This window comes from Rattus norvegicus, chromosome 17 (genome assembly GCF_036323735.1).
Source record: "Rattus norvegicus strain BN/NHsdMcwi chromosome 17, GRCr8, whole genome shotgun sequence".
Taxonomy (NCBI): Eukaryota; Metazoa; Chordata; class Mammalia; order Rodentia; family Muridae; genus Rattus; species Rattus norvegicus.
The window spans coordinates 26,313,623-26,385,711 of record NC_086035.1 but is presented as its reverse complement, the minus strand read 5'-3'; the positions used below and the strand labels follow the sequence as shown (position 1 = coordinate 26,385,711).

Below are 72,089 nucleotides of genomic sequence, written 5' to 3'. Positions count from 1 at the left end.
TGCTATTCTGAGGCTCTCTTACCACTTGGCCTTATTATTGCTGTTGCTTGTGTTGCTGGCCAAGTTTCGCTGCATGTTCCCAGAGACAAAATTTGATGAAGAAAAAACTAAGCTGTTAAAAACTATGCCATTATGCTGCTGTTTCGGGATGGCGTTGGAACTGGGAAGATTCGAGTTGAAGAGGAATATTTCAGCCCTTGTGGTAACTTCATTTCTTATCAGGCAGAGGAATATTCTGTCAATGCAGAAACAAAGGCATCTAAATAAAAGAGCAGAGCTCTATAGCTCCAGACAGGGGGATTGGAGGGGGCCTCTTCTTAGTCCACAGGAGATTTGGGGGAGTAATAGGATCCCTTGGGAGATAGTCAAACAACCGGCTGCCGATCACTCTGTAGCAAGATTTTTGTTATTTATTTTTCTGTTTCTTTCTGGGTCTCTGTCTTTCTCTCTGTGTGTGTCTCTCTTCCTCCCTCCCTCTCTCTCCTTCTTTCTTGTGTTTTAAGACAGTCTCACAGAACCCAGGCTGCCTCAAACTCACTACGAAGCTGATGGTGACTTTAAACTCCTCCTCCTTCTGCCTCCATCTTTGAAGGACTAAAACTATAAGCATGCAACCACTACATCCTGTATTGTTGTTGTGTTGTTGTGGTGGTGGTGGTGGGAAAGGGTCTCATGTAGTCCAGGATAGCCTTGAGTTTGCTTTATAGCTGAGAAGTGCCTTGATCCTCCTGCCTCAGCCTCTGACTGCTGAGATTATACTGGCAGCTTTGTGCAGCCCTGGGGATCAGGCGCACAGCAGGCAAGCAGTCTGCTGACTGAAGTATTTCCCTAGCTCTACCAAGTGAATTAGTAGTCTGAGCCCACAGGTGACAGAATCTAGCTTACATAAGAAGAGGCCTGTGGAGTGGCTTGCTGTAAGGGTGGTCTCTTCACTGAGCCCTTCTGCCTGGTAAGGGCTTGTTGTTAACTGGGTGTATTTGATTGACAACTATAATCGACATCAATCTCAAAAGGGAAAGCTACAGTAGCACGTGCTCACCAAAAGCTGCATCTCATTCCCAGGTGTGAAATTGTTCGGATAATGCCTACCAGCAATGAGATAATGATGTGTAGCCTCCCATAAACGACATGTGCTCTAACCCCTTAATTCAGGTCGGAATGAGTGACAAGTGTAACATGCTGAAAACAGTGCCTCGCCATAAGCACTTCTCTGTTAATAACTACTGATGCTGCTAGAGAACTTTATCCTAGAGCCGTAACTCGATGGCATCAGAGGGAAAAACAAGGCTGACAACTAAATCCTTCTCTCGATCTCAACACTGATCAGCCCCATGGGTTGAAAGGTCAGGACGCTATGAAATTGTACTTGGCGCCGCCTTAAGAGTTTTCTCTGGCCCAGTTCATCTCACATTTGAATGTATTTATTTGGTCTCCTGAGACAGAGTTTCACTGGATACTCCATACTGGCCTTGAGCTCAGCGACTGTCCTGCCTTCCTCCCAAGTTCTAGGATTACAGAGTGAACCGCATGTCCACTACCCCACGGCCATGCCCACTAAGGCGATTCCCTCTGATTCCTGTGTTACGGCATTTCTGCCAACTTGGAGGGCCTCTTCATTTTCCAGTTCTCTATGTGCTCCTAGTACCTATTTTTCTTTCTCTGCTCAGATGTCACCCCTCTGGAGCAGTCTCCTGTGGAGCCCCTCAGGGATCGGTTCCTGGAGTCCTGCCCTCTCTCAGAGACTTGGGTCTGTAGCAGGGCAGCTCGTCATCTGCGTGCATTTCTTCTTGTACACATTCTGAACTTGCAATTGAAGCTTTCTGGTTGTGAGGGTTATCTGTCACTCACTTTCCCATGTGTGGTAAGAAGACATACAGACAGGCAGACAGGCAGACACTTCCGCATCATTCCTACTTATTCCATGTTACCAACACTTGCACTGTGTCTGGGGTGGTCACGTGCCTCTGACAGAGGCTGGCTCTGCTTCCTGCCTGCTGTCTCTTTTACCACACAAAGTGGCGACATAATGACGGAGGCTCCATAGCCACTTTTAAGTGTAAGGACTATGTGCCAAGGAAACAGGCTGGAAGCAGCTTACATCGTAAACTCACCAAGCCAGCCCTGGACTTTCGAGACCTGTCCCAGGACTATGCAAGAAACATAAGCCCTTTTTGAGGCCTCTTTTCCACATATCTGTTACTAGTGATAAACACATTCCCACTGAGATGCCTGGGTGTTTGGCAAGTATTCGGTAAAGCACTGAAGGGGGTGTGCCAAGCACATTCTCATACAATAACTTGGGATTACCCTCTCCGCTCTGTCAGAGAGACCATGCTGTCTCATCTACAGCTAGTACCACAAGGGCTTAAAGGGCAACACTGATTCCCTAGGAAGCTGCCACACTGCCTTTCACAAGTGCTGGGGTGGGAACGCGCCCTAACAGAGGCTGCACACAGCCCAACCTGAGCCTGTCGTGTTCACTGGAATTCAGGGAGAAACTTTCTAAAGGTAGGAGAAAGGCTCTCAACTGTTTTTAAACACCAGAGAAGACAAAGCCTGTCACAGTCTACCCATGCTTGAGGAATTCTGAGAAACACTGCCACCGTGTGGCATTTATTCCCTCTTTGGTAGAGAAAATTAAAAAAAAAAAAAAATGAGCTGGAGCGTCTGGTCAGCTCTTCCTAAGGTGAAGTCCACCTGAGGGGCAGAGGTGCGCAGGCTGGCTCTGCTCTGTTCTCCTCATTGAGATGGAGGAGAGCCCTGCTGGGCACTTGTCTGTGTGTGACGCTGTGGACGGTGCTGGGCTCTCACGTCTCTGGACAGCATTCCATCTTCCTTTCCCGTTTGTTTGTTTTTGGATTTGTCTTGAAGCCATAGGCTTCAGTGTTTGCCTGTTTGCTGTTAGTCCGTGTGCCACATGCATGCCTGAGTCCCACATCGACCAGCAGAGAGCACTGGGCTCCTGGAACTGGAGTTACAGACAGCCGTGAGCCACCATGCGGGTGCTGGAACCTGAACCTGGATCCTCTGAAAGAGCAGTTTAGACCTTTGAACAGCTAAGTCACCATCCAGCCCCCAGCCTTCTCCTCCTTATTTGTGGAGCAGGGATGGGGGCAGATTCCAACAGTCAGGAAAACTGTGCTATGCTGTGTGAGCGCTTGGGAGGAGAATCACGGAGGTCACTGTGTGAAAAGAACTGACTGAGTGCTTGTCAAAAAGAGCAAATCAAACGTGGCCATGATTCAATTTCTGGGTCCTTACAAACACTCTTAAGTGAGAAGTCCCTCAAGATATGACTTATTTCCTGGGGGTAGGTTGCCATGTGTCTGCATCTGTTTTATTTACCATATAATTCCATTTCCTAATATGTGACGTACACAAATTCTCAACATATTTTGTTTAACTCTATATATGGTTACATCTGTCATGGCCAATGTGGAAACTTATAGTTTAGTAGAATTTTTCTTTTTCAAAGTTCGGGGTATCAAACGCATCCTAGAGTTGGCAAAGGGTTTTAGAAAGTCAGATAATGTTGGATCACTCTGGTAGGCAGTGAAAAGTGAATCTGAACAGACACAGCAATTCGAAGCAGTGGGACTTCCTAGATGAGGGCCATACAGAAGGCTGGGTCACTGTGGCAGGTATGAACGAAATGGGAGAGGCATGTGGAGTTCTTAGGTTTCAACTTGATTGTTCGTGCTCCAACCCAGGAGAAAACACAACAAATGCATCTGAAAACTCAGAGCCATCAATCCCTAAGAGTTTTTCCCCCACTCTCTCTAATTTCATAGGGAAAAACAGTTTGCAATTAACAGATAAGAAATAGTCTAGAATAGGTACCATGATATGGCCTGCTATCTCCTGTTGTCTGGTCTTATATTTAATAAGTACTTTTTACCTTTTCCTAACTTTTACTACATACATTTTAAGAAGACATAAAATATTAAGGCAGGTTTTAGACCTTAGGAATTACCCTTCAGTGTAGTAGATGTCATTACCAATTGGGGCAATGCTTTTTAACAAAGTAAGTTTTAGATACTTACTTCAAATTCTTTTACAAAGTAACGGATTTCACCTTGGGTAACTGGTCTGTGATCCAGCAGTCTTGAATGAATTTCTCCAAGATCTAGACAAAGTAGAATCAAGGATTAATTCACACTCAGCGGTGTAATCTCTGGCCTGTTTCACTCCTCCCCTTCTCTGTGAACAGGTGAAGAGAGGTTAAAATCCAGTTCAGAGCATGGCTCAGGAGGGAATCTCCTCCACTTCCAGCGTGTGTTAGATGGCAGAACTACTTTTGAGAGCCATCTAACAATATCTAACAGAGCTGGAGACACACATCCTTAGCAATTCCATGCTGAGATACATAACATAGAAAAATAAACTCATTCCAACGAGCATGACATCTGTAAATGTCTGCTGAGGCAAATGTGTACTACCAAAAGAATAATTTAAAAAGGTAACATTCTAAACAGCTACACAATGAAGTTCGATAAACGGAGAGTTAAAAATGCACATACCAGGTTGACACCTATTAACAAAGATAAATCTCACAATAGCTTCAGAAGGAATAAACCATTTGCATAAACTCTAAGGATATACAAAATGACACTTCCCCTGGTACACACCAAATTCAAGATGGAGGGTGATATATAGAGAGGGTGATGAGAGTCCAGCAGAGCAAGGTGCGTGGTGGGGCTTTTTAAGCACTGGGGATTGAACTTGGGGCTTTGCATATTCTAGGTCAGTTTCTCTTGTGGGCCTGGTAGAGATTTGTCTGTGAAGGTGAGTGGTGAGTGCTGGCATTAAGCATCTTAACTTTATACTAGATATGAAAAAGCCATACCTATAAAAGAATTCTGAATTTTAACCCATTGGGTGAATGGTTCTATTCCTTCTTCCTGGCAACAACTAGCTTAAGATAAAAACCTCAAAATAGCTAGAGAAATTAAATGCCCAAATAAAAACATGTATACCTTATATTCACATGCATATATATATAATTATATATATAATTTTTAAGCGGATCTGATTCTATTTTCTGTTTTTTATACGTTTTATTGAGCTGTATCATGCTAATATGCTAAGAAAACAATACAAACAGGACACTTTCTGTTTAATCTCTCAGTAGGTTACTATCCACATCATTTCTGTAAGAAGCTATTTGGAGTTTTCTTTCAAGAAGAAAGTTCTTTTGGGAAATATGATATGCACCAGGGTATGCGGACTTCACTATTCAGATCTCGGATCTAGTGTACTAGGAATTAGGACCGACTGAGTAAGACCAAGCGTGTGTAGGACTTCGTAGACCCCGGACAGAGCACAACTGGCCAACAGGACATACAGTTCAGCTCCAAAAGTCCATCTGAGGTCTTCCATTCCAAATGAGCTGCAGTTTTCTAAACACCACCTCTTGCCTCAGGCTTCGTGATGCAGCCCCTCCAGGTGCCACACAGTGATCCCTATACCCGCACTTCTCACTTCACCTAATGTCCCTTTTCTTCTACAGCATCTGAGCCTCGTTCTTCCCCGACTCTGGCTTTCATTCTCAGCAGCTTCTTCCTAGGTTTCTGAACAGCCTGCATGCTGCGTTCCTGAAGCACCAGAGGGGTCTACTTCTATCGTACCATGTCCCACAAGGTCCCCAAACCACCTCTTCCCCAGTGAGTATCTCCTAGGGCGAGCTGTTTGGGATATTTTCACAGCACTCGTGAATTGCTATCTCTTCCCACATGACTGAGAAGCAGTTAAGGTTTGTCGGTTTGGAGGCATCTGCTTCTGCAGCCTGATGATTAAAAGAACACTTAAGACTCTACACAGAAGTAGATTATCAGTCACTTCTAAAACCACAACTGTGAGAAACTATGGGGAGGGGGTCATACCATGAAATACACACTACCACAGAAGTTACGCTGAGTGGTGACATTATCACAAGTCCATTGTAATAATTCAGTTTGTAGGAGTCCAAACATTAAATATAAATTCTGCTAGTTTAACCATAAATGTGTAAAATATGGATTTCTACAGATATTCAACTCTAGCCAAGATGTATGCATTCTTTTACTGTTTGGTATATAAAAAAAAGGGTACTGAAATATATAATCCTTTGATCTCTACTTGTTTGTAACCTAATGTGGAAGTTAGACAAATATCTTTCACAAAGATATAGAGAAGCACTTTGATGAAAGATCCATGGGGCTACAGGATGAGAACAAACAGAACTGCAACTCTCTCAGTACCTAATAAAGGGAAGGCTGTGTGTGGGTCCTGAGCGTGAAAGTGAGACCCAGTCTCAAAATAAAGAACAGAAGAGGGTGTTGGTGATGTAGCCTCTAGTGGTATGGTACTTGTTTAGTATGTGGGAGGCCTTGGCTTCATCTCCAATACTGGGGGAGGGGGAAGTAACAAAAAAACCAGTACCACACAACATGTAAAATGTCTGACTCAAAAGACACAGTCAACACAATGATAAGCAATCAGGCAAGTGGGGAAAAAATGCCTGCAAACTCTTGCTCAAGGGTACTAAATATATATGTGAATATATATGTGTGTGTGTATATATATATATGAGAGAGAGAGAGAGAGAGAGAGAGAGAGAGAGAGAGAGAGAGAGCGCGCAAGTAGCATTAATGGTAGAGTGGCCAGCATAGCTTCCTTCCAAGAATATATCAAGAACTATAACTCAATAACCAAACCAATTTACACAAAACAGGGGCTTCAATGGACATTAAATGACTACCTAAAAAAAAAAAAATAGGTATTCAATAAGTACATAAGAAAACATTTACTACCAAATATTACAGGAAATGCAAATCAAAATATCTCACATCCATTAACCCATTAGAATAACTAGTACCAAAGACAGACAAAATGTTGGAGAGGACAGGTGAATAGAAAATGGTGTAACAAATACAGAACATGTAAATTCCTCAGAAACTTTAAAGACTCATCATATGACCCAGAAATCTATCTACTTTTGGAGATATATTCCCAAGGACAGAACACAGGGCCTCAAAAAGATGTCTGTATATTCATATTTACAGCAGCATTATTTCCAAGAGGGGAGCTGTCCAAGTCCTCAGAGGCACTGGGCCAGTTAAATTCACAGATCGGTTTTGGTCAAAGAGGTGGTATGAGGAGTTATGGTACAAAGTTTTGCAAGATGAAAAACATTTGTGGATGGAGTCATCACTCCATAGCCCAATAACAGCCATAAAACGACTAATCTTCACTAAGATTGCACAGAAAAATAATTCTTAGTCTTAACACACACACACACACACACACACACACACACACACACACACACACACACACAAATACTATTTGACCCCAAATTAAACGTAAGAGACAATGTGAAACAGGGTTTAAACAGTCACAGGCAGCTCAGCTGGCGCTGCACACAGAACCAGGAAGGTTAAAATGGGAACCGCAGCGACGGTAAGACACCACTCTCTAGGCAGTGTAGGACTGTAGCTGAAAGTTGGTGGGATAGGCGGATTAGCAGAGAGTTAAGGGAAGTAGTGAAAACTGCAACTGTTGGCTTCTTCGCGGGAAACAGGGACTTTTGAGGTTTAGGACTTAAACCTAGTTGTTACTGTAATACTTTAGGTCGAAATCTTCTAAGGCTCAAAGGACACAGGTCCGATCGGTACACTGTATGGTACTGTGCGCTGTGTTTGAGGACGTTTCCCCAAGTGTCCTTTCTTCCTGGCATGACCCAGGCGCAGAGGGCAGAGAACCAGAGTGAAGGACTGAAGTCACCCTACTATTGAGGTGACTCAAACTAGTTCCCATTCTCCACCTGCGCGCCCTTCGCCCACTGCATTTAAGTGGGTCCTGAGAGCTGGACTTAAGGCAGGCCAGGCAGCTGAGGGCAGCGGGAGAGCCAGGGAGCACCGGGAGGGGCGGTCCCCAGCACGCTCCCCCACCCAGCACGGAGGACCACGCCCTCCACTCCGTACCCTTGATAATGAGGTGCGCCGCACCCGCAGTCCCCAGCGAGTCTCGCTTCTTGCCGCCGCCGCCCTGGGCGGCCTCGCATGCTACCGGGGTCTCTGTCCCTCCGCCACTCATCCCGAACAGCTCCGCCCACCCGCGGCCTCCGCGACGCAGGCGCGAACCCAGAGACTCTTAAGGGAGACCGACGCTCGCGGGCTGTTACGTCATCACAGGGCGTCGGAGACGTTGGCTTCCGGAAAGGCGCTCGGGGTATAGCGATTGTGGCCATGCTGGATTAGGGCAGATGATTTGAGTACGTGTGGTGCTTGGAAGTTACCGCGTCCAATTCCTCTTTTCTTTCTTTCTTTCTTTTTTTCTTTTTTTCGGAGCTGGGGACCGAACCCAGGGCCTTGCGCTTGCTAAGCAAGCGCTCTACCACTGAGCTAAATCCCCAAACCCCCGCGTCTAATTCCTATGCCTGCGGGAATTAACTCACTGGGAGCAGGGGGCAGCGTGCAGAAGAATAACATAGTATTCTTAGTAGTAGTATATACATATTTTCTTAGTAGTAGTATATACATATTTTCTACATTGTCACTGGCCACCACTATTTTATAAAGCATTTTGACATGAATTGCCACATTAAGGTCATAATAGCAACGTGAGGAAACAGCTCATAATTTTTAACAAATGAAGCAACATGGCTCTCTAGAGATTAAGTAACTCTTTTTTTTGTTTATTTGTTTAAGTTTTTGTTGTTGTTGTTTTGTTTTGTTTTTTGAGATGGCCTCCCTAAATTTGACTTAACCATCCTGGACTAGCCTGAACTGAGGATCCTCCTACTTCAGCTTCCTGCTTCCTGGAATTACAACCCTATGCCCCTGTGTTTTATTTCACCAGGTTCACTTGTGATCCTGCTTAAATATATATATCTGCTGAGGATTTCCTTTTTACAAAATTTCCACCATTGTTATACAGAGTAAAAATGTTAACTATGAAAAGAATTGACTGCTTTAGTTGATGGAAAATGAAGAGACAAGTACCCAGTTGCCACACAATTTAGTCCTAACATTTGATAAATTCCATAATGTTCATTTCAACAAATTTTCACGGTTCACAAAGAGCAATGCACAACCTCCCAGTAGCTTTTGCCTCCTGTTCATCCAGAGGTTCTTTCTAAGGACTCAACAGTGACCTCTCCCTCTGCTCCTCTCTTTTGAACAATGTTATCCTAAAGGGTCTTAGTCCAGTGCTGAAGTTTATGTAAAGTCTCATAAACCACAAGAAGGGGAAATCATTATACACACTGTGTACACTAGCAGTTGAGGGGTCAGGAAAGACTTCATAGAAAAGAAAAGTGTTTGTCTCCAGTCTTGAAATGAGACATGGAAACGCTGAGAAAACAACTAGGCAAAACTGAAACTTGGAGATTCCAAGTAGAAAAAATAAAAAACCCAAAACGAAGGACAAATAAAAAGTTTCATTTCCTAGCTTTTTAATCAATATGTAGAAATCATAGTTCTTAAAGGCATTTATTATTCTCCCCACTTTCAAGAAGTTTCCTATTCAATCATTTTTTTCTGCACTGTAGATATAATTTCCTTTAAGACTATGCACTGTGAAGACTCACTACAATATGCTGAAATTGAATGCCTTTCTTACATTAATGTGTCTGTTTAAAAAAAATGGTTGATTCTGGATTTCACCTCTGAAATTTTCCAACCTTGTGTTATAAATGATAAAGAATTGTTGGTTTCCATAATTAACACTTTGGAAACAGACAGAATTGGGTCCAGATTCTTGCTATACCACATATTTGGGGATGTAGTGATAATTAAAGATAATGTCTATAGCTTAGTAAGGTCATGTATGCCTGTTATCCCAGTACATAGATCTGAAATTCTAGCTCATGAAACCGTGTCTCAAAGAAAAAAAAGAAACAACCAAATAATAAGAAAAATAATACAAAGCAATCATTATGATGCTTGGCACATAATAAACATCAAAAATACTTCATTTTTAAAAACCTCTTTTAAGGCCATGCATGGTAGCACATGCCTTGAATCCCAGCACTCAGGAGGCAGAGGCAAGTGGATCTCTGTGAGTTCAAGGCTAGCCTGGTCTACAACTGGAGTCCAGGTAGGTTGAGGCTATTATACATAGAGACCCTGCTTCCCCAAGCTCCACAAAACATACAAACAAACAAACAAACAAACACCTCTTCTACACTCTTATGCTCTTGCTGTGTATTTAAACTCCTTGAACTCCTGATTCTGCTGTGCCAGTCTCCCAAGTACTGGGATTGCGGTGGGTACCCATCATTCCAGGAACTTCTGTCTGCTTTGAGGGTACTGCGTATTCTACTTCAATTGTTCTACTTAACCCTTCTTTATCACTACCACTAAAATATCTTCTATTTGTTCAGCCTGGTAAAATAAATAAAACTCCATCACACACCGTATATTTCTTAAGCCGGCCATTAATCAAGAAGCTTAGGAGGATCAGTTACAGAATCCCCATGTAGAACTGAAATGGATGCTATTTGAGTATCTTGTAGGAAATGATGTGTTCGAATAGAACTGGCACATACCACTTTGTAGTCTTTAAACCGTCTCTAGATGGCTTATAATGCCTTTACAATATTAGTGCTCTGTAAATAGCTACTTGTTACCCTGATAATGGGAACGTTTTGGGGTGTCTTTGAGAACTGAAAAGGCCCCCTGAGCTTTAAACTCATGAGAGGCTCATGGTCACGCAAAACTTCTACTGAATCTGTCACCTCCAGGTTCTTTTCTCTCAAATTCAAAGAATGAAATTCATGAACTATTGAAGGTGAGCTTCCAAGAGAGAAATTTTATTACAGGTCCAGAGGAGAGAGAAGGGAGACAGAAGAGAAAGGGGTGGGGAGAAGAGGTGAAGAAGGCCAGGGCAGGGGAAGGAGAGAGGGAGAGTGCAGACTCCTATGTAACAAGAGAGTTCCAAGAAATAGAGTAACACTGAGCGGCTAGTCTGTTTCTTTTTAAGGATTTTATAGTAGAAATGGAGGTGAAGCACGTGATAGGGGTGGGGTGGTCAGTCCAGTAGGCCCAATGGCCTCTCTACTGTTTCATTGGGGTCCTCAGTACCGCTTCCAGGAAAGGGTCAGAGATGGCAAAGAACCAGGAACCTGGCTCCCTCCCAGCATGCCTGCCCTCCAGCAAGGACATTCTTAGAAGTTTTGGGATCCCTGCCCTATTCCCATTCTCACCAATAATACATTGTTACTTCTGGAGTAACAAGAATTCTGATTGCAGTCATTACAGGCTTACTTGTGGGATACCTGCCATCAACAATGTGACATTTAAAAATACTTTCTATCACTGGATCTGTGGATGCAGAATATAAGGAGGGCTGACTTAGGAAAATCCCCATTTTCAGAGGAGGAGACCTAAAGTCAGAACATCCACAGCAGGTCCTGCCTTCTCAGTGGAAACATGGTGCATGCTAGACTGTGAGGGCTAATGTTATGCTTTAAGTTAAATTACTGTGCTTAAGGGAACTATAAAACAAAAAGGCGGGTTGGGGATTTAGCTTAGTGGTAGAGTGCTTGCTTAGCAAGCGCAAGGCCCTGGGTTCGGTCCCCAGCTCCGAAAAAAAGAAAAAGAAAAAAAAACCCTAAAAAGGCCTGTAAGCCTCTCTTGCCCAAGGACAGATAGCCTCCTGGAATCCTTGAGGTGGTTACCCATGTAAGATAACAAACCACATGCTCTTGCTTCTTCCAACAAGCTTGGTTGCCCAAATTGCACAGGCTATGCTTGGTCAGACATAGGTTGGAGGTGCATAGGCAGGATGTCTGTCAGGACATCTGCTTGCTCCTGACTGGAAGATAGAAGAAGTACATAGCCCTGTGGGTTTTGCTTTTATGAGCTTCTGACTAATGTAATTCACTACCATTCTCTAGGAATCCCTGGTATGGACCTGCCGAGGGTTCATTATCCTGGTCAGTATTATAATAAAGGGAGCTTCAAATATGCCTTAGAATTTTTGGTAGTATTCTTAATTCTCACCCATGGGATTATCAGCACCTCTTGTTAGGAGACCAATTTGTTTCTCTTCACCTTGAATTGGGGCTGACCTTGTGACTTGACCTTCGACCATTGGAACACACAGCACTTAGGAATTGACCCCAGCAGACCCAGCAGCATCCTGCTTTGTTTTCTTGTCAGGAAATTCCTGCTGGAGTGAGGCCGTCAAGTGTAGAAGCATGCGAATTTAGACACGTGTGCAGAGGCTGAACTGAGGCACCCCAGCAGTCCCCATTCTTGTCCCAGAGATGTGAGAGACATTTCCAGCCAAATGCAGTCACATGAGCTGGGTCCTGTGTCAGAAACTGCTAGATCAACCCATGTATTACGAAGAGGAAAATCTATAATTTTAAACAATGTGTTTGTGGCATATGCATGCTTGTGTGTGTGTGTGTGTGTGTGTGTGTGTGTGTGTGTGTGAGAGAGAGAGAGAGAGAGAGAGAGAGAGAGAGAGAGAGAGAGAGAGAGAGGAGCCAAGGACTAAATAGTGGTCTCAACTCTCAAGTCACTAGAAAAATCTCAAAGCAATGAGGTAGGAGCAGGGAAGTCTTCCTACTGTGCCATTTCTCCACATTTCTTGTTAACCTTCCCTCTCTCTGGGATGCTTTCTTTTTTCCTTTATCTATTTATTCCCCAACTAAGTTGTACAGTAAAGAATTTGGCTGGAGGCCTAGAGAGATATCTCAGCAGTTAGCACTGGCCACTTCTCTAAAGGATCTGGTTTCAATTCCCAGTACTCACGTGGCAACTCACAGCTGTCTGTAACTCCAGTCATAGGAGATCTGACACCCTCTTCTTGTCCTCCTTAGGCACCAAGCATGAATGTGGTACACAGAACTTCCATGCAGGTATCACCAGTAGGCATAAAATTAATTTTAAAAAATTGTGGGGTGTGTCTCCTCTTTTGGAGATAGCTCCATAAGTCTCTGGAACTTTTCAAGTGATGGGAGTGTCTTTATCATAGACCCAGGACCCATCTGAATTTATGCTAGGAAGCTAGCCATAGGTGGGCTCACGGGACAATTAACAAGGACTGACCACATGATTAGAAGGCTGGGACTTTGAGCCACATACTTTGCTCCATTTCTGAACAGGGCACACTGGGGAGGGGGTTGAATTCAATAACATAAGCAATGATTTGGTTGCCTGTGCCTTTGTAAGGTGCCCCAAAACCCCTAGACACTGGTGCTCTGTGAACTTCTTGCTTGCACACATACATCCATGCGCCTAGAGGAAGATGCTTTCCTGAGGATGCCCTAGTTGCATGTTTGGGACTCTTCCAAGTTTCCTTATGTGTCTCTTCCTGTGACTGCTAATCTGGTGCAATTTTATAATAAAACTCAGTGTAAATATAGCATGTTCCTGAGTTACATAGTTATTTTAGTGAAATAGTAAATCCACGCATGGCTAAGGAACCCTGGAGTCTGTGGCTCCAGTCTAAAACACGTGGAAGGTGTGTTTCTACCTCTGAAGTAATTGCTAATGGTGGACGGTGAGGGGCAGAGTGGGTCACCACTGAGCAAACACTTACACAGCATTTGCTACCTGCCAGCTATTAAGGTAAGCACCCTACAAATATGAATTCATTTCATCCTCTGGCACTCCTTTGAAATAGGCATCAGTTTTCTCACTTTACAAAAAGGCCAGATGGCTGTGACTTTTATGTGGCAGAAACAACTACTTCAGCAATTGTCTGTGTGTATGTTGTTTGTGGGTGAGAAGTGGGTGAATGATGGGAAAGGAGACAATGGAAGAATGGAGAGTAAACACATTTACTTTAAAGGGCTATATAAACTCATGTTTTTATTAAAAATTCATAATAAATATGTATTGAACACCCACTATATGCTTGTCTTCGTCAGGGTTTCTACTCCTGCACAAACATTAGGACCAAGAAGCAAGTTGGGGAGGAAAGGGTTTATTCAGCTCACACTTCCACATTGCTGTTCATCACTAAAGGAAGTCAGGACTGGAACTCAAGCAGGTCAGGAAGCAGGAGCTGATGCAGAGGCCATGGAGGGATGTTACTTACTGGCTTGCTTCCCCTGGCTTGCTCAGCTTGCTCTCTTGTAGAACCCAAGACCACCAGCCCAGGGACGGCACCACCTACAATGGGCTGGGCCCTCCTGGCTAGTTGAGAAAATGTCTTACAGCTGGGTCTCATGGAGGCCTTTCCTCAGCTGAGGCTCCTTTCTCTTGTGTCAAGTTGATACACAAAACCAGCCAGTAGAGTGCTCAATACAGTGTCGAGCTGAAGAGTGGTGACCAAGGCTGACCCCACCTCTTCCTTCCTTCACAGAGCAATCTGCCCGTGGAGGCAACACTCAATGAGAACATCCTGCTTTCCTGCAATTCTGATGCATTGACACTCATGATCAGCCTGACCTGGGAGCATCAGGTCAGACTTTATTATTTTTAAAAAGATTTATTCATTTATTATATATAAGTACACTGTAGCTGTCTTCAGACACAGCAGAAGAGGGCATCAGATCTCATTACAGATGGTTGTGAGCCACCATGTGGTTGCTGGGAATTGAACTCAGGACCTCTGGAAGAGCAGTCAGTGCTCTTAACCACTGAGCCATCTCTCCAGCCCCAGGTCAGACTTTATTATGTCATAGACTTGTACTGTTCTCTGGGACAATCAAGGCCTGCATAAGCCTCTGTACCTTTCATTTTGCAGAAGTTTTTAATTTGAGCACACAGTAGGGCAGCTCACATCACGGCAGACAGGAGATAGGCAGCAAGCAAGGAAGGGAGTGGGGCTGCGCACGCTTTCTTCAAAGGTGCACCTCCCTCAGCCAATCCCCACTTGCTAAATTCCCCTCCCTGAAAGGAGCAGCATCACCTGGGGACCAAGGGTTCAATACAGGAGTGTGTGTGTGGGGGGGACACATGTCATATCCAAACCACAAAAAATGAATTCTGTATTATTTTTCTGAAGGGCTTTTATTATCTTTCATGTTTTATTAATGGATATATATATATATATTAAAATGTCAATATACATTCTATTTCGTTGCATTTCTGTGTGCGTGTGTGTACACGCAAGGGAGAGGATGAGAGAATCTTTGGTCTTAAAGTCTATACATTTGGATGTATTAACTTCCTGAAGCTTAGGAAACACATATGGCACGCTCAGTGTGAATGTCAGCGTGCTGTGCAGGACCATGTTGTGAACAAGCGTCACCAGGCTTTGTGGTGGCAGCCATCCCACAGATCCAGAGGATGCTACATGAGTTGTGGAGAAGCTCCTGTGACAGTTGCTCCACAGGAACAAAGCCACGAAATCATCCCAATGACACTGGAAAAAAAATAAAGCTTAGCTCCACCAGACATAAAGAGGAAGGCTTGAATTTTGGGCGGCCTCCCTTGAAGTCTGACCATTCTCACGGCTGGAATAAGAGGTTCTCATGGGATAGTTATCCCGCTATATCACTTGGATAGACGGAGTCTCAGCCCCTGCTCTAGATCTCATACATAGAAAACCTGAACGAGAGCCTAGAAATCCACCAGAAGAAGCCTCAGGTGGTTTCTGAGCCTGTCAAAGTCAGAGACCCACTGCGAGTGCCAAGTCTGTTACTCATTCCCTATGCATCTGGTAGTGAAGGCTGACCAGTGTTTTCTTTACCTGTGGCTATTCCACTGTTTCAGTGAAGCCAGCTGCAGAAGATATAAAGTTGAAAGTCCCACAGACAAATAGCTCATGATTCAAACTAATTACAATATTTATACATTTTTGTTATTAATTTCTTGCCATGGCTATGATGATTTGAGTAGACCCTTGGGCTCATGAATTTAAATACTTGTCCCCAGTTGGTGATGTCATTTGGTAAGGTTATGGAATATTTAGGAGATGTGGTCTTGTTGGAGAAAAGTCAGATTTGGGCTCTGTGTGTGCGTGCCTGTGTTTAAAGCCCCACTCCATTTTCTGCTTTCTGCTTCCTGAATGCAGATAAAATGTGATCAGCCAGCTCTCTGTTCCTGCTTTTGTGCCTTTCTCACCATGAGGACTTTATTTCTCTGGAACCATAAGCTAAAATAAAACCTTGGTCATGGTATTTTATTACAGCAACCAAGAAATAACTAATGTCTAATTTATAATGTGGACTGTAATACAGGTATGGTGGGGGTCTGAATATGCTTGGCCCGTGGGAAGTGGCACTATAAGGAGGTGTGGCCTTATTGAAGGAAGTCTAGCCTTGTTAGAGGAAATGTGTCACTGTGAAAGTAGGTCTTTGAGATCTCCTACTTATGCTCAAGTCTTGCCAGTGTCAGAGTCTCCTCTTGGCTGGCTAGGGAAGACAAACTCCTGGCTTCCTTTAGATCAAGATGCAGAACCCTGTCTTCCTGCGTGCTGCCTTGCTTCCCAAGGTGATAATGGACCAAACCTCTGAAACTGTAATCCAGCCCCAGTGAAATGATTTCCTTGCTAAGAGTTGCTGCGGTCATGGCGTTACTTCACAGCAATGAAACCCTAAGACAGGGTATTAAAGAGAAACCCTAGTCTACATGGTATTGCTAATTTGGGGTTTGGAATGTCCCTCAAATGCCTGTGTGTCACTAAGCACCCGGGTCTCAGCTTGGTGCTACCAGGAGGTGGATCCTTTAAACGGACGGCCTTAGGGAAGGGTCGTTAGGTCATTGGGGGTATGACCTTGAAATAAGCTTTGGGATGTCAGCCTCTCCTTCCTTCTTTTCTTCACTACCCCACTCCCACCCCTCTGGCCATGAGGCGAGCAGCTGGACACACATGCTCCCACCCTTGATGCTAAGGCACAGGAACTCCTGAAGCTGTGAAGCGCAGTAAAATCTATCTTCTGAGTTAAGGATCCTGGGGATTTTGTTCTCTGTAATGGAAAGTTAACGCGCGCGTGCGCACGCGCGCACTATCTAGGGTTCCAGGCGTCCACTAGAAGGCTCAGAACGTATTCTCCGTGGATGAAGGACATTGCTCTATGGAGTTGTTATCTAACAAACGAGGGTCAAATGCTGCAAAGAGGAACAGGAGAGGCCACTCTGCAAGTCGAAGCCGCTAAGGACCTTTAAACACAGTGCTGTAGAAGGGCAGGAGAAGTGGGACCACGCAGTTAGCTCACATCACAGGAACAGTCTAGTACTGAGAACGCACCAGACGAGCTTTGGAATTTGCAATCCGGGGGTCAGAAGTTTCTCGACTTGGTCAGTGCAAGCCTGGAGCCTTATTATTTAAAGCTATGCCTTGTCAGATTAGTTGTGTGGCTACCATAGCTCAAACTTAATGTGGACAGACAGGCCTGCCAGGCACAGACTTCTCAAGCAGATGATGTGAGGGAGAATAAATTTTATCCATGGCAAGACTGCAAGGACAGATGACACTCAGTAGGAATGGCAAGCCAAATCTGCAGGATCCATAATACAACGGGCAAGCCCTAGGGACCTGGCTTTGTCCAACTGGAAGCGACGGCACGAAGGAGCTATCAAATCAACTCTTTGAGCTGGAAAAGACTCAGGGCTCCTATTCCCTCACAAGGAAGCAAACATCTTAAAAATCAGAATATTCTCAAAGGAAGTATGGTCACAGAGGTGGGGACTTGAGACAGAGCAGCAAAAACCGGTCAACTTTAGCATCTCCTGACCCCATCTTTGTGCCTCCGTCTGCTCAGTGAAAGAGGAGTTTGGGTAAATTACAAAGCAGTGGGAATTAGTTTTATTCCCGGGCAGAATTGGGAATAGAGGCAGAGCCTGCAGGAATCCGGGCTCTACGAGTAATCATTATTGTAAAAATAAATTCTCCGTCTCATCTGTGATACGCTGTGTGTAACCCTAGAGCTGAGTGTCACAGTGTTATCAATCCAGACAAGACACAGAACAGCGGACGCAGGGCCCCTTGTGTCTAAAAGTCTGCCCAGCAAGAGAGATCTATGATGGGAACGTTTCTCCCACTGCTTTTGCAATAAAATTCACCCAGGGCTCCAGGAAGGGCTAGGAATGCAATTCAGCCTCCATAAATCAAGACTAAAATTAAGATGGCCAGATCTGGAGCAGCCTGTTCAGGTGTACAGAGAATTTGAAATTTAGTGCCCTGGTAATGGGTAGCAGCAGATTATCTAATTATGGAGAGAAAGAAGAAATACTGCTCTCTGGGGTAAAAAATCTAAATGCTCTAATCCATTAACTCACCACATCTCTGCCAAAGAGAGATTAATATTAAAGTTCTTCTAACATTAGTCTTTTTTTTTTTAAAGAAAAAGTCAAATGTTAAGGAAAAATGTAACTGAGACGGCTGCATACACAGTTCACAGTGATTCGAATGTGACTACCTGTCAAACAGCGTGTGCTTTATCTCTTGGAGTGATGGATGCATAGCTGGTTACAGGGCAGTTCTATACTTTCCTAATCCTAGATCTGTTTAAAATTTTATCATCATATCTTGAAGCTATTCTGGACAGACTTCAAGGAAGGATCTCATAAATTAGATTCCCTTGTAAGGGCAGTGAACACCATGTTTCCACTCACTCTGCCGTCACCTTCTTGCCTTGGTCCTTGTAGAAAACATATGGTGCCTGTTTCTGACCCTAACTACAGGCATAAAGAGGTGAAATCAGGGAATGAAAAGTAAAATTTCCGTCTAAAGCAGTTTCACTTCATGGGAGACTTCGTTTTCTATGGTTCCAGTTACCCACTATCAAGTATACTCCAAAGATGTAAATGGAAATCAGAAGAAATAAACAATTCACTAGTTACACTGTGAATGATTTGGAGCAGCACACCCTAACTTTGCCCTGCCAATTACCATTGTCCAGTGGATCCACACTGTATATTCTACCTTCCCGTTAGTCACTTAGTAACTACGCTGGTTGCCAGATTACCGGTTGTGGCAGAAATACATGGTTGTAATTGTTCAATGTTATTCTATCATTTATTGGTCTTTTACCTTATCTAATTTATAATTTTCATCAAACACATCCATATATAGGAAAAAGCAGAGTATATGTAGAGCTTGGAACGACCTGTTGTTTCAGTCATTAAGTGGGCCTTCTTAGCAGATAGAGGGTGGGAAACAGCTATCTGTAAAAACCTTACTGAAGTAATCCATTAACTGGATGACGTGTTTAGCAGGGAAGTCAGCTCATGACTATGAACAAATGGCCCTTTTTGGTATCACTTCCTTATTTTAAACTAGTACTTGTTCTAATGAATGAATAAAAGTCATGGGCTCCTGACTGAAGCGCAATGCTTTCCTACTTTATCTGTCTCTGTTTGCCTGTGGAACAGAGGCATGAAACTAACCCATCAGGGCAGGAGAATCAATGAACGATGTTGTCACCACCCGGAAAGGTCACACAATTTCATTTATTACATTTCCGTCTGAGGTGCTGTTTAGCAAGCGGCAGTCTGCCCTCCTTGCTCTGTACGTCAGTATGCGTTAACATGAAGCTCCCAGTACAGGGGCCCAGAACACAGCAGGCAGTTCTAGGTTCTATTTAATACTAAGTACTTACTTCCAGAGAACGGTGGGGTTAGGAAGCCCCGAAAAGAACACTTTGTGTGCCCTGCCTCAGGGCCTGGCCACAGGTTGTCACAGTCTCTGAAACCAAGAATGTGCTGTATGCTGTGTCCAAGTCTTGAAGCCCATCCACAGCCGATTGTTAAATATACCTGCAGCAAGCACTCCGCAGCCAGGGAACAGATGTGGGGGCATCAGAGACAGGAGAGGTGGGAAAGAAGCATCCACTTCTCAAAAACAACGGCACACATCTGAGTGGTCAAGATTTTCAAGCATCTCACAGATGTCTCAGGAGCAAAGTTAAGCACAATGGAATCCTGTTCAACATCTTGAAGGAAACAAGGACTGGGCTGAACCGTAAAAGTGAAGTGAATTTGTTTTTTTCCATAATTAGATGATGTACTGCTGCCTTTTGTCTTATGCCAGAGGATTCACATGCTGAGCAGGCTGGCATCTCAGGGATGGCAGTGGGGACCGATGTGTAGTTTTATGATTACCATCAAAGGTGAAGACCAGGGACCTCTGGGAGGAATCTCATCTCACCGACTTAGCCAGTGTCACTGCTAACCCAGTAGTGCTCTTCTCAATCTGACTTAGGTACTTTACCGAGCTATAATCCCTGTAGTATAATTGCTAACGTATACAACCATTTCACTCATTCTTTGAAACTTTAAACACTTTGATAAAACCAGGACTCATCCCAAGTGCTGAATATTTCCAAATCTCTTGCTCTCTCCCTGAATCATACCACCTAGGATCCCTCCTTTCTCTGCCTCTCCTGGTGCTGGTGACTGAACACAGGAACTAATGCATGCTAGGCAAGCACTCTATCACTGAGTTACACCCTGGCCCTTCATTGTTTTAAGTCCAGGTTTCCTCGTGTCTAGGCTGGCCTTGAATCTGGGGTCCTTCTCACTCAGCCACCCTGACCTTACCATGACCTCACCAAGGCATGTCTGAGTCGCCCTCTCATTTGGAAAGGTGAGCTCTTTAACTGTCAATAATCTCTTGGTATTAAAGCGGTGAGAATTATAGCACGAGCAGAGCTGTGGTTAACAGGGCCCCGCTCCTCTTGACGCTGCAATGGCAGACTCCGTGCTCGCTGGCTTTTGGTTGAGATGAGACGGTGAAGCCTCATTTCTTAGGTCACTGCATCACTCCCAACAAGAGAAAGGAGGCATTGGCGTAAGAGGAACAAACACATTTAATTCCCTAGCAGTGGGGGGCTCAGTAAACACTGACTACAGGAAAGATAACAAAAGGTGATTTTTAAAACCACATTTACTAGTTCACATAAATATTTTGAGAACAAATATATCTATCTTCCCTTTCTGATTGCTCAACATAATTTGTCGTAGGTTCTAGTAAATAAACTACAATAAATACCTAAGAGAAAAATGAATTTTAAAAACATGAAAAAGTGAACAGCCAGATGTGACACCAACAGCAATGTTTTTTTAAAGTTGAGCCATTGATTTGCAACTGTTATTAAAATCAACTTCGCTCATAAAAAGCGAGATTTGTAATTTGATCGTGATTTGCTTGGATAACAGCTGAACTTTTACATTAAAAATTACAAAGCCTCAACTAAGGGACAAGTAAAACACTCAGACTTGAGCTTACACTTTCACAAGGGACAATGACGTCATATCAGTTCACATTAGTACCATGGTCCAGAACACACTTTCCCCTTCACTTCTATCCTGCTGCTGGGGGCTCCTAGTGGGAGTTGGCATAGAGTCTGTTCTTGATGAAGACAACACTAGACAGATGCTGCCTGATGTCTGGGTAATGTTGAATGTGGCAAAACCAGCGAGACACATTGAGATATTTCTCCTTTTCTTGAACTGTCAGGTCAACCTAAGTAGAGATTAAAAACACAACATGTAATATCCACTGTACATGAGCAGAGCTGTCAGCACTAGGAGGTGACTGACAGAAATTAAAAACACCTAATCCCCGTCTTCAAAGCCAACATATTTATACTAAAGTGAAAGCTGCAGACAGTTGTGATAGCAATATATTTGCGTAATATTTTAGTGCGCAGCTCAGAACCAGATGTGCTTTCTAAGAAAATATCAAGCTTTCCACAAATATAAAAATTGACATTAATATACAATTCAAAGGCCCAAAGGGGTTTTCACTTTACTGAAAAAAGAAAGTGAGAGATAGAGTTTTCAAAAAACTAAAATATGATTCATTCTCTGGCTTCTTAGTAAACCTCCAAAATGAAGAGTTTTTGACATCTAACATACTTAACAAGGGGACATTGTTAATAAAAAATGAAAAACTATGTATACAGAGAAAGAGAGAGACAAAGAGAGGAGAAACAGACAATTGCTACTTCTCAAATTCAGAGAGAAACACAGCCCTCAAAGTGACCTGCTTAGTTTTAAGTGCTTACAGTTTAATAGAAGAAAAGGCTCTGCCTAGTGACAGTGACTTAGACAAGTCAGATGACTAAATCCACGACACCCCTCACTGAGGGCACAGCAGAGATTCACAGCACTTAGTGTCTCGGATGCAAAGAGAGGCACCTAGCATTCTCCTGGGATCAGATTCCAAAGAAGGTGGTGACTCAAGATTTTCTCTAAGGCAAAGTTTAGGATTAAGTTGTTCAGTAAAGCGGAAGCCAGGCAGGGAATTAACTGGAAACCGTCATCTCCCGTGTGGGTGGTTTAGACCCTTCACCTGTGGCTAATTAAACATTCGTTGAAAGGGCACTCAGTCTCTATAACACAAAGAAAATAGAAACACAGCCAGCTTGGGACCCACAGGCCCACACCCAAGGAGGTCTGCAAGCTTACTGTCACTTGAGTGAGGGCTGTGGGTAGGTGTGCCTGTAGGCCACACCCGCCAAGTCACAGGACCCAGCAAGTGACGGTCAACTAGCGTGCACTAACTTTCAGAACGAAACACCGACGATAAAGGAGCACACATCGTATTTGTCACTCAGCTGACTTAAGCTGCCCAGTCTCATCGCTCTGTCTGTTACCTGCGCATGTGAACTTCTCGCACTCATCGCTCTGTCTGTTACCTGCGCATGTGAACTTCTCGCACCACAGCCCCGCACCTGGGAAGTAGGTCAGAGAGACCTATCACTTGCCCACACCATCGGGGCAAATTCGTCACATGGAGGTTATATTCCCTAAGTATCACTCCAGAAGACTGAGCAAGAAAGTCTTTTTCGTGTAAGACTCACTTTCATTATACGGGAATTGAGGTTCACACAGTCCTGACTCTTAGGTCTGAAATAAAAGAAGCATCTTACACATTCACACGGAGATGGGGCAGTCACTTGTGGGACTTAGTTTGCACTCAGAAAATACTTGGTAGATTGATTTTTTTTACTCTGTTAATAGATATCACCACAGACCTCGAGAGAAGACTGGGTTTTGTTTGTTCTTTTCGCTGCTGTAGGGTTGGTGTAGACTGAACATGGGGTTGACACGGCAGGAAAGCACTTTGCACCGAGTTGCCTCTAAGCCCCCTAAATGCAAGGTTTTATAAGCGCTTAGGGGTGGGGTGTAGCTCAGTGGCTGCCCTCCTGTCTAGCCAGTCCTGGGTTCCCTTCCCAGATCTGACTGTAAAATCAAAGAACAATGACCTTAGGATTTTAGAACTATTTCATTACAACAACACTCGACAGCGATTTCCCTGGAGTTATTTTTCAGGATGAACTAAAATACAGAGCACCACATTTCCAAACACTAAGGCAGGAATAATCATTTGTCCTCGGCCTGCACACTGAGATTCTGGACCAGGTAAGAAGCAGCATGTCTGTTTCAGATCTCTACTGTGAAGTACTTGCTGACACACAGAACTGGTGTTTGTGGCTAGCAGGCCTATTATTTAAAAGAACAACTGAGGGCATAAACCAAAATAAATATCCTCCAACCTACAGTCTCCAAGGACTACAGTCCAACCTAAGGATAAAATGATTTTTATTCTAATGGCTTCTAAATTTCCTCATGTTTCCCAAAATGATCCAACAGTTTCTGGACAGTAGTCTATTGCACAGTATTCTCAGTTGTCTTAAGCTAATGTCCTCCGACAGGTTAGGCCTGAGTCTAAGAAAATGATGACTGAACATGCATATTACCTATTTATTTATTTAGTGTAAACACTGTGCACATAAAGTTACTATCAACAAACTAAGTCAGAGAAATTTCTCTTTACCAAACTATTTTCAAAAATGATTCTGACGTGATGCTGTCAGAATGGCTGTTTCATTATCACTGGCTTTCCAGCATCCTCTCTGTTATTTTATTTTACCTTTTTTTCCAAGGAGGAAGACAACACTAGTGCTGCTTCCTGCTTCTCATGGTCTAGACACCAGTGTCTGTCTGGTGGTGCCGGCTCGTTCTCCTACTTACTCACTTTTGTTTATGTTGGAACTCAGTACTTAAACTTAAAACCTGAAAGCCAAACAGATAACATTCTGACTTGCTTACTTTCCACTAAGGCGTGTGGGAAACACTCCAGTTCACTCTCTGCTGCCTGGCACTAGTGCTGGCTTCATCCTTCCACTGGCACTAGGCCGTCTAAGAACAGTTGGGATGGCCAGTGACTGGGGCTGTTTCATAGCCATCTCTCTTGCCCTTCTTCTCCTTTTCAAAGACCCCCATGTTCCACTGGTGCTGCAGGCTCAGACCAAATGCATTTCCGCTCAAACAATCTTGCTGGCCGGCCACAGCATTAAAAAGGATTCTAACACTCTCAAGGTCCAGTCTCCCTGGACTCAGTGGAAAGCAGTCATAGTGCTAGTATTGGAATCAACACAAACAGTAATGAGCACTGTAGACCTGATCTCAGAATTTCCCAGCCATAGCTGTAACTCTGGGCTTCCAACAGGAACAAGCTAAGGGTGACTTCATGACTCAAAGGTTCCTGTGCTGATCACACAACAAGGATTTAACAACATCAGAAGGAATGCAGGACTGGTGAGCATTAGTACACTGCTAAAGTGAGCGAAGGTGGAAAAGCTGACAGACACAAGCAGGTGGCTAAGCCAGACCTCACGTCTCTGTACACAAACCTACTACCTGGCAGTCACTTTTCTCATGCCTGTGTCTATTCAGATCCAGTCAACAACAATGTCACTTAACACCATGCTACAACCCTGTCACTTGGAAGGTTTCAGTTTAGGAGGTCTACTCCTTAAGAAGGCTTTTCTGCCTGTGGATACCCTGCCTGTTCTTCAGTTGGGAGAAGATTCGCACTTTGACTTGTACAAACTCAAACCAACAAAGAAATTTAGGAACTATTCTATCCAATGTTGCTTTGAAAATGATAAACATAAGCTAAGGGATGGTGTGCATGCCTTTGATTCCAGCACTTGGGGCAGGAAGCAGGCAGGTCTCTGGGTTCAAGGCCATCCTGTCTGCAGAACAAGTTCTATAGGACAGCCAGGACTACACAGAAAAACAAACAAAAACAAAAACACACCCAAAAAACTATAACAATTTTAATCACAACAGTCACTACATGTATAGAATGCACATACTCCTGAGTAGAAAATGTAAGTAGGTATAAAGGGGTAATGGCTAAGAAAACCCTGACTTTAATACTCAGAACCAGGGGAAACAGTATCCTGAAAGCCACGGTCTTCCAAGCTGCCTGACTCAGTTAAGCAAGTGCAGCCGGAGCCGAGTATTTCGCACTATAGAATTATGACTGTCCTGCCTGCTCCGGCAGAGAATGTTGTACAGGTTCTCTCTGATCTGCATTGAGCCAGCAGAGAGAACACAAACACCTAAGAGTTCCGTACACTTACTGTCACCTTGGGTTTGGATTAGGAGAAATCCTCCTTCTTAATGACAAGAAGCCAGTCCTAGAGCCCTGCAGACAATCACTGGCTTACTGAGAGCCACCTCACATTTCTCCCAGCATCAAGCTTTCAATATTAAGTAACACCAAAATATCCCAGCCGCAGCCTTGTCCAGTCAAGTCAGGCTGCCCAAGCTTAAAGGTGGTGGGTGTGTCTGCCTCCAGGGGATGCTTAGACACCTGAGCAGCAAACCCTCTTTTCCTTGGAAGCTTTTCTCCTCTGAAATGAGGGAAGTTGTGTCATGTCACCATTCTAAGTTCAAAAGGCTAAGGCAGACTAAACCTAGAATGAGATAAAAGAGGCGGCTGTGATGGACGTCTCAGCTCCAAGGAAGCCTTCTTCGCATGTAAACAACACACTCTAACTATACCGAAGAACACAACCAAAACTACAGTACTGCAGCCGCAACAGGAATGCACATGGTACAGGATACTGAATCCTGCTAATCCCAAAGCTTGCACCTGGATAAACCAGGCAGGGACTAAGTAATAAGACGCCCACTTCCCCATTTCTTGGCTTTGTGTAAAGTCCCATGTCCCTGAAGCTCAGGACCGCTCACCCACTACATTTCACTGTACTAGCAGAGCGATGGGAAGTTTTCCTCCACAGCAGGCATGCTGCTGTTTGGTGAGGAATGAATGATATGGCCATTCTATGTTAGAAATACTGACAGCTGATATAGAAATATAGCAGTGACAAATTCTTTAGCTAATTAAGGACAATCGTACTCTGTTCACAAGTGTCATAAGTCTTTTTCCTGTATTACCTGACCCTTTAAGTAATTAAATTATATTCTGAGTAGAAACCAGTACTTGGTTCTATTTCTCTAATTTATTATTTTTATGTAAAACAGTCTATCCAATGAGATTAGTAGTTCCTTGAAAATTAAGGTTTATACTACTTTTATGACTCTCAAATACAGAATAGTGGGCGTGCACAGGAGGCTCTGGACAGTTCTATGTGTAAAATAGGGAGTGCTGTGCTAAGCTGATCAACTAGGCCACTCCATGTTGCATATATTTGGTGTTATAAAAACCTGACTGCATCCTCTTGAGGGAAAAAAAAAAGCCTCCTTTGTCCATATCTCATTATCTAGTTTTGGCTAGCCTTGAACTTGTGGCAAATGTTGTGCCTTCCAAGCTCTGGGACTATAGGTGTATGTCACCACACCCAACTCGAGGAATAACTTAATAAAATCAGGCAAATCCAAACTGGGAAGCATGGCTTAAGGTAACAACTCCACATGTCTGCAGGAGGCTGGCTACCCAGTGCCATGCAGGTGCATGTTACGCTCAGTGGAGGGAAGGGCAGGGGAGGTCTGCGTGTGTTCCGTGCAGATGTGAATTGTTCTAGAATCTCTGCTCTGTGGTTGCCTCAGTTTGGTAATATGGAACCTGCTACGCAGAGGGCAGAATCTAGTGGCACTGCTTCTTACTCTGGGAGCTTATGGCTTATAAAGGGCTTTTCTACACACAAAGCGGAGAATACAGAAAAATGTTACGGGTCTTCTTTCACAGTGGAAGGAGGAGGTGGTGGTGTGAGGAGTGGGCCGAGAGACACTAAGGCATGACACACTGACTGAGCTTAGGACTTGAGCCTCCCACTTAGTTATAAGATACGACTTATAACTTAGCGAACAGTGCTCACCTGGGAATAGTGCAAGGAGCAAGGCGCTGGCACTTGTACATAATAAAGAACCACGAGAAGAAAATACGGAGTGTCTACTTGTAATAAAACTTGGACGACATGTATTTGAAAAATGTAGAGACTAGCCAAGTACTTAAAGGAATGAGAGATGAGAGAGAGAGAGAGAGAGAGAGAGAGAGAGAGAGAGAGAGAGAGAGAAAGAGACCCACAGAGTTTGGGAGATGACCCAGAAAGGACTGGCATGGAAGGGCGATGAGGTAAGAGACTAGAAAATTCCTTTCTTGTAGAGGAATTTTAATTCAGCAAAATGGCTGCTAAAGCAAGGGATCACATCTAAACACCTTCTGGGTTTATGATCTGGCTGAAATGGCACACTTTTAATCCCTCTGGTTAGAATACAAACATGCCTTTAATACACAGTATCCAAAACAATGGTTTGTAGAAGAAAGCAGCCATGTTGAAAGTGACCTCTAACTGAGGTGCAGACAAAATGATGAATCAGAGGAAGACTTGACAGAATGAGTCAGAGACAGGATACACCAACTCTCCAGAGAACAGCACGGGAAAGAGGCTACGTAAGAGAACAGCAGAGGAAGACAGGTGACTTAAGAGGCAGACAGACATACACACACAGAGAAAGAGGGTAGGGGGAACGTGAAACTCTGCAAACAGACTCTGGCAAGTGTTGCCTACAGTGCCTTGTTTTAAAATAACTTCTACTTTTTTATATGCTGAGATATAAGTATGATTAAAGCCCACAACATTATATAAAACTGATTCTAAGTACTGCAGATAAAGAGCCCAACAGCGCCTAAATACTCACTATAAAGCGGTGGAGCCCGTAGTACAGGAGGATGTCCGCCAGGGTAGTGTTATGTCCTGCAAGGTAGACTTTGTCTTCCAGATAGGAGTTGAGATCCTAGAAGGAAAGTGCTTTGATTTAGAAACAGTGACACTGAACCTGCTGTGGTCGGTGACTTCAAACATCTACAGATACTGAGACTTAATTTCATAAACCCAATCTTTAAGTTGGGTGTGGTGGCTCACATAAGTAATCCCAGAATTTGGGACAAGGATAAGGCAGGAAGACTGGGGGTGGGGGAGTGGAGGTGGGGAGATGGGAGGAGACCCTCTTGGAAACAAACAAAAAATTGATAATAACAAAGATTCATTCAAAAATCACAAATAAGATGTCTCTAAGAGAAAAAACCTTCTAAGCGCCATCTTTGGCCATGCCAGAGGGCAATGGTTTTGTTCTTACATTGTATAAACCATGCTGGGGAGATGGCCTGGTAGGTAAGTACCTGCACATAGGCATGAGGATCTGAGGTGAGATCCCAGTATCCACAAAAGAGCTGGGCACAGTGGTGTATGCTTGTAACCCCAGTGCTGAGGATGCAGACTAAGGTGCATTCCCAGAGCTCACTGGCCAACCTCTCTGGCTATCAGTGAGCTCTGGTTTTAGTAAAGAACCAGTCTCAACCGAGCAGTGAAAAAGTAGAGACCCCTGAGGCTGGCCCCTGACCTCCTGCGTGTGTATACACATGCACACGAACTGTGCAAAATAATGCTTTCGTTAAATTTTTCCTAATATAAAAGATCTCAAATTATTTATTGGTTTTTGATATGTACATATACACTATATATATATATATATACATATATATATACACACACACATATAGTATATATGTACAAATATGTATATATTTTAAACGCTTTGGGAAATGGGGAAGAAGGCCACCAAATGAAGATCCCGAGGGAAGGTCTTCTGCTCCCTGGTTCCTGCCGTGCAGCCTACAGAGACAGTGACGATACCTTCAGCAGAGTCTGGGTGTCTTCTTTACTGGAGTGTCCATCTACTCGAGTGATCCTGAACTCTAACCACTGCTGAACTAGTGCCTTTTCTTCTGCAGTGCTCCCCAGCAAGTGCTCCTTGTTGGCCTCCTTGACCAGATGGGTCGCAATGGTGCTCAATCCCATTAGACTGGGGCCATTGTTTGTTTGTAGGACTGGAACCTTAAAAAGGAAAGAAATTCTTAAGGAAACAACTAAAAACAGAGACCATCATGACTGTAAACTGGAAGTAAGCACTAAAATCCCCTTAGGATACTAAATTGTATACGGTGAACGCTAGGACATCAGTAGTCATAGGGTCTATAATTTAACAGCATGCTGGGTGACAGAACTGGCAGTAACACCACAAAAACTGGCCAAATATTACAAAGTAATTCACAACTGCCAAATATACAATGAGGAAAACAAGAAACCACAATACTTTATTATGGGGAGAGAATCCTGGCCTTGCACTGAGCCACATCCCTTACGGTATAAAAATTTACTTCTTAGTTAAGCAAAGTCTGCAGAGGTTTGAGGAGACTCTTTGTAGCTGTGGCCCAGCACCTGGCTTGTACCTTGTAATAACACTCTTAATGCGTCTCTAAAACTACCACAGCAGGGGAGGAGCCAGTCTGAGACACTTGTATCAGCAACCAGATGTTTCCAGCTGGAAGTAATGTTTATCACCTCTTCATGCAGCCACTCACTCAGGTCACTCAAAACAAGGACTGAACTACACAGTGGTCAGGACAGTCAGAGCTAGCGAACCCTGTCTCAAAAACAAAAACAAACCTAGCACCACCAAAACAAAAACCAAACTACCCAACCAAGTATGGGGAGTAAAGAGATGGATGGGAGGTTACAAGCACTAGCTGCTTTTCTAGAGGACCTGGGTTCGATTCTCAGTACCCACACGGCAATTCTCAACCATTTGTTAACTCTGAAATGTTATATAAAGATGTATATAATCTAACACATACAATTCTTAGTGTACAATTCTTAGTGTAGGTTTAATTACTGGAAACATTTTCACAACAATTTTGGGGTTCCATAGTCTTCTAAGTAATCACTTCGGGGTAGGGTGAGAGGGCTCTTACTCTGTAGCCCAGGCTGGCCTAGAACTCTTGCTGATCCACCTTTCTCAGCTTCCCAAGTCCAGATGTGAGCCACTTCTAATGGGTGGGCACATAATTTCCTCCTGTTTTGACATACCATAATTTAATGGATCCCCTCCTACAGCGGGGTCCTTGGACTGCTCCTTGTAGTTATTACTGGTAATTTCGCTGTGCATATCTTAACTGCTAGTGTATTGCTGTTAGCTTTAACTAATGAAACATGGCGATTTCATCTCTGTCCTTTGTCAACAACACTCACAAAACCAGAAATTTTCAACGGGGACTGTAAAATGTTTTAATTAAACAAGACTCTAAAACCCAACTCTGAACTTCAAAGTCCTCACATTTTGGTCTAAAACTGAACTTGGGTTTACCTTGTATTGCACTACTCTGTTCTGGGTGACTTACTGGACCCAAACTTTTGTAACAATTCACCGGTTTTCTACATCTTTTGAAGTCTAATCCCTTGAACACCATCTTCTCACTGAAGCTTAAATCCCACCTCCTCTGTGCTAACTCCTCAATGTATTCCTCCCCTGGTGCTTGTCCTATTAGGCCCTCAATCGATGGTGACTGTCTCTCATGTCTCGAAAGCAAGATTGTTCCTCATGTCTTGGCAATGTTTTCCTGAGCCAAAATGGGATGTAGTGGCTGATGCAAAGGAAACAGGCTGACAGAGAACATCACCTCTGGGAAGGCGGGCCTTTGCAGCCTACTGCAGACAAGTCATTTAACCTTTCCAAGTGTCACATTAAGTTAGTGTGACCCCCACAATACTGCTGCGATTTAGGCATTTAACCTGTACCAAAGCAAAAAAAACATTAAGACCCAAACAAGAACAAGCCACCTAGAATCACCCCCAATGCACACTCAAAGTGGGTTTCCCACTACCATTCTTATTCTTCCTCTAGTACAGTCTTTCTTTCTACAGCAAATGATGCGTTATAAAACGACTCATTCTACACTCTAAGAAATCAGGAATCCACAGCCCTATACCCGGAAACTTCCTCAATTCTCTACACAATGCATAACCAAGCCGGTGTGTCGCCAGAATGAGCAGGGCCCTATTCCGTGTTCCCTCAGCCAGGCGGCATCCAGGAATCTGTACTGTCTGCCCTGGCCAGCCGCCGGAAGGCGAGACCCCGGCCCGCATACCAGCCCCACTCCGGCGACGGCTCGCAAGGTTGTCGCTGAATGAAAAGGATCAGGCACGGCTTACAGCCGCTTACAGGGATCTGAACCCACGTCTCTGCCCACGCCCCCACAAACTGGCTTTCTGCTCCCAGAGGGGATGGTGACATTTGCCTGGAAGTTCCAGCCACGCGGCCTGCCCCACACGCACGTGGAGAGTAGAGTCCACTCTTGTATCTCGGCCGGGTCGCGTAGGCTCCAAGTCACCTCGCCGCCCGGCCGCTTTCCTACCACTGCGCCTCACCTGTCGTTCGCCCTGAGCGCTGTACTTATTCCCCGGCTTCAGTCCCAGACTCTTCTCCAGAAGCCTCAGCTCGGCGGCTGCCGCCATCTTCTGGCCCAGCTCCTAGGGGGGCGGAGCCTGAACTGCTAGGACATTGATTGAGCAGGAAGTCCAGCCCGCAGATCTCTTCCACGATTGGCTGGACGAACGGAAAGTGCGCGTGCGTAAAGGGGCGGAGTCATCGCTTGGTAGAGGCGGGTTCTTAATAAAAGGCGGGGCCTAACAATGTTCTGAGACCTGTACATTGCTCACAGTAGGCCCTCGAAAGCACCGAGCGCAGTTTCACAGAAGAATGTAGAATTTTAAAGACTGAATCATTGCAATGCTCAAAAAACTATTGTAGAACAGAAGAAAAAAAATTACATTTTTAAAATATAAAGCATTGATTCCCAAACCCACCAAATAGTTCTCCAAATAAGAAAAGTATAGAACAATCTTAGTTTAAAATATGGATAAGGACCAGCGACCTAGCAAGAGAACTTGAGATCTATGGTGGTTTGAGTGAAAACGCGTCCCCATAAGCTCACGGGGAGTGTCACTATTAGGAAGTGTGACCTTGTTGGAGTAGGTGTGGCCTTATTGGTGAAAATGTGTTAATGGGGGTGGGCTTTGAAGTTTCAGATACTCAAACCAGGCCCAGTAGCACTCTTTCTTCTTGTTGTCTACTGATTCAGATATAAAACTCTTGGCTCCTTCAGCCTGCAGCCTGTCTGCCTGCGGCCACGAATCTCACTATAATGAAAATTGACTAAACTTTCGAACCTGTAAGGCAGCTCTAACTAAATGTTTTCCTTTATAAGAGTTAGTAGTAACTCATGGTGTCTTTTTACAGCAATAAAAACACTAACTAAGACAAATTCAATTCTTATGAGGTGGTTTGAATAAGATAGACCCCCCTCCCCCATAGGCAAATAGAACAGTGACCAAGACAGAGGTTGATACCAAGGATCAAGGAATTGCTGTGACTGGCTTGATTCTGCTGTTTGTTGGGGGAATGTGGAAGACTTTGGGACATGGATGAGAAAAGTGGAACTTAATGGGGCCTTCCTAGAAGGAGCATGCAAAACGGTGCTGAGGGTGATTTGAACTGTGGGGGCCCAGCTCAGGACATTTCAGAGGGGAATAAGTGAGTGGCCAAGAAACCATTCTTAAGATATGCTGGCAAAGAATGTAGCTCCTTTGTGCCCTCATCCTAAAAACATCTGCCTGGAGCTAAATTGAAGACGTTGGATTAATACTGTTGGCAGAGGAGATTTCAAGATGGTCCAGGATTGACTTTGTCACGGTTGTTACAGGTCATATTTATGCAGATTTATAATGAAAAGGAGCAAGCTACACAAGGGAAAAATACAAAAGATAGGGTTTGAGGAGAAAGGGAGCACCAGGATGTTGGAGCCAAGTCTGGTGCTCAAAGAGATACAAAGTTAAAAAAGAAGCAGGAGGCTAAATGGAGCAAAGGGAGTAGTGGCCTCACGGCAAGACCCTCAGGCAGCTAAGGTTATGACTTGTGAAAGAAGTTAAAGGAAAGCTTAAACAGTGATGGAAATCATAAACAACGATGACGATGATGACAATGATGACAACAATGATGACGATGATGAGGACGACGACGACAACAACAACAGAAACAAAGCTGATGCACACGTGTTTGAGTGAGGAGGATGAGCTCCAGCCTAGCAAGCAGCAGAACCCGGCAGCTCCACTGTGTGGCGATCCACTGGCTTTAGAGTCTGGATATGAGAAAGGGGTTGTGGACTCTTCCTCCTTGGTTAAGGAAAGCTGCTGAGGCCTGACATGTGTCAGGGAAGACGTGTGGAGGTCCAGAGAAGTCATTGTGTGAAGCTCTGAAGATGAAGTCTGAATTGTGTAGACGGCAGGGTATTAGAGATGTCAAAGTCCTTGGATACCTGGCAAGGAAAGTTGCAGATGGTGGGGAAATGACCCAAGAGAGAGAAATATACTGCAGTCAACAACGTCTGGAAGATTTGAGATACGCGGTGCGCTCTGACACTGAACATTGTGCTTGTTTGAATGAAAATTGCCATATAGGTTCCTAGGGACTGGCACTATTGGGAGGTGTGCCCTGTTGGAGTAGGTGTGGCACTGCTGGAAGAAGTGTGCCACTGCGGGGGTGGGTTTTGAGGTCTCAGATGCTCAAGCCAGGCCCAGTGTGACAGTCTCTTCCTGCTGCCTGTGGATCCAGATGTAGAACTCTCAGCTCCTCTCCAGCACCATGTCTGCCTGCATGCTGCCATGATCCCCTTCATGATGATAACGGACTCAACTGCCAAACTATAAGCCAGCCCCAGTTAGATGTTTTTCTTTATAAGAGTTGCCATGTCCATGATGTCTCTGCACAGCCATAGAAGCCCTAATTAAGACAGAGGGGAAGATGCGGAATGTGGTGACCTGCTGGGTTTTGGTCTTGCTTTGTCACAGGATTTCTTCACTGTGGTCCCTTTCCTTCTCTTTTGGAATGGTAATATACATTCTGTACCATTGTATGTTGGAAGTACACAAACTGCCTTTTGATTTTACAGGGGATTGTAGTTTAGAGATTACCACAGAAACTTTGAACTTTGGAATTATAAAGTGTTGAGACTGGTAGACTGTGGCAATGTTTGAAATTGGACTTTGCATTATATTATGGCTATAAACCTGTAGAGGGCAGGGAGTGGAACGTGGTAGTTTGAATAAGAGTGGGCCCATAGGCTCACAGATTTAGAACTTAGTCTTCAGGGAGTGAACTAGCTTTCAAGGACTTAAAGGATTATAAGGGCCTTGTCTTAGTTAGGGTTTCCATTTTTGTAAAGAGACACTGCCACCAAGGCAAAGCTTACAAAGATGACATTTAATTGGGGCTGGCTTACAGTTTCAAAGGTTCAGTCTATTATCATCACTTCAGGAAGCATAGCTGTGTCCAGGCAGGCATGGTGCTGGAGAATGAATGGAGATTTCCCATCCAAGGGCAACCGGGAGAGACTGGCAGAGCACTGGACAGAGCTCGAGCACGAGGAGCCCTCAAAGTCCACCTCCACAGTGACACATTTCCTCCAACAAAGCCACATCTATTCTAACAAGGGCACACCTTCTAAGAGAGTTACTCCCTGTGGGCCAAGCATTCAAACACTTGAGTTTATGGGACCAAACCTATTCAAACCACTACAGGCCTTGTTGGAGAAAGTGTGTCACAGGGAGTGGACTTTGAGGTTTTAAAAACCTATGCCAAGGGGTTGGGGATTTAGCTCAGCGGTAGAGCACTTGCCTAGCAAGTGCAAGGCTCTGGGTTTGGTCCCCAGCTCCGAAAAAAAGAAAAAAGAACAAAAAAAGCCAAATTCAGACTCTCTCTCTCCCTCCCCCCACCCCTCTCTGTCTCTGTCTCTGTCTCTGGATCAGGATGTAGTTCTCAGCTATTGCTCCTGTGTCTGCCATGCTTTCTGCCATGACAATAATGGACTAAACTTCTGAAACTGTAAGCAACCCCCCAGTCTATCTTAAGAATTGCCTTGGGCTTGGTGTCTTTTCACAGCAATGGAACAGTGAGTAGCTAAGACAGCCAGGAACTCATAGTGGAAGGAGACAATGGCTTTACAAGTTGTCCTCTGACCTCCAGATATGTACTAGCTTTGAGTGTACTTGAACACACACACACACACACACACACACACACACACACACACACACAAAACTTAGAAATTAAAAATGTGGATAAAATCATAAATGAATATTAACAAAGAGAATCAAACAACATTTAAACACATAACCCATCACAACTAGGTAGACTGTAGTCCAAGTGTTCAAGGGAATTCATCACTATAAATCGAACATAATTCGTCCTATAAATAGAAAAAGAAAATACAATCATTTCTATAGATGCAGAAAAGCCACTCAATATTATTTTAAGACTCACTCATGTTTTTTAAGCATCAGTTAAAAAGCAAGCATAGGGCTTTAGATGGCCCAAAAGGGAAGGCCTCTTGTTTCCAAGGCTGATGCTCTGACTTTGATACCTGGAACTCACATTGAGGAAGAAGAGAGACGATACCCGTAGGATGTCTTCTGGCCTTTTCACAGACAATGTGGCATACTTCCCCCACCCCAGCTGTAACACACATACACACAGAAAAGAAAAAAAATGCAAATTTAAAACCTACAAAGTAGAGATAGTCTTTTTTTTATTTAATTAAACAATCTTTGAAGCACCCTTGTTAAAGTAAGTCCTCTGACCTCCTATTTTGTCACATTATGTTACAACCAAGGTAGATAAGCACTAGAAACATGTTTTGAAACAAGAAGGCAAACTGTGTCCTTTAATAAATTGTGCAGTTTTACATTTATAAGAATTCAATCAAGGAAGAAATTTGTAAATCAATAGTAAGAAAGTAAGGAGAGAAGACACTACCTAGATTAAATGTAAAGTCTCAAAAATCATGCTTCAATTTCACCTCTGTTAACGGGTTATGTGACTAATGATATAAATGCATAGAGCTCCATAATGTAGTTAAATAACAGGACAGTGATATATAGATATCAACCTTCGTTAAGTTACATGGGTCTTGTCTTTGTTCTTGTATGTGTTCTCAGGGGCAAACCCAGGACCTCATGTATACAAGGCATGTGCTCTACCACTGAGCTATATCCCAAGTCCTGAAACGGAAGTTTTAAAGATTTATTTATTTATTCTGTGTATATTAGTTCTGTAGCTGTCTCAGACACACCAGTAGAGGGCATCAGATCCCATTACAAATGGTTGTGAGCCACCGTGTGGTTGCTGGGAATTAAACTCAGGCCCTCTGGAAGAGCAGTCAGTGAGTGCTCTTAACCTTTGAGCCATCTCTCCAGCTCAAAATGGAAGTTTTAGACATAAGCATTTTTTACATACTTATTTATTTAATGTGTGTGGACAATCCTGTGCCACACTATGGGTGTGGAGGCCAGAGGACAATTTGAAGAGTCTAGTATCTTTTTCTATCACGTGGGTTCTGGGGATCAAACTCAGGTTATCAGATTTCATGGTAAGTGCTGTTATCTGCCAGCCTGAAATGGACTTAAAATTTTATTTTTATTTGTAATTTGTGTGTGTGTGTGTGTGTGTGTGTGTGTGTGTGTGTGCACATGCGCCTGTTTGTGTGTGTATAGGTGTATGGGAGGCCAAAGACTGAGATCCTCTTGGACCTGGAGCTATGGCAGTTGTAAGCTGCTTGACAAGGATGCTGGGAGTTGAACTTGTGTCCTCTGAGAGAACAATACTTAATCACTTAGTCCTCTCTCCCACCACCTCAGATGGACTTTTACAAAGCAGTGTTCCCTACCTTTCACACTGGTCAACTCCAAGTGTATTAGAAACTCACCTGTAGGAAAACAAAAACAAAAACAAAAACAAAAGCTCATAAGCAGGCAGAACCATGAGGGAGTTTGACTATAACATGGGGGAAATTCTAAACCATGAACTCAAATCCAAGCACAATACTGAAGATGGCTGTTATAGTTGACTGGAAGAAAATACAGGTTGGGCTGGGCTGGACTGGGGACATTGGCTCAATGAATGAAATGCTTGGAGCATAAGCTTGAAGACCAGTGTGTGGATCTCCAGAACCCACAGAAATCAACATTAATTCTAACCCACCTATTTCCAGATGGGAGACAGAGAAAGAGTCCTTGGAAGCATGGAGGCCAGCTAGCCTGGTGTCAGCAGCAGGGCTCCTGCCTGGAGCAGTGACTGATACTCAAACTGGCCTTTAACCCCACATGTGCCAACTGGTATGCACATGTACATGCACATACGCTCACATGTACACCGTACACACATACATCGTGCCATGCATACTCAGATGAAAAAAAAAATAAGGATGTTTGGAGTAGTCATAAAGTGTCATCCTTAAGGTAAGAGGGTGAGGTGAAAAACTTGGTACCATTTGTAACCTATAATATTATAAAAGTCTGGTCTCTGTAAGGTATGAATGGATGCTTTAAAAAGAAAAAGATTAGACCAAACCTGTAGAAAATGAGTAGAAATATGAATAGCAATTTTTCAAAAAAGGTATAGTTAGAGCTGTAGAGTATAGGTGGTCAAGTGATTAATTGCAGAGTTACCAAATACAGGCACAAGCAGCTCTTTCTCACCGAGTAGGTGGCTAAGCCGTCTAACAGTGCAAGCATGCTCAGGTAGGCTGCTCTGAGGACACAGTTACTCTCAGGCACTTCTGGTGGAAACAAAAACATGTCGTGCCTGTGAGGGGAACTGGGTCTTACAATGTCTAGCACTCAAACGTTCTTAAATAAAAGCCACCTTGGCATTCTGACTTCTGAATATGAATTTCTGAACAGGAATATGTCCTTCTGAATGTCTGAACGGGAACCAGGAACATCCCAGTATAGTAGCTAACAATGGCCTTCGGGCTATGTCAGTGGAAAAAGCAAGGCATCGTTTACGGTGTACTCTCTAGCCGATAAAGTTTGGTGTGCTGCTGCAAATGTAAGCATCATTTTGGTTTTCCTTCAAAGCCAAATCATGTACCAAAGCCTTTATAAAGTGTGGAGGGAGGAGAAATGGAACCAGGCTGAGAGGCTGTACCCTTTCTTTTACATTTGTCTGTGGAAGGAGTTTATTTTTTATGCCATTATAAATTTATCAAACTGAAGACAGAATCTTCTGAAAAGCCAAACAAGATGCATTGCACGCCAAATTATGAGATGACTGTGGAGTGTGAAAGTCTTTTCAAACAAGATTTTATTTTTAGTTATGTGGACATATGTGTCTGTGGGTGTGTGCACGTGTGTGCAGTGCCCAGAGGTCAGAAGAAGGGGTCAGATGTCTGGGAACTGGAGTTACAGGGTACTTATGATTGTTGGGAATCAAACAATCTAGAAGGGCAGTGTGAGCTCTTAGTCACTGACCCACCTCTCCATCTCTAAGCGTGGTGCTCTTTTAGTGACGCAGTAGTTATGATCATCAGTTCATTCTTAATTATATATATTTGAGAGAAACGAATTCAATGGAAGGTGCTTCTATCTTTTTTTGGTGGTATTGTTTCTCCAGCTTCTTGACAGTGTTAGAGAAGCTGGTGTTATTCTGCCTGGGTTGAGCATCTACTGTGGGATAAAACAAAGGAACAGTTATAGAGTGCTACTGGAGGTTGGGGCTTTTGCATTGCAGGCATCAGATAGGTTCATCCAGATGAGCTTAGGATGCTTTTGTCTTAAGAAAAGTTTGAAGCATTTCCTGGCTTGCTGTGTGTATTCAAAACAAACACACCTTAGCAGCAAAGAACATGCCCAATCCCCCAGACTCTACCTTCGAATGACATTTCCCACAGGAAGTTATGGGGGCTCTTTGGAGACTCGATACTTTTTCCTAGATGTTGGCAGGAAATGCATGGGATGAGGAAGACATATGGTCCTTCCCTCTGACTTCTGCCTGTGATCCACGAGCATGAATACACTCTCTATAGGCATAAGTGTGCATACCCCCTCCCAACGCAGATCGGTGTAATGTGTGTGCGATGACTAATTTTGGTTATCAAATTGGTTGGATCTGTGTCTGTGAGACTTGGATTAATTCAAGTGTCTGTGAGAGTACTTTATGGAAAGATCACTTCGGGGAAAGATTCTACGGAACGGGCTATGTTCTCTTTAGGTAGCCTGTATGCTTTAAAGGAGAAAAGAGTGCTGCTTTGCCTGTTCGCGCTCGCCCCCTGCTGGTAGGAGTTGTGAATGGACCTCAGGATTAAGGCTTGGTGATAGGCTCGTTGGTGTAGTGAGCTATCTCTCTGGCTCAGTATGTAACATTCTGCTAGCTGTGTTCCTCGGAGATCCTTGACTAATACAATGAGCTTCTGAACATGCACTGTCTATTGCCTGTGCAGTAATCTTGCTGACTGAATCTTAATTTGACCAGTACTTTAACATTTTAAATTTTATTTTCATATTTTAATTGAAAAATTCTCATACGATATATTTTGATTGTTTTATCCCCTCTCCCTATACCTCTCAGATTCTTTCCTCATCCCTACCCATCTAGTTTTATATACTTTCTGTCTTATAAAACAAAACAAAGACAAACATAACAAAAACCCCATAAAATGAAAATCAAACGAACAATCAAAAATTTCAATAAGATGCATACAAAAAAAGCCAAACAAAGCAAAATTAACCCAAAAGTACACACTCCCCCTCAAACCTTCCCAAAAAGCAAACAAACAGAAGAATCCATAGAGTTCATTTTGTGTTGGCCACCTACTCCTGGCCATGGGGCCTGCTTTACAGTGTGATTGATACACCCAGTGACAGTCCATTGGAGGAAGCTGACTCTTGTTTTGCCAGCTAGTATCAGCTGCAGATGGCTTCTTGGTTGGGGGTGAGGGGGGATCTGGGTCCACTTCCCTCACTCAGTGCTGGATCTGCTCTGGCTTGAATATATCAGGTCTTGTGCATGCTGTCACAGTGACTGTGAGGTCATATGTGCCTCTGTCCTGTTGTGACTGGAAGACACTGTTTGCTTAGGATCACCACCATGCCTGGCTCTTATGGTCTTTCCTCTATGCCTTTGCAGCATAGAACCCTGGGCCTTGAGGGGAGGGGCCTGATAAAGACATCCCATTTAGGATAGGGTGTTCCAAAGTCTCTTGCTCTGTACCTCAGGGCTGACCAGGCCTTTTGATGATGTAACAGATTTGAAATGAAAGGAGGAATATATTAAGTGAGTCTGTGGAGATGCAAACAGCAAATTCCAACTTTTGCAAAACAACCAGACAATCTGATCGTTTTGCCTCATCAATTCAAAGGGAAAACCAAAACAGTAGGAAAACGTGCTATATATTTACAGGCGTAGGGGTCTCACCTAATAGCAGTGTGTGGACCTGTGGTGAAAATGGCCCCATAGGCTCATAGAGAGTGGCATTGTTGGGAGGTAGCCTTGTTGGAGTAGGTGTGGTGTCGTTGAATGAAGCATGTCACTAAGCGGTGGGCTTGTGACTTGAGTTCTCAGAAGCTCAAGCAAGGCCCAGTGTCTCTGTCCCTTTCTGCTGCCTGTGAATCTGCATATAGAGTGACCGACTCCTCCAGCACGGTGCCTGCTTGAATGCTGCCATGTTTCCCACCATGATGATAGTGGACTGCACCTCTGAAATGCAAGCCAGCCCCAGTTAAATGTTTGCCTTTATACGAGTTGCCATGGTCATGGTGTCTCTTCACAACAGTAGAAACCCTAACACAGGAACTTTTCGCTTGGTTTTGATTTATTTTCAATCTCCGTGCTCATAAACCAGTTAATTTTTATAAAAAGGTTGGTAGCCATGCATAATAGTTGACCCATCATGACAGCAGTGTGCTTGAGACAATAAAAAAGGTGTGTGTGTGTGTGTGTGTGTGTGTGTGTGTGTGTGTGTGTGTGTGTAGATCTAAATTACAGTCCCATAATTTGGAATGCTGATTATATTTCATTTTCTATAAATAACATTAAATTACTTGCTCAGTCTCCCCTAGATAATACATCTGTACATAAGGTACCTGGATGTTTGACAAGCTGTAGATACCATGCCATACTGGAGAGTTGACCTTATTCTATGTAGTCAGGGGTTAGGCTCGAACATTAAGAAAATAAAACCAGCTAGGCAATTTTACCATACAGCCAGACTTGAGACCCACTGCAAAACGTCTAGAACTTTCATCTAGTTTTCTGGTTCAAGTCCACAGAGCCCTGGCTTCTTGTACTTTCTTTCTCAGTTATATTGAAGAATTGATGTATGCTCTTTCTCACTCAGTATTAAGCATGGGAAAGAGAGGGAGCTTATATTTTATTTAAAAGAATCAATAAGGGTATTTTTAGCTGCTCTGACTATTTGATTTGGGGCTATCGGGATGGGTTTCCTCATAAGAAAGATCATTTGAGGGACTGATTTTGCCACATGGAACACTGTTCTAATGCACTGTTGTCATGGTCAAGTTTGAAATCTGCGATACCTTAGGATACAAAGGAAAACGTCAGATGAAATTAATTCGGCAGGAGGAGCATGAGCTCGATGGTTTGCTCTTTGGAGCTGACATGACAGCTCTCTGCGTGTCATCCCAGTGTCTGTTAAAATGAGCTCTGTGTGCCAGAAACGGCTCCGTTCCCACTTTGGACTGCTCTTAGCGATGCCACCATCTGACCAAGGCTGTATCTTATGCTTCTTTTTCTGCCTCAGACTGTGCTGGGCTTTAAAGTTAGGGCTTAAGTGACATCAGATATGTGGCTGATAGAAGAAAGGTGATGCAGATGCCATGCACACTGCTATTCCTGTCACGCACACCTGCCATGCCCGATCATGTCTTGCCTCAGCCCCATTTGTTTGTATGGAGTCACCTTTATGCGTCAAGTACTGTTCTAGGATCTGGGGAGACAAGCTTAGGTGTCTTGAGGGAAGCTAGATTTGTATCTGTGTCCATATTGCTTTTGGGTCACTGTTAACCTTTATAGCTTAGATCTAGAATATTCCTTAAATGCCGGTGGGTTTAAAGGATTAATCCTCAGCTTGGTGCTGTTGGGAAGTTGTAGACCCTTTAAGAGTTGGGGCCTATAGGTCTTAGGTCATTCGAAATTTGAGGTAATGCCCTTAAACATTGTAGGGACTTTTCCACTCAGTTTATGCATCTCAGACAGGTCTCCCTATGTAGCCCAGGCTGGCCTTAAATTTGTAGTCTTCTTGCAGCAGCCTCTTGAGAGCTGGTATATGGATGTGTTCCACCATGATCTGTCTGTCTGTCTGTCTGTCTGTCTGTCTGTCTATCTATCTATCTATCTATCTATCTATCTAATCTATCAATGTATCTATCTATGCATCTATGTATCTATCTATCTACCATCTGTCTTCTATCTATCTATCTATCTATCTATCTATCTATCTATCTAATCTATCAATATATTTATCTATGTATCTATGTATCTATCTATGTAACTATGTATCTATCTAATCTATCAATGTATCTATGTATCTATATGCATCTATGTATCTATGTATCTATCTATCTTATCTATCAATGTATCTATGCATCTATGTATCTATATGCATCTATGTATCTATGTATCTATCTATCTTATCTATCAATGTATCTATGCATCTATGTATCTATGTATCTATCTATCTAATCTGTCAATGTATCTATCTTTCATCTATCTATTCTTCCTCTATCTTTCTATCATCTTTCTCTGCTATAAGGTGGCCAGGCCTCTTCTACCATGCAGTCCCAACTTAATGTGCTGCCTTACCACAGACCAAAAGCAACAGGGCCAATAAACCACATCTTGGAATCCCCAAAACTGGGAACTCCAATTAACCTCCTCTCCTTACCAATTGGTTATTTTCTGATTCTGCTGACTCAGCTATCATGGGAGTTTGTTAAGGTGACAGAATGCTAATGAGCACACTCCTTTTATACCTATCTTTATAGCCATCTCTCTGTCATTTGCTGTTTATGCCTTGGCACACCCCATCATCACAGGATATGTGAAATTCTTTGGTTTCTCAGGGTCCCAGTAGCCACCATGCTCCCTGCCATCCCCCCTCCACCCAGAAATCTCAAGCCACCAATCTACTATTCTATTTCTTATGCAGAAAAACATGTCCCATTGGACTTTAGAATTCAGTTGGGAGACCTTAACCTGATGACTTAACTCACTTATAACATTACTTCTTTTGATTTTATTTCTTGATTGGCATGTTCTGTCTCAGTCCTGCTTCTCTTTTCCAAGCTTCTGAAAGCTTTAGATGCTCTCAGGCCTCTGGGACCCTGTGTCTATAGTTTTCTGCACCAGGATCAGTTTCCTCCATTCCTCCCTCAGAGCCAAGTTTCTATGTTGCCATGGAAGCCTTTGGCAATGCTCGCACACAAAACATTCTCATCCCTTCTAGACTGAATGCTTGGGATTGAACCCATGGTAAAAATGATGATTCAAAACCAACCCACCTTGTTTTCCCCAAATCCATTTCGGACACCTTCTTATGCCTCTGGTCCATAAACTTCTAAGGACACACAGGGCCTCCTGTTTGACGTTCAGCCATCAGCACCTGGTCATGATTTGGAGCAGAGTGGGCAACAAATGAGTACATTTGTTTAACGAAATAGACATTCGAAGACCCAGGACGATGATAAGTGGATAAAGAGGTGAACAGTGCAGATGTTATTACACTGTGGGTGTTTTCGTTTTGCTTGTTTGTTTGCTTGTTTTGGTTTTGACCTTTCCTGTTTCTGGTCAGGGACTGGTGCCAAAGACAGCTCTGCCTTGCAGGGAGAGGCTTCACCTAAACACACTTCAGGATCTCAGGGTGGTCCACTCCACCGTGCCACAGTATACACATTCTCCCCATTCAGTTGTCTGCCTCCTCCTCTTCTTTCTGTTCTTCCTTGTTCACTCTTTCTTCACCTTCATCCTCCTTCTCCTCCTCCCTGCTTTTGTCCTGTTCTTTGGAATCTGCCTTTTTGTCTTTGTCATTTTGTTGTTGTTGTCACTGGTGCTCCAAAGCATCCTTTTTGCCTTTCTGCTCCTGCCTGCATGTTTTTAGAGCTTCTTTCAATGGTGTTAGGAACTCCATCTTTCCTATGGCACACAGCACAGCACTGGCACGGAGAGTCTTGCACTTTCCTTTCATTGAGAAGTTTTTCCACCAAGGATGTGGCATAAGGAACACAATGGCAGTGCAGGAGACGGCGCCTGGGGCCTCCTCGGAGATGTTGATGCCATCCAGGAGAGCCTCCTTGGTGATCCTGGTACTCACAGCATCGGGCAGATTTAGGTCTTCACGCGTTTCTGCCATTGCTTCCTCTAGGGCCCCAGCCTCCCCTGTCTCAGGTCTCCTTCTTAGGCAGTTCCCAAGCCTTGTCTTTGAGGAAACATCATAAACCAAAAAGTACAGCATCTTTCTCTGGAGAGTAGAACATTGCAAATAAAAGTGTCTCAGGAAACTACAAGCCAGGAGTTGGAGACCAGTTTACCAAAAGATTCCTTCCACCAATCCCCAAATTAGTCATGCATGGATCACCCAAACCACATTTGAACTCAGGGATGGCCATGCATCCTCTTATCTCAATCGTCATGCATGGTCCACCTCCCCATCCTCCTCTTCCTTTTCCCCATCATTCTCTTCGGATTACCAAACATTCATTGATCATTGCTTCCTATTGAATTCTGTTCTAAACTTTTTACCATTATCAATACATCAATTCTCAGAACAGCCTTTGAAGCAAATTCTATCTATCTATCTATCTATCTATCTATCTATCTATCTATCTATCTATCTATCTATCTATCTATCTATGAGAAAGAGGGTTCCTTTGTGTAGTCTTGACTGTCCTGAAACTCTGTAGTCCAGCCTGGCCTTGATCTCCTGCCTTTGCCTCCTGAGTGCTGGAATTAAAGGCATTGTAAAGGCATCTACACCACCATCTGGCAGAAAATCCCACTATTATCCCCATTTACACAAGAGGAGACAGGCACTCGAAGAAGGGACAAGAAACTGATTTTCAGATTGCCACACAGAGTAGCCCCTTAGAGGAATCAAAGACTTTCTAGGTTACAAAGCCTGCACGATGACTTAGTGGATGAAGCGGCTTACCTCACGAACCTGGTGACCTGAGTTCGATACCCATTACCCATGTCAAGGGAGGTGGAAAGCACAAACGCACTCTGCCCTTGAAGACTGAAGATTGCAGGTGCGTGCCACAAGACCCGATTTAGGCCCCACCTGTTAAAACTTACACTGTCTCCAAACAGTGCCAATCTTTAATACATGGCCATGGCGGGGCGGGGAGGGGACTACCCATGTTTAAACCACAGCAAGGCCCAAAATGGCCCTTAGTCCTATGGAAACCAGCTTGCAGTACAGTTCATTCATTTTTGCCCTCCACTTGGCCAGCTTAGTTGCACCCGGATGTCTGTGTCTCAGAACAACTGAAGCTGGGAATAGGACTTTTTAATTAAAGAGGGTAATGAATGCTACGTGGAATCGGAAAGTCGGGTCTATGCACCCGAGTTGCTGTTTGAAATTCCACAGACGACCTGCCAGCCCACGTCTTAGGGCTGTTTCTGCTTTGGAATCTGGCAACTGAAACTCCTGTTTCAGTTTTGATTTCCCATCAAGCATCTTGCAAATTGAGGGGCATTTTTCAAATTCCCATAAAGTTTGTGGGCAAGAATCTCTGAGGAGGTTTCCACCACCTCCGCTCCTGATTTGCGTGCCCTCGATAGCTTGCAGCTCTTGCCGGGTTCTCTGGTGTTAAATTAATAACAGCCGAAGTGGAGCCGGCAGGTAGGCGAAGATGGAGAGTGTCACGATATTAAAAAATTCTCCATCTATTATGTAGCTCAGTGTACGATGCTTTGTCAGGTTTTGCCCGTAGGTATCTTAACTTTGCTTAAACAGTTTGCTCACGTCTTTTAAACCCGGAGGACGGAAACGTAGCCCTCAGCACCAGTCTAGCCGACTCCGCAGCATATGTCGGCGGGATAGAGAAGACCAGACTCTGAAACTTATTTAGAATCGTTTGAAAAGGCACTAGATAAAAATTAAAAGGCTAAAAATACTTCCATGAAATTAAGGATCGTTCTCCTTCTCCCTTGTAGATACAAGGGAGGAGTGTTTGGGATCCAGATAAACATTATGTTCTTGAAAACAGCTATGCCTGTTTTCCAAACTCATGTGCTCCTTTGCACTGGCAGTGTTGGGGCAACTGCAAATCACCTACCAACGGTTTCTTGGAAATGATTTTTAGCGAGGATGCAAAATGCTGAAGGGAAGTTTCACAAATGTTAAACTCTGTACATTATCTGTTTGATATATTAAATGACAATGTAAGAGTTCTTTGAAAATATTTGCTATGAACATTTTCATGTATATATACATATATATTATGTAGCTATTATGCATATACATACATACATACATACATGCATACATACGTACGTACATACATAGAAAGCAAAGTAGAGGCAATAACACAATTAAGTCCCATGAAGAATTAGACTGTTTCAGCTCATATATATATATATAAATATATATATACATATAAGTATATATATATATATTTTAAGTAAAATCCCAGTTTCTGTTTATGGAAAGGTCTGAGCACACAGGCAAGCTGGGCTGGAGAGATGGCTCAGTGGTTAAGAGCACTGACTGCTCTTCCAGAGGTCCTGAGTTCAAATCCCAGCAACCACATGGTGGCTCACAACCATCTGTAATGGGTTCTGATGTCCTCTTCTAGTGTGTCTGAAGACAGCGACAGTGTAGTCACATACATTAAATAAGATCTTAAAAAGAAGAAAGTGGAACCCTTCCTCAGACTTAGATTCCTACTCTTAGATTCCAAGCTGGTGAGAGAAGAAATAGAAATCCAGAGAGTGCTACAGCTAAAATCTGACTTAGAAACTTCTAGGTCGGTCATTGTCATAACACTTCACAATTCAATTTCATAAGGAATGTGACAGTTATCCCATCTTGAGTGGCCGTTGATGCTGAAGGACCAGTTTCTTAATAGAAATTGTATGGGGATTTGATTTGTTTCTTACTTAACTGTCCTCTTGGTCACCACCTTCCTCATGTATCTTCCACGATTCACTGAGGACACTTCCGTTTTTCTCTCTTGCCCATTGTCTAGATGTGTGGCATGCAGTTCCTGACTTCTCTCACTCCTTAGCTCCCTGTAGAAGTGAGAAGATGGGTAGGTGCCTCTTCCCTGTTTTCTCTCTCTCTCTCTCTCTCTCTCTCTCTCTCTCTCTCTTAATGTCATCAGACTCTTCCAATGAGGGAGACAATGGAGAAGGGAAAACAAAGACGCTAAATTGCACCTTCAAGTTAGACTCTCTTTGTTTCAAGAATCATTCCCCACTCCGGAAGTGGGAACACTTGTTCCCAGACTCTCATCTCCTTTCTTCTCACAGGTTTACAGAGGTTAACAAAGGCGTGCTTCTTACCCTTGATGTCTGTGATGTGTTCTCCCCTGGCCATCCCTGAGCCCCATGGATTGTCACTACTGGGCTGTCTTCTTGCTATCAGGGTATTTTCCCAACTCTATCCTCCAGTCTAGGCTATCACTCTGGGAGATAGTCACCATACTGATGCCAGCACCAGCGTCAGGCTGCTGATGTGGTTGTGTGGTTTAAGGAAGGCATGAATATCCTAAGTGCAGCCACTCTTCTCCTTTGTCCTCAGTTTTGTTCAATGAGTAACTGGAAAAGCAAACACATGTGTTCATTTTCTGAAGACAAACACCAATTCTTGGATCATGGTTATATAGTTCAACTGGACGGCCTGCCTTCTGTAGGTGTGCTTCTCATTTTATATGATATGGGCCTAGATTGTATACATTTTGTGAATTTACTGTCAACCCAGGGATGTGACATGCAAACACAATTAGCTTTCCTGGAGGAATGCATCCATTTCTGCTTGGGCCAAGAAGAGAGCTGGACATCTCCATCTTCTGTAGAAGAGAGACCATCTTATTCCTGGTCCAGCAACACCTGAAGCTTCTCTCTACCATCCCCATGGCTAAGGCAGGGGATTAACTGCCATGTTTCACCTCAGATAACCCATATTTTCTACTTCTTACATGACCTCTGAAGGGACCTAAATTTGTGGCCCCAGATAAAAACCCATAGAGAGACCTGGTATTTTCCCAAAAACCCATTAACATCTCTTCGCTAGCCTCTGTTTATATTATACAGAGAAGCACTAGTTGATTTTCATGCCTATACCCCGTCTTTGTCTCACTAAGTCTTTCAAAGATTTTTAAGAGGCTCATTATAGACCTCTGATGTCAGCTTCAGGAACAAGATTATTTTCATAATAATTGTTCAGTTGTGCAAGATTTCATTTGCCTGATTATATCAGAAACCTAAGAACACTGGCTTTAGCAAGGGAGTTTCTTACACAGTAAGACATCTGTTGGTGGGCTCTCCATAGCAACTCATGACCATTCTAGCCGTGCCCTTCAGAGCTGGGATGAGTTCCGTCTTCCCATCTTCCTGTTCTGGCACTGCAGCAGGGCTCTCTTTATGGTTAGAAGATGGCTGCCATTCCTCCATTGCCCCTGCATTGAGATGAAGGTCAAAGAAAGCAGGCACTTGTCAATGGAAGCCATCTCTCTTAACAGGAAAATGGACTTGTTAGCATTTTTGTAGGAAACAAACTGGGCAAAAGCATAGCGAATTCTACTCGGCCCCGGGGATGCTCAGGCTCAGTTGCCAAGGCTCGAGCATTGCTATCCCTGGAGGGTCCTGCACAGGCTGGGCTTCCAGCAGGGCCAACTGCTCACGATCCCTGCTTCCCCCCTAGTTCTAGAACCATTGGTTCTTCCATGGTCTTATGAACTGAAAAGAACAAAGACTACCTTTTCTACAGAGCTAAGCTGCAGTGAATAGGATTTAGGCTCCAGGGTTACATAAGGTAAGTGACACCGACTTCTCTGACTTCCTAAAATGTAGACTAGACCGCCAACCGCCATGGAACAGGAGGAGAAAGCCACACAGCCTCAGAGCAGGAAAACCCAAAGCCTTACTCACAGATTACAGGACGCACTGCCTGTTCTAGATGCTTCTATATGACCGATCACATTTTTATCTTCTTTTGGCTATTTATCATTGTTTGGTAGGGTGTATGCTTCTCTACCACCCAGATAGCCATAGCTGGCCATTATTTATTTGAATGTCCCTTGCCTACTGGGCAAATTCTTGTTTATTTTTCAACAGTTAACTCAAATATATTGTCTACCTGTTGTAGAGTTATTACTGTTTTCTCAACAATACAATTGCTCTCTTATTTCTTGTCTAAAGCATTATATGAAAACATCTTTCTATTTATTACGTTATGCCCTATCAGTGAGCTAGATTATATCCCTGATGCCTGAACTAATGAGAGTAGAACTATTAAACTAATGAAGGAAGAAATTATTTGTCATTACCAGTTTGGTCACAGTTCCAGACAAATGGGAAGCATCCAAATCTGATTTCAATATGGCTTTCCCTTTCATTTCTGTTTCTTTTCAAGCAACGCTCGTGGTTATGTTTTACACTTCTTGTTTTTCCTGGTGGGGATTACTGGAGGAATCTTAAAGCTTTATGCATGAGGAGAGAGTTGCAGCTTTTATACAGTTCAATGACACTTTGAAAAATTTACTTCTAAACCAACCCAGACTGCAAAGTCTCACAGTGACATTTCTATCATGTCCTATTTATCAAGACTGCTCAGCATCAAGGAGAAGGGAGATAGAGGGCCCTAGAAGGGCACGCGAGGCTAAAGTAGTTACTGTAGCTGTTTTTTTAAAAAACAAAATGCAGTCCGCTGTAGTGCATACCTCGTGGCCATAGCAATGCCTATGAGGCTGAGATGTGCAATACATTTTCCCCGAAGCTAGATCCTGTTTGATTTTAGGCTCCTCTTCCATGTCCAGGGACCCCTCGTTTAAACCAGCTCCAGGTGTGGATGGGTCTCTCCCAGGGTCATTCCTTTCTAACTCTTCCCGGAAAGCGGTGTCTTGCGATCTGATGACCCATAGTAAGAGTGTCGAGCTATCTACACTTCTCTCTTCTAACATGCAGTGGTGAAGTGGAGGCAGGGGCAGGGCACTACAGACCTGTGTGTTCAAACACAGTGAGAGAGTTTTTACAAGAAACGTATTCGCTTTCTGCTTCTACCACTGCAGCATCCTTAGGAACCTTTGCTTGATCTGAAAGGAAAAATTTTTTGTCCAGTCCTCCTTGGACTGGAAAGTTCTATTGTCTGGGATATCTATGTTTAGCGACAACCTTAGCGACAACCTAGTTCTTCAACTTCCTCCCTCGCCAAACACTGGATCAGTGTGGTTGGAGTCAATAGACAAAGCACAGACGTCATAAATCAGAGGTATTCCATAGCAAGAAACTTAGTAGGGTTTGTGAGGACAGGACTAGGGTGAGCCTCACAGCTAAAGGTAAGTACCCGATGCACCTAAATTCTTTTATTCTCTCTCTCTCTCTCTCTCTCTCTCTCTCTCTCTCTCTCTCTCTCTCTCTATCTATCTCGATGAGCAGCTGCTTGACGACAATTCAATGTCCAGTTCTTGATTTTTGTCTTTTGTTCATGTCTTTTTATTCTTAGAAACTTCACACATGTATAAAATATATCTTAATGATATCTGCTCCTACCCGTTCTCTCTATTCTATCTCGCACCTTCTTTCTCTTCATGTCCTCCCCCTCCCTTTTAAAGAATTACTGTGGTGGTCTGAATACTTGGTCCTCATTTGGTGAAACTGGTGGGAAAGAGTGTGGAGACTTGGTCTTGTTGGAGGTATTTTACCAGGGAGGGGTCCTCTCTCTCTCTCTCTCTCTCTCTCTCTCTCTCTCCCTCTCTCTCTCTCTCTGCCTTATAGTTGTGGATTAGACATAAGCTCTCAGATACTGCTCTACCAATCCTGCCTGCCTGCTGCTGTGCCCTCAGCCTTGATGATCATGGACTCACCCTTTGGAAGCCGTTAAATGCTTTCTTTTATAAGTTGTTGGTGAGCACCTGAGTTCAGATTCCCAGTACCCGTGTAAACAACTGCCAGGCTTTAATCCCAGTGCTGTAGGGAACACAGACAGGACTCTTCCTGGGGTCACAGGCTGTCAGCCTCACTCCAGGTTAGTGAGAGATCCTAGCTATATAATAAGGGGAAAATTATAAACCAGGCCTCTGGGCATGTACGGCCCAGCTCTAACTTGGGCATATGGCACACAGCATACATACACACATGCATAAACATATGCATACATGTACATGATGCTCACATGTTAACCAGTGAAAATAGGGAAAATAGGGTTTTCTTTTTAAAAACACTAAATTGTAAAAGTAGTGGTTTAAAAACTCTGTCTAAAATTTCTCTCTCTCTCTCTCTCTCTCTCTCTCTCTCTCTCTCTCTCTCTGAGACAGGGCTTCTCTGTGTAACCCTAGCTGTCCTGCTTCTGCCTTCTTGGTACTGGGATTAAATGTGTCCATTGCTACCATGCTTCTATATCTTGTTTTTTCTTTTTTAATTTTCTTTTCTTTTTTATTTTAGAGGCATGGTTGTTCAGCCTGCGTGCACGTCTATACACTATGTGTGTTCCTGGTACCCAAGGAAGCTAACAGAGGATGTTGGCTTCTCTGGGAGCCAAGTTACAGAGGGTTGTCAGTCACCCTATAGGAGCTGGAAACCAAACCCCGGTCCCTGTAAGAGCAGCCAGTTCTCTCGAGCACTGAGCTGTCTCTCCAGCTCTTAAAATCTTTTTTATTGCTGGATAGCATATATATGCAAAAGTGTATTCATTGTAAACATTTGACTCAATGTACTTCCATAAGCAGAACACCCCTGTCTAGACAGCAGGACCTGGGTGGGGAGGCAACACCGCATCCCTTTGGTAACCTCTTAGTTATTCATCCCAGGAGGAACTTGCCAGTGCATGGACTTCCAACCCCATTCATTAATTTTTTTTCCTGCTGTCCAAACTTTCACAAAACCATCACATGCCAAGAAACCTTTAAAACACTTCTACTATTTTGTTGAGGGCTAATGGCATCCGCTGCATTTCATGGATTTAAAGGGTGCGATCTGATGTGATTTGACATCTGAATATACCCATGAAGCCATCACCACAATCAAGATAATGAACATTCCCATCACTCCCAAACTCTCCCTGTCTTCCCTCTACCCCATCTTCTGCGTCTCTCCCCAGGCCTTAAGTGATCTGCTTTCTGCCACTAGATATTAACATTGTCTAGGATCTGACCAAACTAGACTAATATGAAATCTATGGTTTTCTCCTTTCCCCATAATCTCTCTGAGACACACCTATGCTGTCCCGTGTATCATTACTTTGTGTCTTCCTCTTGCTGGAAAGTGTTCCTTTGTATGCCACACTTTTACCCATTCTCTTGCTAAGAAATACTTTTTGGCATCTGGCTTATCTGACGTCACATTATCGTTGATATTTATTAGGAATGGAGCCCAGAGCAAGCAACTTCCCAATCTCTGTATTTAGGTTTTATTCTCCCCCCGCACAGTACAGTGGGATAGTTCTGAAATAGTATTAATCGCAAGGACAAAAGGAGTCAATAGAGTTGTCTCCTGCTGTCCAATGGGCATTGGTTCCTGGCATCTCACCTGCCTAGAGTCCCAACTCTAGAGATGAACCAGCCCTTTAGGGTTTCATGTTTGCACACAACCTCTGTGTATCCTTCTGTGCATTTTAAACTGCCTTGACATCACTTGTGATATCTAATGCCAGGCAAGTGCCTTATGAGTAGTTTCCAGACCTTATTGGTTAGAAATTTATGGCAAGAAAAGAACTCGTACACATTCAGTACAAACTCAATCATTTTATTTTGAATATATTCAACCTGAAGTTGCTTGACTCTGTGGATGTGAAGCCTGACTGTGTGTACAGAACACCATGAACAGAGCCTGGCAGGGGAAGGCTTAATGGATGGGTAAGTCCACACTGTCCTACTGTGTGCTGAGTACTGGGTGTGGACCTACTAATCCATTCATCACTGCACCGTGGGTCTGAGATGTGGTCTGATGATGCTATAATTTTAATCCATGGCCTTGGTTGTTGTTAGAACTGGTACCCAAGCCAGGAGAGAAGGGACATTTGCCTTTAGCAATCCTCCCTTCGGAGCATTTGGTCTTCTCTGCCAGCATTTGATGGTTGTCCTCCTGTCTTGGTCCCATTTGCTTGATGTTTTTCTGATCTTGGTTCTGACTGTAGATGGGTCCACTCCTATCAGAACCATCCCATGAGGATTCCCGTCTTTTCATTATGCTTGAGCCATTGAGACCCATCTATGCACACAGCAAACATCTGCCTATGTGTTGGGCAATGACTGTGCACTAGGGGTGTTGGTTTGCTTCTTTGGTGCTGATAAAAACTCTAACCAAAACCATCTTGTAGTGGAAAAGGTTTGTTTGGTTTACACTTCTAGGCCATTACCAGAGGAAGTCAAGATGGAAACCCAAGGCAGGAACTGAAGCAGAGACCATGGGGGAATGCTGCTTATTGGCTTGCTCCTCATGGCTTGCTTGCTCAACCCACTTTCTTATACAATCCAGGATCGTGTGCCCAGGAATGGCTTCACCTACTATGGCATGGGTCTTCCAGCATTAAAAAATTAAAAATCATGCAAATGAATCACAGCTATGTGGCCATTTGGATGAGAATGTCCCCTATTGGCTCATCATGCATAGTCTTTAGTTGATGAACTCTTTGGAAGGATTAGAAGGTGTGGCTTTGTTGGACGAAGTATGTCACTATGGGTGAGCTTTGAGGTTTCATAAGCCTTCACCAGGCCTACTCTCCTAATCTCTCTTCTCTCTTCTCTCTTCTCTCTCTCTCTCTCTCTCTCTCTCTCTCTCTCTCTCTCTCTCTCTCCCTGCTGCCTATAGCTATAATGCTCTCAACTTCTGTTACGGCATCATGTCTGTCTGCTCCCCACCATGTTGATCATGGACTAACTCTCCAGAATTGTAAGCGAGTCCCCAGTTGAACAGTTTATTTCCTAAGAGTGACCTTGGTTGTGCTGTCTCATCGTGGCAATAGAACGGTGACTAAAACAATGCCCGTAGGCCAGTCCAATGGAGGCAATATCTCAGCTGAGTCTCTCCCTTCCCCGATGACTATAACCAACCAGAATGCCAGGGTATACTAGAAAATGGGTTACAACTTCTGACTTTAAGAAGGAGTCATGTGGCATTGGATCCATTCATAGGGGAGTGATGGTTTTCTCTGGGCATCCTAGCCACCCAACGGGCTATTAGAGAAGGCAGTTGCGGGGCTGGGGATTTAGCTCAGTGGTAGAGCGCTTACCTAGGAAGCACAAGGCCCTGGGTTCGGTCCCCAGCTCCGAAAAAAAGAACCCCCCCCAAAAGAAGAGAAGGCAGTTGCACTTTTTTAAGCGACTATTTCAAAATCTTCATATACTGACATGTAAGGCCTTATTTACCTTTAATCTGTGAGGCATGGGGTTACTTATAAATATTAGAAGCTGGGGATGGAGAGATGGCTCAGTTGTTAAGAGTATGTACTGCTCTTACAGTGGACCCAAGTTTGGTTCCCAGTGCCCATGTAGGGCAGCTCACAACAGCCTCTAAGTCCAGCTCGAGGGGATCCAACACTCTCTTCAGGACTGTGTGGATATCTGTACTCATAATCACACACACACACACACACACACACACACACACACACACACACACACACACACAGTGCACAGCACAGTAAAAACAAATCTTAAAAAGACACAGCAAGTGTTATGGGTATTTGAAGACTGGGAACGTGCACTGTTCCAAGATCTGAGCAGTTTGAAAGGCAGTGTAAGGGAGTGAGCATCATGAACGAGTCAGAACGATGCTCCACAGACACTGCAGACAGGACCTGCAGACCTTTCCTGAAGGCTGCTGTCACTGTGCACAGCGACCCTGCTGCCCATCAGAAGAGTAAGGATCTGATGCTTTAGTTGTGGCCACTGGACACCTGGCGCTATTGCTAAAGCTGAAGAGAATGACCAGGACATCGTCAGGCTACCCCTCCCGGATCAGTCTCCCATGACACCCAATGATGATGTTGCTACTGGCCAGTTGTTGGAAAGCCAAACTGGTTGTGTCCAAGGCCACTGGTCCTTCTTGAGGTCATTTACACTTGAGATTGCTGATTCAAGTCCAAATTCTCGAGGTTTTTCTGGTTCTCAATAATTCTAGCCACATCTCATTTTGCGTAATGGCGCTCATGACTTCCTAGCACGCAGCCTGGATTCTCCTAAGTCGCTCTGTACGTGTCCATTCAAAACTGCCTCTCCTCAGCATTCTGTGGCTCCCAATCGTGCACTTCTTGATTAAACATTTCTTTTCACTTATCGATCCTAATTTTATGGCTGTGTCTTATTTTATATTATGTATGTTTAAGACGGCTTCTCACAGCCTAGCCTGACCTCGCTGAACTTGTAGTTTCAAAGGAAGGGTCTAGATAGGTTTTGGTCTTCTTTGTTTCTTTTCTTCACCTATTGTGCACAAACTAAACCCCCAGGCCTTGCCGTATGTTTTACAACTGCATCCTCTCTGGCGATGCAGGAGAGCACCCTGACCGTTTTAACGCCGGGAGACATGGGTGTACCATTGCCCTGGACGAATCTGTTGGTTGACAATGAAGCATTGGCGACAATGATACATTTTGAAGACCAAAGTAGACCCCAAAAGCCACAGATCTGTGCAGTTATGTATCTGCCAGAGACTTGTCACAGACACGGGACTTCCCTGTACCTCCTGCAGCACACACTTCTACCTGAAGAGGCAGATTTGAGAGAGCACAGTGCTTTGCTCTGAGCCATTTCCTCTTCTCGGAGGCTGCTATTGGGGAATCTGGCCAGCAGATGTCACTATGGGACCACAGATAGAGCCACAGCCAGGTTTTTTTTTTTTTTTTTTTTTTTTTTTTTTTTTTTTTTTTTTAAAAAAAAAACAACCCAACTTGGGCTTGGCATTGTAGCCCTGGGAAAGATCAGCTCTTTCCTCCCCACAGCTGCCTGACCTTATCGCTTCCCCTGCCTGCATAGTTTATAAAATTGAGGACTTGCTGATGGATTTAATTTTGATGGAGAATTACCTGTAGGCAAGAGGACAATCAAACCCATACTGCTAAGGAGGGGGCTGGGGGCTGAGGTAATGAATCTATTATCTATGTTTAGCCAGCGGAGAGCGTCATGCTAATACTTTACCAGTTTCCTTTTCCTCTGCTATCCACATTTTCCTTTCCATCTTGTTAGGTACCAAGAGCTCAGAACCGTTATAAAAGGACCAATTAACAATGTGCCATAATTTCCAGGCATCTGAATTTCCATTTTCCGTTCCTTGCCCCTAATCTACCTGGATCCTAAGAAGAGTTATGGCTGGATTTCGAATTCCAGTCCTGAATTCTAGCAACCTTGGAAGCGTAGCTAAGACTTTTGAAACTAATGTTTGACAGAAAAATTACTGCCTCCTTGTTTGACCTCTACTGCAAGCCATGTCGGTCACAGGTCGTGGGGAATCAGATAAACCTTTCGGTGTTTAAAGCCTTTTAAAAGAAGAGTCCTGCTGACTCCAAGCACTAGTGGTGTCTGATAGAGAGCTATGTTCTCCCAAGTCATGTGGTTTGCAGAGAGCCTTCCCAAACACAAGAGGAGACTCTCCTTGCTCTCATGTTAGCCTCTCTCATAGACAGCTTGGATGGCATAGCAGAGTACCACACACAGAGATGGTGGATAAAATGGCACAGCAATTTCCTCATAGCTCTGGAGGCTGAGAGTCCAAGATCAAGGTGCCAGCAGTGGTAGTTTCTCCTTGGCTTACAGGTGGCCATTTCCTCTCATGCCCTCACGTGGTTTTCCTTCTATCTGTTTCTGATTCTAACCCTGTCTTATACAGATACTATCAATTCTGATTCGAGCCCACACCAATGCCTCACTTTAGCTCAATTCCCTCTTTAAAGACCCTTTGTAAACACAGCCTCCTTCTGAGGTCCTAGGCATTTTACCTCAGCACGTGGACTTTGGGAACCAAAACCCTCCACTTGTTAAGGTTTGAATCTAAAATGTCTTCTGTGAGTTTCTCTCTTTTTGGCTGTGAAAGCTTTGCAGCATTTGCTGGTGAAGCTTGGTTGGCAGAGTTCGCCATTACCGATGGATGCTGGACAGGTATAGCCTTAGAGGTCCACCGTGATGTGATGAGCGACTCCCTTAGCACTTCTGCCCCCACAGACGGAATTGCTCTTGCTGCCATGCCTGCCTCTCTCAGATGTACTGAAATCTCTGCTGAGCCCAAAGGCATCTTTTCTCCCTTAAGTTGCTTCTGTCAGATAGTTTGACACGATGACAACAACGTATCTGAGGGTGAACCATCAGAGACGATGAGCCATCTTTCTTAGCCTGGTATGTGCTTTTGAGTTGGGTAAGGCAGAGAGGAGCCACAAGCCCACAGCACCCCCTAATCAGAACCTTGAGATCAAAGAGAGTTTCTGCTCAGGCCTGAGAAGGCTTTCTGCATAACTTGGGAGAACGTAGCCCAAGCCTGTGGTTTGTGGAGAGCTTTTCCTTGAGCTAAATGCATGCTAATTTGGTCTCCTTTAGATTATTTTAGGGCGTAGAAAGCATTTTTAAGCACTCTCTAATACCATGCTTGAAAATTTGTTTACTGAAGAGTCAGTGCAAAAATAACTGACAGGATGCAATATGGAGTTTTCACCTATGATACATAAAAATAAGGCAAATGTATTTAAATAACATGCAGATAATAGGCTGTATTATAAATAATAATCAACAAAGCTTGTCTTAGAAAATAAAGGTAAATAAAAAAGGGAGAAAAATCAACTATGAATAACTTACCATAGAACTGTTCTTTCCGTTTCTTTCTTTATGTTTTTTAGTTTTTATTGTTTTTGATTTTGAGATAGGGTTTCTCTGTGTAGTCCTGGATTTCCTAGAAACTTGCTCTGTAGACCAGGGTGTCCTTGAACTCAGAGATCCTCCTCCCTGCCGCTTGGCCTCTTTATTTCTTTCTAATTATCAACACACTTTACAAAAGAAAGAGATTATATTACAACATTTTTTTAAAAAAACATACTTTTTGGTTTACTTTTTTTGTGTATGTGTTGGTGTGCACTTGTGTGTGCAGGTTTACGTGTGTGTGTGTGTGTGTTTGTGTGTGTGTGGTATATGTACACATGTGGAGGCCAGAGGTTGACATTAGGCATCTTTCTCAATCACTTTATACCTTAGTTATGGAGGCAGGGTCTCTCACTAGACCTGGAGCTCACTGATCCAAGCCTCAAAGATCACCCTTGTCTCTGACTTCCCAGTGCCCAATACAGAAATTTTACCAAGTCCAGATATCTGAGTTCTTGGGGGATCAAACTCAGGTCACTATGTGTGCAGAGAAAACACGTTATTAATGAAGACACCTTCTCAACCCCATTCTCTGTTTTTTTTCCCTGTCTGTCTGTCTGTCTGTCTGTCTGTCTGTCTGTCTGTCTTGGTGTATATGAGACAGAGAGATTGTATCTACAGGTAAGTATATACTCTATCACTGAGATATACCCCAAACCTCTAAATACTTTTTTTTTATTTCATGCTTTTATTTTTAGCACTGGGGATTGAATTCAGGACCCTGTGAACACTATGTAAGCACTTTATACCATATCCCTAGCCTGGAGAAGACAATTTTAACTGCAAACAAAGGCTCCCAAATTAGAAACTTAACGGACTTGATGAATTAATTTCATCATATTTTTGGTAAGTGTGCATTGGCTGCCTGGTCACTTGGCTCTCTCTGGGGCTGGAGACAAAGCAGCGAATACAGTAAGCGACGTTCCTGCCTTTGCATTCTGTGGGAAGACAGAGCACAGATAACAGGTAGATGGATATTGCCTTTTATTAATTCCAAAAGCCTACACATTGAAAACCCTCTGATAGTTAAATGCATCTCACATCACTGTTGATCTGTAGCGATCACTACGTGAGACACAAACAATTTCACGATGTTCTCAGAGAGCTTGAAAGTAAATTCCAGTGACAATATGAAGCACTCCTTTGATCTCTTTGAGCAAATGGTTATGGGACCAAAGTGGGAGCAGCGACATCCCCGAGGGATGCAGCATCTTTCCGCAATCTGGAGTCTGTCAGGCCTGCTCAGCCCCTCGCCTGTGGGGTTGTGGTCTCTTACGGCTTTAAGAAGTGCTGTGTGATTAGTGACCATAAGGGAGCAAAAGTGACGTGTGCAAACATGTAATCATTAGCTAGCTGCGACTGGATCAAAAACTGATCCAGACAGGTGGAATTCAATGCAAATGTTTCGGTTCTCTTAATTAATTTCCTGCCTTTGAATGCACAGTCGAGGGTGTGTACGACACACATAACGCCTGTGCCCTAATAGATCAAATGAAGCTCCTTTACTGAAGATAAGAGAGTGGTCTGGAGGGAGGAGGCATCGTGGGCCGAGTTAGCGTGGTTTCTTCTTAGCACACACAGAACAGTTCCAGCTTGCAGGTTCTGAGGTAGTGAAATTGTGGTGGTACGTCATGTTGAGAGAGGTGATCAAGCTACATCATTGAAGGTGACCTGGAAGCCCCTGAAGTGTTTTCAGGACACCTGAAGAACAAGATGTCAGGGCTGTTGACAGAGAGGAGGAACACAGCTATTTTGTTTTGCTTCTCCCACAAAGTTCCTGTGTGAATCTGGGGACTCGAATTTCACATTCTCAGGTTCTTCGTTGGCAAATTCATATTTATCCTGGCTGTTTGGTTAGAGTGTAAGTGACAGCCTTCTGATATTTGTTCATGAGGCTAACCAATGATCACCCAGGACACACAGTAGGTCTGTTCTTGGTGCTAACAGTGTAGCTGTGAGGAAGGTAGAGGGCATTTTGTTCCTTCTGGGATGACCCTAGCTCACATACGATCCAAGTGTTCATCCTGGTTCCTTCTGCTTTTTTTTTTTTTTTGCCCCAACTCAACAAAGGTGACTTTTAGTGTGACAGAGCCACATGCATCCTTTAGTCACTTGTTTCAGCAGAACTACAAAGAACTAGAAACCAGATCGCAAGTGCTTGTCAAGGTTACTCGGGAATGGCTTAATTCATTCAGCAGCAGGATGGGGTCCTTGGAGTCAAAGAAGCTGGTGTTCAGGAGGAGACATCACCTTGAGAAGATTCCTTCTCAGTCACCTAAGGATGAGCATCTTCCCCCTCTTCATCTCTGCTGGCTTCACCTCCCTACACGTTCACATTTTTGACATTTTGCTTTTAGGAGATAATTTATCCTGGGAAGTAATGACGAACATAGGCTTAAAACAGAAAATACTTCTTCCCTAAATGCATCCTCCCACTTTAGTAGGCACAGTAGTTTGGGAAAATAATTGATTTATTTGTTTTTTAAATGTGGGTTTCAGATAAAAATCAGTAAATAAAGAAATGAAACCTGCTAATCCCACCTTTTTCCAGGGACTGTGTCTGGTGAGTAAAACCATCACAGTCTTGGCAGCTTACTCTGCTTTCTACACTCACCGGGAATTTGTTTCCTTTTGTGCTTGTGCCCAGAGTGCTATGGATGGAACCTAGGTCTTTGCAGATGGATACTTTACCACCGAGCTATCTCCCCAGCCCTTATTAGTAACTCTGTTACAGTGCTTTTATTTAAAATTGCAATTTATTTTTAGCCACACAGCTTTCCAATTCAGACCCTTCTAAGACAACCAGCCTCTTGAAAGAGCAAAGGCTCTAACCTCAGACAGCCTTATTTACATGTACTTTCCTAAGATGACTCTTTAATTTTAATTTAAAATGTGCACTAAGTGGCAAGATGCTGGAGTAAGGTGCTGGAGTAAGGCATGTGTTAGAGATGCTGAAAAGCAATGTAGGTAGGAAATACAAATCAGGCGGACTCCGTCCCAGTCTTGTGTTTGATGATTCGTTTTCTTTAAAGAAAAATGACTTCTTCATTTAACCTCAAGTGTGCCTTTCTAAAAAGTATGTAAAGAACTCTTCTTGTTCTTTTTTATGCTATTAACACTGGCTGACAGCATTCTTAGCCAACAGGCAGTGCCTGACATCCTGAGAAAAGTGACAAATATTTATAATGGTTCAGGCTTGGTTCACATTATCTGTGTAACCATTTTTTTTTTTTTTTAAATCGTCGTCAGCTTAATGCGATGTGAAGTGTAGGGGGAATACTTTTTTTTTTTTCCTCAGTGAACTATGATCAAATAAACTCACTTTCCTGTTGGCTGAGGTCCAATCAACAGAAACATCGACATTCAATATACTGCCCTGTCCTGTTGTATATAATTGTCTGTGCTCTCTCCCTTGGTCCACTTCCTGTCACTTGAGGAATAGGGGTCTATTGCACATGGACATTCTTGTACCTGAAACACTCAGAAATAGCCAGCAAGGAATTGTGTCTGGACTTCTAGTTCTAGGGACACATAGCCAGGATCTGGTCTAGTACTTTGCGCTTCCCTGTGGAGCAGCTACTGGGGAAGACGCCGTCCACTGTTGCTCACTTCCCAGCTGGAGGAAAGAGAGGAGACGGAGTGCGATTTGGATGGAGCAGACACGATGGCTGCCCGAGTCCGCAGATGACGATCAATCTACTTCCGTTCTCTCTCCTTTACGCTTCCGTATGGAAACAGGTGGAGCGATTTCAGAGTCTCATCAGATGTACTGTGCTTAAGGTATTTCTGTTGATATCAGGGTTATCTCCCTCACCTTACAATTGCAGAGACACTGAACTCAGATGGCTAAATTACATGCCCAGGGACATAAAGAGGCTGCAGCAGTATGAATGTGGAGTATCTCTCAATGGTCCTATGTTAAAGCTTGGTCCTCAGGGTTTGAGAGGTAATGAACTCCTGATGAGATGGAGCCTGGTAAAAGGAAGGGGAGTCAAGTCACGGGGTAGGGGGTGTCCTTGAAGCGAATGTTGGCGCCCCGACTGGTCCTTTCTTCTTTCTCTCTTGGCTTCCTGGTCCCTGGGAAGAAAGTTGCCTTTTGCTGCCTCCGGTTCCCACTGTGATGATGGCACAAAATCAACAGTACAAACAACTGAGAACTGAGATTTCTGAAACTATGAGCTAAAATAAACCCCTCCATGCACTTTCTCTCAGATAGGTTGTCATAGCTGATGCATAGATAGATAATGAATAAAAGAACAAACTTTTGATTTATAAAATCCTAGCCCATTTGTGTTGGTTTTTATCACTGTGACAGAATATCTGACGTAAACAGCTTAAGAGAGAGAGGGCTTACTTATGCTCTGAGTTTCAGTTCATGGTGGGTTGGCTCCATTACTGCAGGCTCAAAGAGAGACAGGTGGCTTCCAGAACATGAGGAAGAGAAGACTTTGTCCTATGGTAGTCCAGAGGCAGAGGCCAGAGGCAGGAAGTGGTCAGCACCGAGATGTGCCCTTCATACTCATGCTTCTCAAGACCTCTTACCTTTCAATTGCCAATTAAAATTTGAATCCATCAATGTAATTGAGCCATGAAATCAGGTCTCTGGTGATGCAATCACTTCCCTAAAGCTCCCCTCTGGCATCGCTTGTAAGGGATCACGTCTTCAAGATATCAGCCTTTTGGAGGAATGTTTCACCTACGTACCATAACGATAACTTTTAAAGGAAATTATGTTGTGTGTTTGTATACAATATTCAATGTTTGTAGAATTTTGAATCTTGTATTATAGATTTTTTTTAAATTACAGTGACTTACAGGTAGAGGTCCTTGTTACAAATATCTCGAGGAGTGAATTATGCCCAGGCTTGGTAATTGTGCAGTGTTAGACTTAAAGCCACTGTTAGTGCTGTTCTTTACTTAGAATATGAATATGTGTAATGTTCTTTACTTAGAATATGAAAATGTTTCTACTCCATAAATATTATCCTATGGTAATTTGTTCTAAATATAATATTTGGATTGCCTACAAAGAAGGGATCGAATTGTTATTTTGGGGAATTCTAAGTGTGGGTTTTTTTGATATTTTATTTTTTGATTAAATTTCTCTCTCTGTGTGTGTGTCTCTGTTTCTTTGTCTCTCTCTTTGTATATGTTATATATGTGGTATGTTTGTATGTATGTTTGTGGAGTTCAGAGGTCAAATTGGATGTCTTCCTCAATCTTTCTCTACCTTGTGTTTTGAGACAGGATCTCCTACTGAACCAGGAGCTCACCGATTCAGCCAGGCTAGCTGGCCAGTGAGCTCCAGGAATCTGTACGTCTCCAAACCTCCCTTTTCTCCAGTCTTACTGCTGGGGATACAGATACATAACACAGCCTTCCACTTTAACAGCAGTGCCCCAAATTGATCTTCAGTCTGCATGCTTCTGCAGCGAACACCTTACAGACTGAGCCATTTCCCAAGCCTCCTTTGCTTAAATTCTTATATGAGGAAAGATCTTCCCACATGGCCTAGCTGGCCTTGAACTTTCAATCCCTGTACATCAGCCTTCTGGATGGTTAGATTACAAGCAAGTGTCACCACTAAGCTAAGAATGTTAAACGTTTCTTGCAGGTTTTATTTACTGACTCCCTAAATATCTATCATGCTCACACAGAATAATTTTGGCAGAGGTGTTGAATTGGTAATTTGTCTCATTGATAAAACCAGGCCAATTTAATATAATATAATGAAGATGTTTAAAAAAATGGAAGTTTTCCTTATTGCTTTTAAGTAGGACATGCACTACTCTAGAAATTCCATTTCCATTGGTTTTTGAAAGACTTACATTTGACATCTAACGATAATGGTCTCTTTTTCTTTAAAAATGGTCCCTTTTGGACAAATTGGGTCAATTAAAAAATTTCAAATTCCTTCTCATTCTCCCACTCCTTTCCCTCAGGACATGCTGGAAGGAGATGCTCATGAATATCTTGGGGATTCAGATATCCTGGTCTTCCTGGTCACTCTGTACACTGTGATTTGTACTCTGTTAGATCTTGCATGTTTTCTGGTCATTTGTCCTATGTCAACTAGGGAATAATATCCTTCTGGAACACCAAGACCTTTCTGGGTATCTCCAGAAGCTTTCCTTGGACCATTGGCTCCTCCAGTGTTTTCAAGGAAGAGTCTGCTCCAACAGCCAGAGCCAGATGATGGGGACAATAGTGAGGGTAAAGTGCAGGAGGTGCAAGCAGAGGGAGCACTGAGCATGTGCACCCTGTCTATGATGACGGACTCTCCAAAGTAGATGATTCCTGTTTATGGCAGTTAGGTCATTCTGGCAGAAAACAGATGCTTCCCAAACATCCATGTGGAAATCAGGGGTGCCGAGACCAAATTCTGGTCCCTGAGCAAGACTTCCTGTGAGGTTAATCTCAAACTGCATCCTGAGTAATAGATAGGAGATAGTTGTATATACCAAGAACAGTGAGTCTCCTGAGAGTTGGTGATAGAACGGAGGAATGTATGTAACAGCCAGTGGATAGGGTGGATACTTCTTAATCATGGGAGACACATTTCAAGATGCCCTTATAAAGCCTGAAGTTATGGTTAGATACTGAAACACACACACACACACACACACACACACACACACACACACACACACCACAATACACACACATACACACACACACCACAATACACACACATACACACACACACCACACTACACACACACACATACACACATACATACACACACATGCGTGTGCACGCACACACACATATGTTGTTATACAATGCACATTATGTAATCTTCACACATATATAATATATCCATTACATAGATAACATCATAGGTATACAAGTACATATGATAAAGTTTAATGCATGAATTAGGCACAATAAGAATATCAGTAATAATTAATCATGAAATAGGAAAATTATGCCAGCATCCTGTAATAAATTTAAGGAGTGTGCCCTCAGTCTTTCAGAATCTCTCATGTTCTGCAGATCTCAGTAACCTTAGCACGGGGTTGTTTTGTTTCTTCTTATGCACAGGCCTCCATCTTTTTGTCTGAAGGAAGTGTTTTCAGCTTCACTTGGTGTATCTGAACCGGTGGTATCATTACTCTCGTACTGTGGGAGCCTTATTAGGTAAAACAGGCTTACTCAAACACAAGCATTGAAGTTCCACCAGTCATTCTCGGAGCAGACATGGTTCCTCAGAGAGTAACAGGTAGGTAACTGGTACAACTGGATATATTGCACCAAGGAATGACTCCAGCCGGATAGAGTGGAAAGGGGCAAGAATTCATTTCGCTGCTCAGAACGTTCTCCGAATTAAAACATATCCATTGTTAATTTCTGATTTTTTTTATTTAACATTTTCTGACAGTAGTTGACCTTGGGTAATTGAAATTGTTCAAAATGAGAGCACCGGTAAATGGGGCCTACATCCATTAGAGAGCAGGGCTCATGGACAGGCTAGTTTCTGTTTGAGAGATTGATAGGTGGAGAAAGATGTGTATGGGTGGAGATGGAGAGGTTAGGAGATGAGACTTGACAATGAAACTGAGACCAAGTCAAGAAAGGTTATAGTAACCACGGTAATCATGCTCCCCATAGTCTGTCATGGCTAAGAATATGAGACAAGTATTTGTTGGTGTTCTCTACTGGTACAGAACCCAGAGAATCTATATCTATATCATCTATATCTATATCTATATCTATATCTATACTATATCTATATCATCTATATCTATATCTATCTATCTATTTTTTTGAGACAGCTTCTCCATCCAAGCATGAACTTGAACTCTTGTTCTTCCCCCCTCAACCTTCTCCATGTTGTGACTATCGTGTAAACCACCAAACTCTTTATATGGTACTCGGATCGAACCTAGGGCCCTTGTACACGATAGGTAAGTATTCAACTAACGAGCTGCATCCTTACTTTTATATTTCTAATCAGAAGAGGGGATATATTAGCTTGAATTTCACGATTAGTGGCTGAACAGTCCCACTATAGAAGTGTGCAGAGTGGACGCTTTGGAAGGCAGAAGTTGGAAACTTCCGAACAAAAGGAACCTGGAAGCTTCTTGGGGAGCTGCTGGCGCAACTTGACATTCCGAACTATAGTCTGATGTCTCAGGCATCAGGAGTAAAAGAAGAAACCCTCTTAGGAGGATCTCTCTCTCTCTCTCTCTCTCTCTCTCTCTCTCTCTCTCTCTGTATGAACATCCTCCTTCTACTGTATGTCCATTGGATGGTATCCTTCAGAGAAGTTCCGCTTTCTCAGTATGTTGACCTACATGTCCATCATCTCTGAAAACAGACACACCTAGAAGTGTGTTTAACCAGTTTTCTAGATGTTTCTCCACCCAGACCGGTTGACGACCAAGGTTAATCCTCATGGGACACTGCAGAAAGTATGGAAGCAGAGATTGGCGCTGTAGGGGGAAGGATGGCTAAACTGAGAGACTGGGTGAGAGAATCTTTTGTTCTAGGCTAGAGATTTATCAGAAGAACGATGTAGATCCTGTTTCTTCCTTAATCACTTGTCCTATTCTCTTCGAAAGCAACCAGAATCTATATATGTCCTAGAGAAAAGGGCTGAGCCTTTGTGTGGGTGTGCACGGTTTTCTGCAACAAAGTTCTTAAAAAATTTTCAACATGACCTGCTTCCACCTGGGAATTTTGAAGTGACCGTAGGTATATAGGTTAGGTATATAAAACAAAAATTATTTCAGAAAAAACATTTACTTAAGATGCCTATCATCAACTGATTCAGAATTTTGAGAAAAATTCATTTATAGCATTTGTGCACTATTAGCAGTTTCTAGGTTAGACTTTTTGGAGAAAAAGGACGGACTGTTTGTACCCTTCCAGCACCTCAGCTTTACATGGAGGTGTAGACACAAGGCAGTGTCTCCAGTAAGATCTGCTAAATTCCATGTGGGAAAAAGGCTGCATGCTGGTCGAAAGATGCCCAGTGTTATTATAGGAAAGAGGTGGCTGGAATTTAGCTTCATCTGCTACATTTTTAGTCTAGCACATTAGAGAAATTTCCCCATAACGCTTCTTTCCCTGTGAAGCCTTCTCGTTGTTGACTGCACTGTTTATATAATTTCGTATTCGGGGTTCAGAATGACTTGTTTGGATTTTGTCAAGATTACCTGGACAAGAAGACCAAGTGTTGTAGACTATTTCCTCAAGAGTTAAAAAGTTTTGCATTAAAACAAACACACGTGTAAGTGTCCAAATAAGGCACCTCTTTGCTCAGCCTTCTAAAATAAGTTGGCATATCCAAGGAGAAGGTGCAGGTTAGAAAGCAGTCCCTTGCTCTTCTGGCTTTAACAGGCTCTGACAGTTTCTTATTTAGGGAGAGTGTGCTTCATTGTTGACATGAAAAGTTCTGAGGACACAAAGCCCTAATTATCTTCTGCTCTCTGCAAGAGCTGAGTCCTTAACACAATTCTGGGTGACATGCCTTTGCCTTTCTTGCTATTATTGGTTTCCACCCACGGGTCATCATCTCAGCTCAACCTGCAAAGACAAATCCCCCAATCATTTAACAAGACCCTTATCTACTGCCAGCATTGGAGCCCTTACACAACTCTTCACCAGTGACCAGCATCAAGGAATGCCTTCATTAGAATAGATGTGTCCTTCTTAGAGATGTCAGGTTCGGGGTGCCTGGCCTCTGAAGCTGGATAATGCATTGCTTCTTTGCTAGGACAAGGTAAGGGACTCACTGGAATGATTAGAGCAATTATTTGTAGCCATCTGCCATGGGTAATCAGCTCCAGGTCAGCTGATGGGAAGAGGTGACCCAAACCTGCCTTTTCAGGCTGAGTGCTGTTATCGGTTGACATCTTCGCCGTCAGCATCTCCTTAGCTACGCTCAAGTTTCAAACGTCTTTTGGCCACGTTTAACTTTCTTGGGTTTGTATTCCTTCTGTATTTTAATAGTTTGGCTCAGAGGAGGTCAGCTGAGGCGTACTGGGATCTATTTTTTCTTCTGCAATTTCTCTTTTCTCCTACTTGACATATTTTCTCGCTAAGTTCCCTTGTGATAAGGCAGGAGTTCTTCAGGTATGGAAAGCGTCTTTTCTTTTATCCTGTCAAATCATCCCAAGGAGCAGATGAAAGCTGTTCAGTGAAACTTGATATTTATTACAAGCACGGAAAGAGGTTTGAAAGTCATAGGGAAGGGCTACTCGTGATGCAGGCGTTATAGAAGAGGAAAGGCTTGTCAGGGACTTCTATGAGCCTGTTATTCCCTTCATCATCCTAATCACAGCATCTCAGCTAGTATTACTCTTGCTTCAGTACCACTGGGTACTATGTGTAGGCACTCAAAACGCCATAAAAATGGGATTAGTCCTGCCTCCCTGAAGGATTCAGTTTAAGGCAAGGGACCTTGATCCACACACAAATTAAAGACAAGGTATTGTAGCTTTGAGGAGAGACCTAATGAGCACAGATTACAGAAAATAACTGAAATATTATCTTTAAATACAGTATTTGTTTTAAATGTGAGATGGGCGCCAGGTTTAGTAGCCCATGCTTGTGCGGACCAGTTTTAAGTCAATTTGACACAGCTGGAATCATTGGGGAGCAAGGAATCTTAACTGAGGAAAAAGCACCCAGCAGACCGGCCTGTGGACAAGCCTGTGCTGCATTTTCTTGATTGGTTATTTATGTGGGAGGGTCAAGCTCACTGTAGGTCATGTCACCTGTGCATGTTGTCCTGGGCGCTGTGAGAAAGTGGGCTAAACAAGCAACTGGGAGCTTAACTCGAGCAATGACCACGTAGAGCTCTTCTACAGTCTCTGCATTGGGTTCTGCCTCCAGCTTCACGTGGCTTCTTTCAGTGACGGAGTGTGATGTGCAACTTTAAGTCGAAGTAAACACTTTGCTCTCCAAGTTGCTTTTGGTCCTGGTTTTTATCAGTGCATTAGAACCCTTCACTAAGACACTTGTCATGCTGGAACTCATGAGGCTAAGGCAGGATGATTGTGGTTTAAGGGCCTGCTGTGGCTATGTAACAAGTTTGAGACTCGTAGGGATAGATAGAGGGACCCTGACTCCAAACAATGAAATACAGCATGAGAAGTGACATACAACTCCACGTGTGGTGTACGTCACTCGCAGCAGGGTCTGGAGAATGGGTTCATCTCTACAGCTATTTCTCAGAATGAAAATTAGGGAAGAGACAGAGAGAATATCATGGCCGGAACTATTTTAGAAAAGGGAATCAGATGTCTTGTTTTGTATGATGTTTCAGCTATATGGTTCCATTTGTTAAAATTAATTACTTTTTAAACATTTTTGTGGATCTGAGATTATGTTCCTGGGTTGATCCAGGACAACCAATGATAAGACTGAGATTGTCACCTCCTTGGTGAGAAGAATAGACTTTGATATGTGACGAGGTTTTGTTGTTGTTGTTCTGTTTATTTGTTTGCTTTTGTTTTTCAAGACAGGGTGTTCTGTGTAACAGAGCCTTACCCCTGGCTGTTCAGGACTTGATTTGTAGATCAGACTGACCTGGAACTTACAGAGATCCACCTGCTTCTGCCTCCCCAAGTGTTGGAATTAAAGACATGTACTACCACACCTGGTAACAAGGTATTTAACTTGTTTTAGAACAATGGGTTTTTCTTTTTTATGCTACTCTTGGTTTTAATTTACTGTATCTGTATAGAATTCAATTGAGCATGTTTAAAAGAATGTATTCATTTATTATTTTTGTGTGTATGATGTGTGTATCCACCTATACCCTGACACTTATTCAACAGAATGATAAGAGTTCTTCACATTCCTTTTTTTCAGAGCTGTTGATTTAGGGAGAAAGAGCTGATGGTTTTGCATTTCTCTAGCTGGTCCATGTACGTGGCTGGATGAACCATGCTCAGGTTTAGGACTCTCAGATCTGTTCTTGCTCACGGTGCCCTTGACTTCCACATGAAGTGTGGAAAAGTGATAGTTATCATTTCTCAGGAGCGGATCATGATAGACATGTAGAGAAACAGCAGAAAGGCTATGAGATTGTCGATCCTGGTGGTGGTGGTGGTGGTGGTGGTGGTGGTGGTGGTGGTTGTCTTGGTAGAAAAAGTAGGTCTTTAGAGGATGCTTATAGTTTGTTTAACTGGGTAAGGGAGTGTGGAGTTTTGCCTTGCATGGAAAGCCCCTCTCCACTGTCTTCTACTGTGAGAACACATTTGTCTACTGACCAAAGAATGATTCTTTTCTAATAGGACCTATATTCAAGCTTTGTATTTAGATTGTGGTGTGACTTCTAAACAGTTCAGTCATTACAAGTTCTAGGCCAATTTAAGGATCTTACATTCTGTAGAGGGAGAACTCTGGGGGGAGGTGGCTAGGCCAATCAAGCTTAGAGAGGAGCATGGGACAAGAGAGATAACAGCAGATGAGTGAAGAACTGTAACAGGTAAGATACAGACGAGAATGTAATTGAGTGAATGAGGAGGTTCTGTACAAATTGCACAGAGGCCAGGGAGACGCAGGTAGTCCTTTGATGTGAGGTTTATTTCTTGTTGCACTGGGATGCCTAAGGGGTCAAGTTGGCATACCACATGCCTTAGGGTATTTGGCATTTCTGTAAAATTGCTTTTGATGCTGGCTACCTTACATAGAGAAGATATTTATTTGGCTGGTGATTCTGGTGGCCAGAGGGTCCAAACAGCTTTGCATTCTGGCTATGCCATGTGGTTTGGAAGGTGTGGTGGGACTAGTCTTGAATCCCAGCCAGAATAACTCCATCTTGTCACAAGGTGCCATTGAGCTGGTGTGTGTGGTAAAATGCAGCCAAACAAGATGTCTTTCTTGTGGTTATACAGTGTTTTTTGAGATCAGCAGAATTCCTGATGTAAGCAACAATACAGTGTGGAGAACTTTCCTAGTGTTAGGTTTTGTCTGTCTTATGTCGTGTGAGCTTGTTGTCCTCACTAATACTCCAAGGGTAGGTGGTGCTCTGAATGCAGGTTTGTATTGTTCTCATGTAAATGTGGAGCCAAGTAGAAAGGAGTCTCTAAGACAGTGGATGGGACTTCTGGATGGTGTACCTGTCCCTCTGTGACTCACCCATGATTCTGTAAGTAACCCTAATAAACTCAGTTATTTGACTACGTTAGACTCATTGGAGTACTTCTTGATCTGTTAGTGTCCCCCCCTTATTTGGGGGTGAATAGACATCTCTTTTGTCCTTTAGATCCAACACACAGAGAAAAGTACAGGCTGTCTACATAAAACCAAGGTGTGAGTTCACTTTTATTACCGTTCCCACTTGAGAGAACGAACTATGCAAAGTCAATATTAATACTTTACGTGGATCTAATTGTCTGTTAGTAGGCCCTATTTCTTTTTCTTTTTCTTTTTTTATCTTTATTAACTTGAGTATTTCTTATTTACATTTCGATGATTATTCCCCTTCCCGGTTTCCAGGCCAACGTCTCCCTAACCCCTCCCCCTCCTCTTCTATATGACCTTCCCCTCCCCATCCTCCCCCAATTACCACCCTCCCCCCAACAGTCACGTTCACTGGGGGTTCAGTCTTGGCAGGACCAAGGGCTTCCCCTTCCACTGGTATTTTTACTACGCTATTCATTGCTACCTATGAGATTGGAGCCCAGGGTCAGTCCATGTATAGTCTTTGGGTAGTGGCTTAGTCCCTGGAAGCTTTGGTTGGTTGGCATTGTTGTTCATATGAGGGTAGACCCTATTTCTTAAAGGCACCATTTCCTAATACTCTCACATGTATTGATGACCAGGTTCCCAGCATATCAACCTTTGTGCAGACACTCAAACCATAGCCAAACCATATGCCACACATAACTTTGCTGGACATCGAGAAGCCATAGGAGGAGATGGTGGAAATGCACCAAAAGTGAGCTCACTGTAATTCTGGGGGAATTACTGTAGGTGAATAAGGCCATATTTCATTTCAGGCAAGTATTTTTGAATTCTACCTTATTCAGAACACGGCTACTGGTTCTTTTGTCACTTGTGATAAAGAAGAAAGCATTCAAACGAGTGAGACTCAGTGTCCTCTTATATTCTAGAAGTAACTGAAAAAAAATGTCACTGTTCTTTAAGTAACATAAGGAAGATTGGTCCCCACATACTTGAACTAAAGGCACAGGGTGAATGTTGTTACATGTGTCTGAATGCTTCATAGTGAATACCAAAAGTATTCAAAAACAAACCATTACACTAGAAGAGTTATTCAATATTCTTCCTAGA

The 72,089-nt window shown here is 43.3% G+C and overlaps 2 protein-coding genes and 1 pseudogene across 4 annotated transcripts in view; all 3 read right to left on the bottom strand.

The window, feature by feature from the left end:
• Positions 1-8,163, bottom strand: part of Bloc1s5 (biogenesis of lysosomal organelles complex 1 subunit 5) — a 25,321-nt gene extending 17,158 nt beyond the window's left edge. Inside the window, exons 1-2 of one of the 3 annotated variants that reach the window (XM_006253807.5) lie at positions 7,965-8,163; positions 4,044-4,126 (exon numbers count right to left, since the gene is read on the bottom strand). In XM_006253807.5, the coding sequence (XP_006253869.1) occupies positions 4,044-4,126; positions 7,965-8,076 (195 nt within the window). In that variant the 5' untranslated portion in view covers positions 8,077-8,163. The remainder of the gene's footprint in view (positions 1-4,043; positions 4,127-7,964) is intronic. The other 2 variants (XM_063276390.1, NM_001107347.1) reach the window with 2 other exon arrangements.
• A 12,595-nt stretch (positions 8,164-20,758) lies between these two features.
• On the bottom strand, positions 20,759-31,465 carry Eef1e1 (eukaryotic translation elongation factor 1 epsilon 1). The gene is made up of 4 exons (NM_001106106.1): positions 31,361-31,465; positions 28,790-28,990; positions 27,795-27,890; positions 20,759-21,354 (listed from the first exon to the last, which is right to left on the bottom strand). Exons 1-4 carry the CDS (start codon positions 31,445-31,447, stop codon positions 21,214-21,216), a joined length of 525 nt encoding a protein of 174 aa, NP_001099576.1. The 5' UTR covers positions 31,448-31,465; the 3' UTR covers positions 20,759-21,213.
• A 12,278-nt stretch (positions 31,466-43,743) lies between these two features.
• On the bottom strand, positions 43,744-44,190 carry Pole3-ps2 (DNA polymerase epsilon 3, accessory subunit, pseudogene 2; annotated as a pseudogene).
• Between the last annotated feature and the right edge of the window lie 27,899 nt (positions 44,191-72,089).

Bases quoted from the DNA above. Each gene is read 5' to 3' on its own strand.
- Eef1e1 (NM_001106106.1), bottom strand. From the start codon at position 31,447: ATGGCGGCAGCCGCCGAGCTGAGGCTTCTGGAGAAGAGTCTGGGACTG. The intron at 28,991-31,360 runs GTGAGGCGCAGT...TTCCTTTTTAAG, and splicing joins GCGCTCAGGGCGAACGACAG to GTTCCAGTCCTACAAACAAA. The intron at 27,891-28,789 runs GTATCGTCACTG...CTTTCCTTCTAG, and splicing joins ACACCCAGACTCTGCTGAAG to GATCTCAACTCCTATCTGGA.